The sequence below is a fragment of the Triticum urartu genome, chromosome 5, assembly GCF_003073215.2.
Source record: "Triticum urartu cultivar G1812 chromosome 5, Tu2.1, whole genome shotgun sequence".
Lineage (NCBI taxonomy): Eukaryota > Viridiplantae > Streptophyta > Magnoliopsida > Poales > Poaceae > Triticum > Triticum urartu.
The window spans coordinates 74,108,147-74,180,235 of record NC_053026.1 but is presented as its reverse complement, the minus strand read 5'-3'; positions in this window follow the sequence as shown (position 1 = coordinate 74,180,235).

The following is a 72,089-nucleotide window of genomic DNA, read 5'->3' as shown; positions in this document are numbered from 1 at the left end:
CTAAAAGTAAAGAAAGCAAAATAAACGACGCAAGAAATAGCTTGTTGACGGGAGATTAATATGATGGAAAATAGGCCCGGGGGCCATAGGTTTCACTAGTGGCTTCTCTCAAGATAGCATAAGTATTATGGTGGGTAAACAAATTCCTATCGAGCAATTGATAGAATTGAGCATAGTTATGAGAATATCTAGGTATGATCATGTACATAGGCATCACGTCTGTGACAAGTATACCGACTCCTGCCTGCATGTACTACTATTACTCCACACATCAACCGCTATCCAGCATGCATCTAGTGTATTAAGTTCATAAGAATAGTGTAACGCTTTAAGAAAGATGACATGATATAGAGGGATAAACTCATGCAATATCATATAAACCCCATCTTTATTCTCGATGGCAACAATACAATACGTGTCGTTTCCCCTACTGTCAGTGGGATCGAGCACCGCAAGATTGAACCCAAAGCTAAGCACTTCTCCCATTGAAAGAAAGATCAATCTAGTAGGCCAAACCAAGAAGATAATTCGAAGAGACATGCAAAGATAACCAATCATACATAAAAGAATTCAGAGAAGATTCAAATATTGTTCATAGATAATCTTGATCATAAACCGACAATTCATCGGATCTCGACAAACACACCGCAAAATAAGATTACATCGAATAGATCTCCAAGAAAATCGAGGAGAACTTTGTATTGAGATCCAAAGAGAGAGAATAAGCCATCTAGCTAATAACTATGGACCTGAAGGTCTGAGGGAAACTACTCACACATCATCAGAGAGGCTATGGTGTTGATGTAGAAGCCCTCCGTGATCAATGCCCCCTTCGGTGGAGCGCCGGAAAAATGCCCCAAGAGGGGATCTCACGGGTACATAAGGTTGCGGTGGTGGAATTAGGTTTTCGTGGTGCTCTATGATGTTTTCAAGGTACGTAGGTATATATAGGATGAAGAAGTATGTCGGTGGAGCCACGAGGGTGGAGGGCGCGCCCAGGGGGGTAGGCGCGCCCCCTGCCTCGTGGCCTCCTTGTTGATTGCTTGACATACACTCCAAGTCCTCTAGATCACATTTTTTCCAAAAATCATGCTCCCTAAGGTTTCATTCCATTTGAACTCTGTTTGATATTCTTTTTCTGTGAAACACTGAAATAGGCAAGAAACAACAATTTGGGCTGGGCCTCCGGTTAATAGGATAGTCCCAAAAATAATATAAAAGCTTATAAATAAGCCCATTAAACATCCAAAACAGAATATATAATAGCATGGAACAATCAAAAATTATAGATACCTTGGAGACGTATCAAGCATCCCCAAGCTTAATTCCTGCTCGTCCTCGAGTAGGTAAATGATAAAAACAGAATTTTTGATGTGGAATGCTTCCTAACATATTTCTCAATGTAATTTTCTGTATTGTGGCATGAATGTTCAGATCCGAAAGATTTAAGATAAAAGCTTAATATTGACATAAAAATAATAATACATCAAGCATAGTAACTAAGCAATCATGTTTTCTCAAAATAACGTGGACAAAGAAAGTTATCCCTACAAAATCATATAGTCTGGCTATGCTCTATCTTCATCACAGAAAATATTAAATCATGCACAACCCCAATGACAAGCCAAGCAATTGTTTCATACTTTTGATGTTCTCAAACTTTTACAACTTTCACGCAATACATGAGCATGAGCCATGGACATAGCACTATAGGTGCAATAGAATGGTGGTTCTGGAGAAGACAAAAAGGAGAAGATAGTCTCACATCAACTAGGCATATCAACGGGATATGGAGATGCCCATCAATAGATATCAATGTGAGTGAGTAGGGATTCCCATGCAACAGATTCACTAGAGCTATAAGTGTATGAAAGGTCAACAAAAGAAACTAAGTGGGTGTGCATCCAAATTGCTTGCTCACGAAGACCTAGGGAAATTTGAGGAAGTACATCATTGGAATATACAAGCCAAGTTCTATAATGTAAAATTCCCACTAGTTTATGAAAGTGACAACATAGGAGACTCTCTATCATGAAGATCATGGTGCTACTTTGAAGCACAAGTGTGGAAAAAGGATAGTAACATTGTCCCTTCTCTCTTTTTCTCTAATTTTTTTATTTGGGCCTTCTTTCTCTTCTTTTTTTCTTTTGGCCTCTTTTTTTCGTCCGGAGTCTCTTCCCGACTTGTGGGGGAATCATAGTATCCATCATCCTCAAGAATTACAAGTCAATACTTAGAACAAAATGTGACTCTTATGTGAATGCCTCCGGCGGTGTACCGGTATATGCAATGAATCAAGAGTGACATGTATGTAAAAAAATTATGAACGGTGGCTTTGCCACAAATATGATGTCAACTACATGATCATGCATGGCAATATGACAATGATGAAGCGTGTCACAACAAACAGAACGGTGGAAAGTTGCATGGGTATATCTCGTAATGGCTATGGAAATGCCATAATAGGTAGGTATGGTGGCTGTTTTGAGGAAGGTATATGGTGGGTGTATGATACCGACGAAAAGTGCGCTTTAATAGAGAGGTTAGCAAACGTGGAAGGGTGAGAGTGCGTATAATCCATGGACTCACCATTAGTCATAAAGAACTCACATACTTATTGCAAAAATCCATTAGTTATCGAAACAAAGTACTACACGCATGCTCCTAGGGGGATAGATTTGTAAGAAAAGTCCGTCGCTCGTCCCCGAACGCCACTCATAAGGAAGACAATCAGTAAATAAATCATGCTCCAACTTCATCACATAACGGTTCACCATACGTGCATGCTATGGGAATCACAAACTTCAACACAAGTATTTCTCAAATTCACAACCACGCAACTAGCATGACTCTTATATCATCATCTCCATATCTCAAAACAATTATCAAGTATCAAACTTTGCATAGTATTCAATGCACTTATATGAAAGTTTTTATTATGCCTAAAAGCAAATTACCATGCTGTTCTAAAGCACTCCCAAAATAATATAAGTGAAGCATGAGAGATCAATTATTTCTATAAAATAAAACCACCACCGTGCTCTAAAAGATATAACTGAAGCACTAGACCAAAAACTATATAGCTCAAAAGATATAACTGAAGCACATAGAGTATTCTAATAAATTCGGATTCATGTGTCTCTCTCAAAAGGTGTGTACAGCAAGGATGATTGCGATAAACAAAAAGCAAAGACTCAAATCATACAAGACGCTCCAAGCAAAACACATATCATGTGGTGAATAAAAATATAGCCCCAAGTAAAGTTACCGATGAATGAAGACAAAAGAGGGGATGCCTTCCGGGGCATCCCCAAGCTTAGGATTTTTGGTGTCCTTGGATTTTAACTTGGGGTGCCTTGGGCATCCCCAAGCATAGGCTCTTTCCACTCCTTGTTCCATAATCCATCAAATGTTTACCCAAAACTTGAAAACTTCACAACACAAAACTTAACAGAAAATCTCATGAGCTCCGTTAGCGAAAGAAAACAAAACACCACTTCAAGGTACTGTAATGAGCTAATTATTTATTTATATTGGTGTTAAACCTACTGTATTACAACTTTTCTATGGTTTATAAACTCTATTACTAGCCATAGATTCCTCACAATAAGCAACAACACACGAAAAACAGAATCTGTCAAAAACAGGATAGTCTGTAGTAATCTGTATCAAACGCATACATCTGGAACCCCAAAAATCCTAAACTAAATTGCTGGATGTGAGGAATTTATTTATTAATTATATTCAAAAAGAATTAACTAAATAGCACTCGCCAGTAAAAAGTTGTAACTAATCTCGTGAGCACTAAAGTTTCTGTTTTTTACAGCAAGATCAAAAAGACTTTCCCCAAGTCTTCCCAATGGTTCTACTTGGCACAAATACTAATTAAACACAACCAAAACAGAATCTAGATAAATTATTTATTGAATAACAGCAAGGAAAAATATTTGGTTGTCTCCCAACAAGCGCTTTTCTTTAAAGCCTTTTAGCTAGGCAAAAGATTTCAACGATGCTCACATGAAAGACAAGAATTGAAGCACAAAGACAGCATTGTAAAACACGTGACAAACACATATAAGTCTAACATACTTCCTATGCATAGGCATCTTATAGACAAACAAATTATCAAGGAAAGCAAAAACTAGCATATGCATGGAAGCGGAAAGAAACAATAGCAATCTCAACATAACGAGAGGTAATTTAGTAACATGAAAATTTCTACAACCATATTTTCCTCTCTCATAATAATTACATGTAGGATCATAAGCAAATTAATCAATATATCTATCACAAAACATATTCTTAACATGATCCACATGTATGCAAAGTTGACACTCTTCCGAAATAGTGGGATTAACATTAACTAAAGTCATGACCTCTCCAAACCCACTTTTATCAAAAATTTCATAAGATTGAACATTCTCCAAATATGTGGGATCTAAAGTTGACACTCTTCCAAACTCACTTTCAGTATTATTGCAAATACTATTATCAATCTCATATTCATCATGGGGAGTAAATAAATTTTCAAGATCAAAACAAGAATCACCCCAATCATGATCATTGCAAGAAGTAGAGGACATAGGAAAACTAGCGTCCCCAAGCTTAGGGTTTTGCATATTATAAGCACAATTGACATTAATAGAATTTACACTATCATCATTGCAATCTTGCTTTTTATTCAAACATCCATCGTGAATCACTCCATAAAGTACTTCATCACAATTTTCATATTCACGAATTTCAAGCAAAACTTCATAAAGATAATCTAGTGCACAAAACTCACTAGCAATTGGTTCATCATAATTGGATCTCTTAAAAAGATTAGCAAGCGGATGAGGATCCATAGATCTTAGATTCTCTGTTTAGCAATAAATAAACAACTATTCTAACCAAACGAGCAAACGAGCCAAATAAGACATCAAAGCAAACGAAAAGATGAACAGAAGAAGGGTGAATAAAACGGCAAGGTTGAAGTGGGGGATAAGAGTTTGTGATGGGTACTTGGTATGTCTTGACTTGTGCGTAGACTCCCGGGTAACGGCGCCAAAAATCCTTCTTGCTACCTCTTGAGCCCTGCATTGGTTTTCCCTTGAAGAGGAAAGGGTGATGTAGCAAAGTAGCATAAGTGTTTCCCTCAATTTTTGAGAACCAAGGTATCAATCTAGTAGGAGGCCACGCTCAAGTCCCTTGCACCTACACAAACAAATAAGAACCTTGCAACCAACACGATAAATGGGTTGTCAATCCCTTCACGGCCACTAGCAAAAGTGATATCTGATAGAGAAGATAAGATAATATTTTTGGTATTTTTATGATAAAGACTAAAAGTAAAGAAAGCATAATAAACGGCGCAAGAAATAGCTTATTGACGGGAGATTAATATGATGGAAAATAGACCCGGCACTACTAGGAAAAGGCTTATTAGTGGCGCACCTGTTTTGGCCATTAATGGCGCACTACAGGTGCGCCACTATCATCACGCCACTAGTAACATATACTAATGGCGCACCCCTGGTGCGCTATTAGTATACCATACTATAGTGGTGCACCAGGCAGTGCGCCATTAGTAAGTCACACGGTGCGCTATTAGTATGCCTCCCAGGTGGCCATATTTACCTTGTGCTCTAGGTTACTAACGGCGCACTAACAGATAATGCGCCACTAGTATTTTTATAGCAGTGCGCCACTAATGTGATGTTTGGTGCGCCACTAGTATGAATATTAGGAATTTTTTATTTTTTGATATTTGCACAGGTTACAAAATATATTACTGCATAGAATATAGACAACACAACATATAAACAGCAGATTCATCAAATACAATAGAAGATTAGTCTCCGGATACAATTCATCATATTAGTCTCCGAATTCAAAAGACCGAACAAAGTTAGAACATTACAAGTCTTGAGACCGCGAGTAGCAAGTTTACTGCATTCGGAGATAATTGAGAGATGTGTCCTCTCTTATCTCCGTGCTACTACTACTGCTATGTGTAAACATGACTTAGATTGAACTAAGGCAACATGTGGTGCATGTCGAAAGTAATACTAATCCTAACATGATAAAGTTTGGATTGTACTACTTTCGACATGCACCACATGCATGTTGCCTTCACTTCAATCCAATCCATGTTCATTTCACCAACAGATATATAATAAGTCTTCGTGCTCGCATCATGCATCATCATAATAACAAGTCCTACTAATCATCCTCATACAACTTCTACTCGTTATTAATAACAAGTCATACGATCATCATCTTCATAGTCATCGAAACAACCCTACTTAATTGTTCTTAGCACATGATCATCAGTATTAGGTAGGACCTAAATACCCTCTTTAAGGTAAAATAGCATAAAACTAAATAGACCCTAACTCTCCATTATGGAGAATGGAGATCATGCTGTCTCCAATTCTTGCACTTCGCTTCCTTTTGCTTCCAAGAACCTCCTTACGACTGTCCCTACATTTTTTTCCATCCTTTGATTTGCATGTCTCCACTTATTTTAGAAATCTGGTATGGACAGTTGAGATTCGTAGGATGACCTGGCTGTATGTTCAAAACATTAAGGCTACCTTTCTGATACATCAAATGAGGCACACAATTCTCTGGGATTATCTGTTGAAAAACATAGGAATAATTTCATAGTTAGCAATGATGTACTAGTTTTAGAAGTATGCAAAAGATGCACGGATGTCGTAATAGTAAAAAAATCTTACCAGGGTATCTCCATGGTAGTTACCGTAGTTCAACACATGCACTAGTGGCACCTATTGACCATAATGTTGAGCAGTTTGATTGTAGATATTGTAATTCTCAATGTCAGTACAAAATCCGACCAGATGATTTTTCTCCTTGTAAGTTAATTCGGAGCCATCAGTGTAGTGGGTTTTGTCTACCATCTCCCGCACATTCTTTGAAGAATGAAAATAAGCTGGCAATGGAAATAACTTGTCAACTATTTTGAAATGAACAATATAAATTAGTTAATAATTAACTATGTTTGAGAAACTCACATAGTGGTAGAACTGGAGGCATATCAACAAGGACCCAAATGTCCATATTGTCTTAGTCGATGTCAGGATCACCAAGATCCATGGTGACAAGCATACCCTCATCAAAACCATACATCTTGCAAAATGCTTCCCAATTTTTGCAACCAAAATGGGTTACGCTCCCAGAATTATACATATTTACTTCAAAATCCACATCATGATGAGTCTTTAGGTGATTTTTCTTTGTTTCATAATAACTTTCATGGTCTTCAAAATCCATCCTCTCCAAGACATAGCGTCTTGCATGGCATGGGATAATCTATACTCGAATTGTAAAAGATGAAAATTACACGTTGAAATAGTTGATGTCTTGCTTAATTATGAAAAAACACTTGTCGTCATTGTGTACCATTTCAACTTCCAAGGTCTCCCCGAGCTTAATGCTGAAGCGCCGATCATCGTCCACGTGAGGCCTGTCCCACAGACCTCGATCGTCATGGCACCAGCCACACTCCCCCAAGAGACTTTCATCGTCCGATGACGACATTTCCTATGTTCATAATTCAAAACTACATCATCTCTTGCGTCGGACGACTTCTGCATTTTCAGCCAGGCCCAGTGGAGTTGTCCCAAAAACATTTCTTTCTTTGAGCTTGCTACATCCATCTCAAGTATTTATGGTCAAGGGTTAGCATGGCCATCCAAATAGAAGTTTGTGATATTGCCTAGGTGTTTTGGGATGTAACCTGTTAGTGTGTTATTGCTAGGTGTTTTGGGATGGAACCAGTAGCTTCCTTGCAACCCACAAAAGACAAAGGAAAAGGGGTGAAAAGGGGGAGATGGTTAGCTTTGATGAGTAGGCAGCATCTTCCTACCCCCCTTGTTCTTGTCTCCTCTCACTATCTCTCTCACACACATGGCAAGCAAGCGTGTCTGAGTGTGTGAAAAAATACTAAACTAATCCAACCACTGAAGCACTAGATCACTACTATTGGTTGATGTCAAGATACATGCTGATTAATTTTTGTTTCGGTTGAGAATCGGGCACCTTCTAAGTCAAGAAAGTTGGACATGACCTTTGCTAATTTTCTTGACCTAGAAGTACCCCAATCTCAACCGAAATGGAAATTAATCAACATTTCAGGACAAAGTGATGGGGCAAATGTGCCAGGCACCACAATGTGATCACAGAAACAAAGCAGCACCACTGGTGTTGGATTCACAGTGTAAATGATGGATGAAAAGGCCACAGACCATATGGTCCTTTGCTTTCATATGGACAAAATAAAAGTTCACATGAATGGCTACTTGACTGAATGGTGCCAGGTAAACAAACTCCCAAAGTCCATATCCATAACAAAATATATCAAAATATTGAAACCTTTGCTAAGCATTATATTACAAAAGAAGATATGCAGTACTATACAATATCCATAGCCAGAAAACAAGACATGCATATTCTTAGGCAGAGTAAAATAGTCCTGCATTCTTGGAAGTTGTCTCATCATCATATCATAAGAAAAATTCTTATTCTTATTCTTATTTACTCCTTGCATTTTCATTCTTCTTCTTACTGTCAAAATTCAGAGTAAATTCTAGTCTTATTTGTACTGCTTGTGCTTGTAGTAGTAAGATTCAGGAGTAGGAGATCACGAAAGTACAGTCCACAGGTAATACAAGGGTAGCATATGCTCCAATTTTGCAATTATGTAGATAATACAAGGGTCATAGTGTTCCTTGTGACAAGAAACAGGCTGCTGAAAGGCACATTAGTGCACAGAGCTAGCAATCGGCCAAGCAACCTCTAGATGTTCAAAATCATAAAAGGAGCACTTGGGGTACATATGAAGTTCAGAACTTAGATGCTCAGCACACGAGACAAATTACTTTTCATGCTCCTTGGCCAAAACTCAAAACAGCACAACTACAACCACCATCACCAGCTCTAACCCACTACGTTTTGCATTTCTGCCAAATGCCTAACAAAAACACAGGATCATCAGCTCACTGCTGGAAAGAACTGCTGCATTTTTTATTTATATGAAGTGCATCCATCATCCAAAAGAAATGCAAGATCAACTCATCGCAAGCACCAGCCACATCATAGAGATGAATGAATTGCAAAAGAGCAACACCCTGAAGACTACTATAACCAGTTCACTGAAGAAACAAAAATGATCCATGGAAGAACTCACCTTGATGGATGCGGTTGCAAACGAGGTCATAGACGGTGGCGGAGTAGATACGAGGTCGCAGACGCGGTCGTGATGCTCCGGTGGATGCGGCTACATCAATCATTTGAATTGACATTTAATCAAACACCTCACAGGCAAGAACAGAAGGTGGAGACGGAGAAGAGAGGGGATTGAGCAGAGAGGGAGAGGGCAAGGAGGAAGGAGCAGAGAGGGAGAGGGCAGGGCGCGGTGGCTCACCAGTGACGTCGGAGGAGAGGCCCCGACGAGCACGTCTACAGTGGTGAGCACGTCTACTGGGGCGGCGGGCGAGCACGTCTACAGCGGCGAGTTCGGCACTGCTTCCGCTTCAGCTCTACTTCCTCGAGGAAGAAGGGGTGGAGGGGGTGGAGGGGTCGAGCGTCGTCACGCCCTACTTCCGCGGCTCACCGCCTTGCTTGTCACTTGTCGCCTCGCATGGTGGAGCTCGAGCGGAGAGGCGCCGTGGGTTTCTATGGTTTCGGGGGCTGGGAAGGCGAGGGAGGGGTGGGTGGGTGCGGCGAAGGCAAGGGAGGGGTGGGTGGAGGCGGTGGAGCCCGGGAGCGAGGTCGCCGGTGGGTGTGGGCGGCGGTGCGGTGGTGGAAGGGGATCGGCGGCGGTGGCGAGAGGCGAGGGGATGGGAGAAGGACGAATAGTTGGCGAGATGGACAACACACACATACATACAAAGAGGGGAAGGTTAGCAATGGTGCACCATCTAGGGGTGCGCCATAAACATAGTGATAGCAATGGCGCACCTTCCCCTCGTGTGCCATTACTAATTTTTTTTTCATTTTTATGAATATTCACAAATTTTTTATTTGAAAATACTTTTATGGATTTTTTGTTGCATCTAATAATTTGAAAATATCATTACTAGTTTTGCAAAACAAAAAAATATAATTGTTAGTAGTGGCGCACCTTGGTTGTGGTGCGCCATTACTAGTTTGAACTAGTAATGGCGCACTGTACCCTGGTGCGCCATTACTAGTTTTGGAAAAAAAATGTTAGTAATGGCGCACCATGTGTGCAGTGCGCCATTACTGGTTAAAACTATTAATGGCGCACTGTGCACTGGTGTGCCATTAATAGTTTTGAAAATATAAAAAATTTGCTAGTAACGGCGCACCGTGTGTGTGGTGCGCCATTAGTAATGAGGACACTAATGGTGCACCTGTATCTGGTGCGCCACTGCTATATAGCAGTGGCGCACCACATACATGATGCGCCATCAATGTCCATATTGGCTATAGCCCTTTTCCTAGTAGTGCGGGGGCATTTGGTTTCACTAGTGGCTTCTCTCAATATAACACAAGTATTACGGTTGGTAAACAAATTATTGTCGAGCAATTGATGGAATTGAGCATAGTTATGAGAATATCTAGGTATGATCATGTATATAGGCATCACATCCGTGACAAGTAGACCGACTCCTGCCTGCATCTACTACTATTAGTCCACACATCGACCGCTATCCAGCATGCATCTAGAGTATTAAGTTCATAAGAACGGAGTAACGCTTTAAGCAAGATGACATGATGTAGAGGGATAAACTCATGCAATATGATATAAACCCCATCTTTTTATCCTCGACAGCAACAATACAATACGTTTCGTTTCCCCTACTGTCACTAGGATCGAGCACCGCAAGATTGACCCCAAAGCTAAGCACTTCTCCCATTGCAAGAAAGATCAATCTAGTAGGCCAAACCAAACTCATAATTCGAAGAGACTTGCAAAGATAACCAATCATACATAAAAGAATTCAGAGAACATTCATTTATTGTTCATAGATAATCTTGATCATAAACCGACAATTCATCGGATCTTGACAAACACACCGCAAAAGAAGATTACATCGAATAGATCTCCAAGAAAATTGAGGAGAACTTTGTATTGAGATCCAAAGAGAGAGAAGAAGCCATCTAGCTAATAACTATGGACCCAAATGCTTTGGTGTTGATGTAGAAGCCCTTCGTGATCAATGCCCCCTCCGGAAAAGGCCCCAAGATGGGATCTCACGGGTACAGAAGGTTGCGGCGGTGGAATTAGGTTTTCGTGGTGCTCTACGATGTTTTCAGGGTACGTAGGTATATATGGGAGGAAGAAGTAAGTCGGTGGAGCCACGAGGGGCCCACGAGGGTGGAGGGCGCACCCAGGGGGTAGGCTCGCCCCCCTGCCTCGTGGCCTCCTCGTTGATTGCTTGACTTCCACTCCAAGTTCTATGGATCACATTTGTTCCAAAAATCACACTCCCAAAGGTTTCATTCCGTTTGGACTCCATTTGATATTCTTTTTCTGCGAAACACTGAAATAGGCAAAAAAACAGCAATTTGGGCTGGGCCTCCGGTTAATAGGTTGGTCGCAAAAATAATATAAAAGTGTATAAATAATCCTATTGAACTTCCAAAACAGAATATATAATAGCATGGAACAATCAAAAATTATAGATACGTTTGAGACGTATCACTGGGTCGCGAGAGCAGGCCTCCATCTCCTCTCAAGTTTGTTAATAAGAGCACAGATCATGGTTAGGGTGATGGGGACACAAACCCTTACCATGATGTGTGCTCCATGCATGGATGAAGAAGTTCCTTTGGTCGACGGGCATCACATATGCAAGCGACTGCTACGCGGGCAAGTTGCAGAACATGGCACACCATTTATCCAGGCCACGATCAGTGCTCCGTCGATTAGTTTTTGGGACGGGAAGCACATCTGCAATGGCCTGTTATACTGGATTATCATGTGTCAGCAACCAAAGGAAGAAGTCAGCATCAGAGATCTCAAGTGGAGCAGGACCACGGTGAGTTCTGGTGGCGTGGGTCTCATCAAGATAAAGTAATCAGTGAGAACGATCCCCACAGAGTATAACCCGCAACCTAAGATCACCTGTGTTTATATTCACAACCAATCTTTTATTCTCATGAACTCCCTCATTGGTGCGTCCGTGTACCATTGCCCAGTTTTCTTGTCAAGCTTGTACTGGGTTTTGATGAAGTCACGCTCCTACGGGTCGGTGCACTGCTCCAACAGATTTGGTAGCCCATGAGTTTCATGTTGCACATCCTCCTTAGCCCACACGGATCTCTTGCCCATGTAACCATGGCTTCCGAGGTGGTGGTTCCCGATCTTCTTGGCCTAAAGCTCGGTGATTCTCTTCGACTTGGCCTTGGTTTCTTCGGCAATGCAAGTCTCCTTGAATTTTTCGTAGTCTAGTTCCGTAATTGTCGGATTCTCTGCAAAAATCTTGGCATAGGATGAACCTTCTTAAATCGCTCTTTTCAGCCTACCTCTATAGGCGCTCGAAGCATCACTGGACTTTCCTAGGGCTTTATTGTTTCCATTTTCCGTGGCATCATCTTTCAACGGATTGACGGTGTCATTCTGGCCGAGGAACTGGTATCGTGCAACCTACTCACAAGGAGGTGCTCCAGTTGTGGTTTCTTTCTTATGTATGTGTCATTGATGTAGACGGTCTCCTGTAGGATGCATCATACTTGGTTGCTGTAGCACGCTGACATGTCTCGTGGCATTGTTGGCTCAAATTCGCCTAGGTTTACTTCCGTGACCACCAGTCTTCTGGTGCCGAGTTTATTTGGGTGTCATGCCCTCTTCTTCTTAGTTTCAGTGTCTTGAGTACACTGTTGCAGCGCCCTGCTATACAAACGTTTTTACCCCCTTTTCGTGATTGAGTTTTAAACCGTCGTCTTGTTAGTTTGTGGGATAGGTGGGTCCTTCCAACACGACCCAGAAACCGTCAGGGATAGGCCCTCCGGTCACACACGCAGGGCAAAACGAGCTCGTGTGCGATCCGGCGAGCCATTGCAGACAATTATAAATGATGCATTATTATTGCATGTTTGTTTTCGTCATAGGGATGTCATGCTTCCGACACTACATACCATGCTTTTTAATTCATAGTGGATTTCTCTTCAAGAAGAAGACACATTTTAATTTTCTTCCTTTCTGAACAATTTTCTTTTTTCTCTGGAAGATTCCTATTTGTGAATCAGACATCTTTGGGTAGTGTGAACTGATTAGTTAAGTTTGTTTATAGTATAGGTCAAACTTAGTTAATTAATTGTTCTACATGAAGATATAAATACCAAAGTACAATTATCAGTTTACTACGTCAATGATATAATGCAGTTTTGAGTTCTCTCCTCTGAAACATGTTAGTAACAACATATTTCTTTTGTAGAGTATACAATGAATAATGTGACATAACGATATAATGCAGTTATCAGGTCCCTCTCTCCACAGTGATTGGGCGATCCGCCTACGATGCCCACTACCTCCATAATTAGTTAATGCAATGGTTTAGTTGTCACAGGATCTGAGACAACACCTCGGCATTGATCATACACATGAACACATGCAATTAACCAACATGGCACTAAACGATTTGATTACGATGGCACACAGGAATCCGTTACCCTGTGCTTTGATATGTCTCCGTCATATCTACTTTTCCTAAATCTTTTCCTCTTGTTTTGGACTCTAATTTGCATGATTTGAATGAAACTAATCCGGATTGACGCTGTTTTCAGCAAAACTACCATGGTGTTGTTTTTGTGACGAAATAAAATTTCTCGGATTGGAATGGAACTTTCACAACTAGGGAAAACCCTAGTTGTAGCACGGGTTTTGAGGCTATCAGCAGCGCGCGTGGCTGTGCTACTACAACGGCGCTACATCTAACTGTTAGTAGTAGCGCGGTCAATACCCGTGCTATTACTATTGACTATATCAGCAGCGCGTTTCGGGAACACGCTACCATTAATTAGCTGTAGCGCTTTCCTAACCCCGTGCTACTGTTATATCTTTCATCATTTTTTGCTGCTTTCTACCCCATTCCAATAAACTGCAGTTTCTAGATACTAGGTAGTACTAGATATCAATTACATAAAGCATTATAGGTACTAGGTAGTACTAGATAACAATTTCATAAATAGTCAACATGCATCCTCAAGCAGTACTAGGTAGTCTTACAGCCACACATGTATAGCAGTGCTACTAGGCATATATAGTCATACAGCCACGCACACACATATGTAGTTCTAGATGATATCGATGACGATCATTAGCCTCAAGCCATGGTGGTAGGTGTTCCTTATAGTAATTAGGATGGCATGTCCAACACGAAGATTCTTGCCAACGAGGAATCTCTTCCACCCAACCAAGCTTAAGTGTATGCGATCGTCTGTGTCCATGCGGTAAGTACAGGTGGTGACGGAGCCCCTTGCGGTAACGCGTAGTCTAGCTGAGCCTTCTTCATCAGGCTCGATACCACAACTCACAGATAGGCTCTTTGGCAATTTCTGAATAAGAAAAACATATCAATTAATAAGTATCCTCGCACATACTCTTGCAAATATATTTCTATTAAGTATAGATTTCTACACTATCAACAGACATAGTACTACACATTTGTACTAAGCATGAATTCTACTAATAAGTATATATGGATTATCTACACTATTAATAGTTCCTTGGATTCTACACTAATAAGCATGTGATCGGGCTCTACACTAAATCATATCATCGACTAGATTCCACAAAGCATATCATTGACTCTACACTTAGCATATCATCAGATAATTTGCATTTGTTAGTATAACAATAAAGCATATATATATATATATCATCAAATTACTATAGTTAGTATAACAAACCATATCATGCCGATCGAGCATGGTACTTGTCAGACAGGTCACGAATGGCACCCCGACAAAGTCATCACGTGGCGGAATTATGTCCCATAGGTTGCACACCTCCTCCTCGCTCAGCCTCATTATTTGAGCTACGATGGCTTCATGAAGTGGGTCATCATCATCTTCATCGAGTGGGTCCTCATCATCTTCATCATCTTCCACCAGGTTGATATAAATGATAGCTAGCTTGGGTCTTTATCCTCTAAAGGAGAAGCTGATCAACTCACCACCAGTAAGATGCATGTGAGCGAGGAAACGGGCCCATCCATCTCCTCCAATCTGCGACATATTGCATCCTTTCTCGACCTCCATAGTGTAGGGCCCCCAGGAGCCTCAAAGGTCACAGTGTCTCCTGTCGGCTTGTTGACTTTCAACCTCACATTGCATGGGACGATCTGTGTACAAAAAGCAAAATGACACAATGCATTAATGCCAACACTAAAAGCAAAATAGTTGTCACATTTCATATAATTTCTTACCACCCACATGATGAAAACTCGGCTGGAAGTAGATGTCGAACAGCTTGCTAGTTGCAAGGCTGCTGGCGCACCTTGACTTGCACAGTCGACATGGCGATGCTGGTGGTAGCACCATTTTCCTAAAGCAATACCAGCAAAGATGAACGATCCACTTCACAGGAAAGAAAAACAATAACATAAAGTTCTCAATGCATCGATCTTAATCAGAAAATAGATTATTCAGGCTTAGTAACTAAAATTAACACATAAGATGAGATGAGGTTAGCAACAGACTTCTTGTGCATATAAAAAAATCGATATTTGCTCATGTTTTCAATCTTTGTTGTTTATCTTGTGCATATAAAAAATATTCAAAAACAGTGTTATGCCATCTAACCTAAACTAAACAACAATATATCTCAACACAAGCCAAACTGAATATATCTGTAAAAATATCAACTATCATATCTCACTTTCTCTGTCTCTCTCTCTAAATGTTGCATATAAACTAGCCTAATAAATCAACTAAATCAAAATGTTCTAAATAAACTAGCCTACTAAATCAACTAGCTTACTAAATCAACTAAATCAAGATGTTCTAAATCAACTAGCACTAAATCAACTAGCCTACTAACTCAACTAAATCATATCGACTAAATAAAAATGTTGCATATGAACTAGCCTACTAAATCAAAATGTAGCAGGGATGAGGGATTGTGGTTGGAGGAGGGAGGAGGGAGAAGGAGGGGCGACTGGAGGAGGGAGGAGGATGGAGGACGGAGGAGGAAGGAAGAGCGAGGAGGGGCCGGCCGGCGGCGAACGGAGGAGTGGAGGGGGTACGGAGGAGGAGGGGGCAGGGAGGAGGGCGGACGACGAAGGATTACTGAGTCCAGGGAGGAGGAGGAGGTGACGGCGGCACAGAGGGAGGAGGGGTAGGCGACGGCGGCCGGCTGCCGGCGGGAGTGAGGGCGGCTGGCGGGGGACGACCGGCGCGGGGGGATTGAGGGGGGAGATCGAGTGAGTGTGAGTGGAGGGAGGAGAGTGGGGGGCCGCCGGTTGGGGAAGATATAATGGCCTAGTAGTAGCGCGCTATAGGTAAATGCGCTACTGCTAAACACCCTAGTAGTAGCGCCTTCTGATAAAATGCGATACTGCTATGTGTAAGCATGTAAAAATATATATAAAAAATACATTGATCATCAATGATCTTTTTGTGTACAATTTGAATTGTCAATATGAGCCCTCACCGGTTTAGAAACCGGAGAAGACTCATATTTTGGCCACAAATTCTACACACAGAGTTCAATGAAGACCAAGTGGTTGTGATAGTTGGAGAAGTAACATATTTAACGTGGTAAACACGCTATTCCCCTAGCAGTATGGGACTAATCTTAGTTGGAAGAGGGACCATGCTTAGCAGCACCGTGTTTTGGTGAAACGCGCTACTCCTAAGTACTTTAGCAGTAGCGCATCTATGGAAAGAGCACTACTACTATACCTAGTCTGGAGGCAACGCCCTGGCAATTTTAGTAGTAATGCTCTTCTCTACTAGCGCACTACTGCTAAAGGGATATTAGTAGCGCAGTATTATAAAGCATGCTACTGATAATTAGCAATAGCGTCTGTTTTTAAACCACGCTTCTCCTAAGTTTCTGTGTATAAGCTTTTCCCAAGTAGTGTTTGCAGGGATTGTTTTGTACAATAAAAGATAATTTCTGGAGCCAAGAACCACCGGAGGGGGCACCTGGGTGGGCACAACCCACCAGGGCACGCCACCCCTTCCAGGCGCACCCAGGTGGGTTGTCCCCACCAGGTGGCCACATAGACCCTGAAACCGACGCTATAAAATCCTATTTTACTAGAAAAAATAGAAGAGGAAGAATTCTCGCGTTCCACGAGACGGAGTTGCCGCCATCTCCTCTCCTTCATCGGCAGGCCAGATCTGGAGTCTGTTTGGGGCTTCAGAGGGGGGATCTTTGATCTTCGTCATGACCAACCCTTCTCCATCGCCAATTCCATGATTCTCCCCAACGGGAGTGAGTAATTCCTTCGTAGGCTCGCTGGTCGGTGACGAGTTGGATGAGATTCATCATGTAATCGAGTTAGTTTTATTAGGGCTCGATCCCTAGTATCCATTATGTTCTGAGATTGATGTTGCTATGACTTTGCCATGCTTAATGCTTGTCACTTTGGGCCCGTGTTCCAAGATTTCAGATCCGAACCGTTTAGGTTTTCACAATTATATCTATGTTCTAGATCGGATCTTGTAAGTTATAGTCACCTACTACGCGTTATGATCCGACAACCTCAGAGTGACAATAGTCGGGACACTTCCCGATGATGACCGTAGTTTGAGGAGTGCATGTATTCACCGTGTGTGAATGCTTTGTTCCGGTTCTCTATTAAAAGGAGGCCTTAATATCCATTAGTTTCCAATAGGACCCGGCTGCCACGGGAGAGTAGGACAAAAGATGTCATGCAAGTTCTTTCCATAAGCACGTATGACTATTACAGAATACATGCCTACATTATATTTATGAACTGGAGCTAGTGCCGTATCGCCCTAGGTTATAACTGTCTCATGATGAATATCATCCATCAAATTGCCGATCCAATGCCTACGAATTTCTCTTATATTGTTCTTGCTAAGTTACTTCTGCTATTGTTACTGTTGCACTTGCTACAAAATCAATTCTATCATTGTTACCATTACTATTGTTGTTGCTACTACTATCAAAACTATCATACTACTTTGCTACTGATCACTTTGCTGCAGATAATTAATCTCCAGGTGTGGTTGAATTGCCAAGTCAGCTGCTAATACTTGCAAATATTCTTTGGCTCCCCTTGTGTCGAATGTATAAATTTGGGTTGAATACTCAACCCTAAAAAATGGTTGCGATCCCATATACTTGTGGGTTATCATGCTTCCTCTCCCATGTCATGCGGGACTAGCCCTAGTGATGGAGGGGTCGCATGCCGGCCCCAGGCCAGGGGAGTACCGTCAGTCCCGAGAAGACTGGGGTACCATAGATCCCAAGAAGACATGGGCCATGACAGAATTTTCAACGGGTGAACATAGGTGATGTCTGCTAGAACTACGTTGGTATTTCCCCAAAGAGGAAGTGATGATGCAACACAGAAATGGTAGGTATTTCCCTCAGTGATGAAACCTAGGTTATTGAACCAGTAGGAGAACCAAGCAACACTACGTAAATAGCACCTGCACACAAATAACAACCACTCGCAACCCGACGTGTTTAAGGGGTTGTCAATCCCTTTCGGGTAACGTCGCACGAAATTGGCACAAGGATGGGATAAAGTTGTAATAGATTGGATAAATAGATCGCAAATAAAATAAAGTGAAGCAAGGTATTTTGTATTCTTGGTTTAATAGATCTGAAAATAAAATCAAATAAAATAGACCGCGATGGCAAATATAATAAAGAAGAGACCCGGGGGCCGTTGATTTCACTAGTAGTTTCTCTCGAGAAAAATAGCAAACGGTCGATAAACGAATTACTGTTGGGCAATTGATAAAACCTCAAATAATCATGACGATATCCTGGCAATGATCATTATATAGGCATCATGTCCAAGATTAGTAGACCGACTCCTGCTTGCATCTACTACTATTACTCCACACATCGACCCTATCCTGCATGCATCTAGTGTATTAAGTTCATGGAAAAACGGCAGTAAGAACGATTACATGATGTACATAAGATCTATTTATGTAGAAATAGTCCCCATCTGGTTATCCTTAATAGCAACGGTACATACGTGTCGGTTCCCCTTCTGTCACTGGAATCAAACACCGTAAGGTCGAACCCATCACAAAGCACCTCTTCCCATTGCAAGATAAGTAGATCAAGTTGGCCAAACAAAACCCAAATATCGGAGAAGACATACGAGGCTATAAGCAATGATGCATATAAGAGATCGAAGAAGACTCAAATAACTTTCATAGATAAAAACATAGATCTGATCATAAACTCAAAGTTTCATCGGATCACGACAAACACACCACAAAAAGAGTTACATCATATGTATCTCCAAGAGACCATTGTATTAGAGAGAGAGGAAGCCATCTAGCTACTAACTATGGACACGTAGGTCTACAAAATACTACTCACGCATCATCGATGAGGCACTAATGGACATGATAAACCCCTCCGTGATGGGGTCTAGATTGTATCTCGTGGTGCAGGAACTTGCGGCAGCTGAAATTGATTTCCGTCGACTCCCCTAGGGTTTCTGGAATATTGGGGTATTTATAGAGTAAAGAGGCAGTTCGGGAGGCACCCAAGGTGGGCACAACCCACCAGGCTGTGCCTAGGCCTCCGAGCGCGCCCTGGTAGGTTGTGCTCCCCTCAGAGCACCCCGCAGGCGCTTCTCCGGCCCACTAGATGTCTTCTTGTCCAAAAAAACCACAAAAAGTTTCACTACATTTGGAATTCATTTGGTATTGATTCCCTACGATGTAAAAAAACATGCAGAAAACAGCAACTGGCACTTGGCACTATGTCAATAGGTTAGTACCAAAAAATGATATAAAATGACTATTGTAAAACATCAAGATTGATAATATAACAGCATGGAACAATCAAAAATTATAGATACGTTGGAGACATACCAACATCCCCAAGCTTAATTCCTACTCGTCCTCGAGTAGGTAAATGATAAAAACAAATTTTTTGATGTGAAATGGTGCCTAACATATTCATCTCATATTCTTTTCTCTATAGCATGGACATTTGGACTTTTATATGGTTCAAAGCAATAGTCTAGTTTTGACATGAGGCTTAAATACTCAAGCATATCAAAAAGCAACCATGTCTTTCAAAATATCAATGCTAAAATAAGCTATCCCTAGCCCATCATGCTGAATCATTGATCCATTCATGAAACACACTCGCATATTAGCTACACCCAATGCTCAAGTACAATCATAGTGCCCCTTAGTTGGTGCTTTATGAAGACTCAAATTAAAAATAAACATTGCATAAAGTAAGAGAAAGGCCCTTCGTGGAGGGAAGTAGGGATTTGTAGAGGTTCCAGAGCTCAAAACATAGAGATAAAAACATTTTGGGAGGCATGATTTTCCCACCAACGAAAACGACTTAGAGATCCCAAAACTTTCCATGCTAGATATATCATAGGCGGTTCCCAAACAGAAAATAAAGTTTATTCCTTTTTCCACCATACTTTCACTTTCCATGGCTAACCTTATTCATAGGTGCCCTCCATACCAACACATTGACAACATAAAGTAAATTCATTTTGCAATTTTCGGACTAGGCATCCCTAATACCTTTTCCTTACTCTCATGCAATGACAAGTGAATAAAAACTCATCGTGAGAATAACACATCTAGCATGGAAAATATCAGCCACCCCTCACTGCCTCGCGAATGGTACGAGCACACAAAAGAGAAGTTTATTTTGAATATTAGATATGGCACATACAACTTTGCTTAGAACGGCAAAAGAGAACCGCATATAGGTAGGTATATGCTACCTTTTGAGCACTTGCGTTGGTTTTCCCTTGGAGAGGAAAGGGTGGTGCAACAAAGTAGCATAAGTATTTCCCTCAGTTTTTGAGAACCAAGGTATCAATCCAGTAGGAGTCTACGCGCGAGTCCCTCGCACCTACACAAAACAAATAAATCCACGCAACCAACATGATAAGGGGTTGTCAATCCCTACACGGTCACTTACGAGAGTGAGATCTGATAGATATGATAAGATAATATTTTTGGTATTTTTATGATAAAGATGCAAAGTAAAATAAAAGGCAATGAAAATAACTAACTATTGGAAGATTAATATGATGAAGATAGACCCGGGGGCCATAAGTTTCACTAGTTGCTTCTCTCAAGAGCATAAGTATTCTATGGTGGGTGAACAAATTACTGTTGAGCAATTTACAGAATTGAGCATAGTTATGAGAATATCTAGGTATGATCATGTATATAGGCATCACGTCCAAGACAAGTAGACTGACTCCTGCCTGCATCTACTACTATTACTCGACACATCGACCGCTATCCAGCATGCATCTATAGTATTAAGTTCATAAGAACAGAATAATGCCTTAAGCAAGATGACATGATGTAGACGGATAAACTCATGCAATATGATGAAAACCCCATCTTGTTATCCTCGATGGAAACAATACAATACGTGCCTTGCTGCCCCTACTGTCACTGGGAAAGGACACCGCAAGATTGAACCCAAAGCTAAGCACTTCTCCCATTGCAAGAAAGATCAATCTAGTAGGCCAAACCAAACTGATAATTCAAAGAGACTTGCAAAGATAACCAATCATACATAAAAGAATTCACAGAAGATTCAAATATTGTTCATAGATAAACTTGATCATAAACCCATAATTCATCGGTCTGAACAAACACACCGCAAAAAGAAGATTACATCGAATAGATCTCCACAAGAGAGGGGGAGAACTTTGTATTGAGATCCAAAAAGAGAGAAGAAGCCATCTAGCTAATAACTATGGACCCGTAGGTCTGAGGTAAACTACTCACACTTCATCGGAGAGGCTATGGTGTTGATGTAGAAGCCCTCCGTGATCGATGCCCCCTCCGGCGGAGCTCCGGAACAGGCCCCAGGATGGGATCTCGTGGATACAAAAAGTTACAGCTGTGGAATTAGGGTTTTGGCTCCGTATCTGATCGTTTGGGGGTACGTAGGTATATATAGGAGGAAGAAGTACGTCGATGGAGCAATAGCGGGCCCACAAGGGTGGAGGGCGCGCCTAGGGGAGTAGGCGCGCCCCCCTACCTCGTGGTCTCCCAGTTGGTTGCTTGATGTAGGGTCCAAGTCTCCTGGAACTTGTTCGGTGAGAAAATCAAGTTCCCGAAGGATTCATTTCGTTTGGACTCCGTTTTATATTCCTTTTCTTCGAAACCCTAAAATAGGCAAAAAAAACAACAATTCTGGGATGGGCCTCCGGTTAATAGGTTAGTCCCAAAAATAATATAAAAGTGGATAACAAAGCCCAATAATGTCCCAACCAGTAGATAATATAGCATGGAGCAATCAAAAATTATAGATATGTTGGAGACGTATCAGTATAGTGGACTCATGTGGCAAAAACTGGTAAAGGGTTTTGGATGCACAAGTAGTGATAATACTTAGTGCAAAATGAAGGCTAGCAAAAGATTGAGAAGCCACCAACCAAGAAATGAATAATCTCATAAGCGAGCATTAAGCACAATTAACACCGAATAATGCACAAGTAGGATGTAATTTCATTACATAACTATTGACTTTCGTGCTTGCATAGGGAATCTCAAACCTTAACACCAATATTGTTACTAAAGCATAATTACTAATCAAGATGGCTCACATATCCATCATCATATCTCAAAACTATTACAAGGAATCAAGTTTATTTTGTCTAATGATCTTCATGGAAGTTTTTATTATATCCTTCTTGGATATCTATCACTTTGGAACTAATTTTCATGTGTTTCTTTTGATAAGCTAAAAGAAATATAAGAGAAGGGCATGAGCATACTATTTCTTTCTCTCAAATTAATTTAAGTGAGGCAAGAGAGAATTTATTAAAAAATACTAACTCTCAAATAAATCTAAGTGAAGCAAGAGAGTATTTCTTAAAAAATAACAAGGCACACCATGCTTAAAGGGGTATAAGTGAAGCACTAGAGCAATTCTATAGCTCATAAAGATTTAAGTGAAGCATAGAGAGAAATTGTAACAAGTCATGGCATAATTTTGGCTCTCTCAAATAAGTGTGTCCAGAAAGGATTCAAGACTTAAAACAAAAGGCAAAAGAAGAAAAGACTCATATCATACAAGATGCTCCAAGCAAAACTCATAGTATGTGACAAATAAAAAAATAGTTCCGAGTAAAATATCGATGGTCGTTAGAAGAAAGAAGGGACGCCACTCGGGCATCCCCAAGATTAGTTGCTTGCTTCTCTTTGGATAATAGCTTGGGATGCCATGGGAATCCCCAAGCTTAGGCTCTTCTTACTCTTTATTCCTTCATCCATCGTACCATCATCCAAAACATGAAAACTTCAATGACACAAAACTCAACGAAACCTTCGTGAGATCCTTTAGTATAAGAAAGCAAATCACTACTATAAGTACTATAGAAAACCAATTCATATATTATTCTTGCATTATATCTACTGTATTCCAACTTTTCAATGGCAAAAACTCATCAAAGAAAACCATAGAACATCAAAACAACCGCACAACGCAAAGAAAACAGAGTCTGTCAAAAACAAAACAGTCTGTAGCAATATGGATATTTATAATACTTATGAAACTCCAAAAATTCTGAAAAATTAGGACCACATGTAACATTTTTGTATTAGTCTTCTGCAAAAAGAATTGGTATTTTATAACGCTTCTGCTAAAATTGAGAATTATTTGTGTGAGCGCATAAGTTTCTGTTTTTCAGCAAGATGAAAGAAACTATCACCCAACATGCACTACTAGGGAAAACCCTAGCAGTAGCACGGGTATTTTGCCTATCATTAGCTGTAACACCCTTGATGTGACTATATCTCCCATGTGTCGAGGCACGACTTAGAGGCATAATCGCATTGAAGGCATATGCCGCAAGTTCGGCAATCTTCACAACATCCCATGTAATATATATAGTAAATGGGGAGATAACATAGTTGCCTTACACTCGCCACGTCAATCAAGTACATAAATAACATTACATCATCCAAACACTCATGGCCCGACTACGGCGCCAAAATAAAAGATAACCCAACATGCGACACGGTCCCGTTCACCCCCAACTGGGCACCACTACTGATCATCAGGAAAGGAAACATAGTAACGTTGAGAGTCTTCGTCGAACTCCCACTTGAGCTCATACGCGTCTGCTGGAGCGGAATCATCGGGCCCTGCATCTGGTGTAATAGTAATCTGTGAGCCATAGGGACTCAGCAACCTCACACCCTCGCGATCAAGACTATTTAAGCTTATAGGTAAGGCAAGATAAATATGTGGAGCTGCAGCAAGCGACTAGCAAAATATGGCGGCTAACTTATTCACAAAAGAGAGCGAAAAGAGGAGGCAAAGCGCGAGCGAGAAACTAGAGAGCAACCTGCGCAAACATTACTCCAACACCGTGTCCAATTCCCGGACTCCACCGAGAAGAGGCCATCACGGTAACACACACAGTTGATTCATTTTAATTAAGTTAAGGTTCAAGTTATCTACAACTGGACATTAACAAATTCCCATCTGCCCATAACCGCGGGCACGGCTTTCGAAAGTTCAAATCCCTGCAGGGGAGTCCCAACTTAGCCCATGATAAGCTCTCACGGTCAACGAAGGAATAGACCTCCTCCCAAGACGTTCCGATCAGACTCAGTATCTCGGTTCTTCAAGACACTTCGACAGGTTAAAACAAGACCAGCAACACCGCCCGAATGTGCCGACAAATCCCGATAGGAGCTGCACATATCTCGTTCTCAGGGCACACTCAGATGAGACTAGCTACGAGTAAAACCAACCCTCAAGTTTCCCCGAGGTGGCCCCGCAGGCAGCTCAGTTCGGACCAACACTCAGAGGAGCACTGGCCCGGGGGGGGGTTAAATAAGATGACCCGCGGGCTCCGGAAACCCAAGGGAAAAAGAGGCTAGGTGGCGAATAGTAAAACCAAGGTTGGGCATTGCTGGAAAAGCTTTAATCAAGGCGAACTATCAAGGGGTTCCCATTATAACCCAACCGCGTAAGGAGCGCAAAATCAGGGAACATAACACCGATATGACGGAAACTAGGGCGGCAAGAGTGGAACAAAACACTAGGCGAGAGGCCGAGACTTCCGCCCTTTACCAAGTATATAGATGCATTAAAATAACATGGCAATATAATGATATCCCAACAAGTAAATAAATGTTCCAACAAGGAACGGCCTCCAATCTTCACCTGCAACTAGCAACGCTATAAGAGGGGCTGAGCAAAGCGGTAACATAGCCAATCAATGGTTTGCTAGGACATGGTGAGTTAGAGGTTTGACATGGCAATTTGGGAGGCTTGAAAGAAAGTGGTACGCATCGTAGCATTGGCATAGCAAAAGAGCGAGCAAACTAGCATAGCAAAGATAGTAGTGATTTCGAGGGTATGATCATCTTGCCTGCACAGTTGTCAGAGTTGACTGGATCCTCGAAAGAAAACTCAACGGGCTCCTCGTTAGTGAACTCGTCTCCCGGCTCTTCCCAAACAAGAAAAACAAACAACAAGGGCACAATCAACAACGTGCAAACTCAAACAACATGATGCAAAGATGGTATGCTATGCGGGATGCGATGCGGGATGCATATGCAAGATTTGACAAGGAATGCATGAACCTGGCCTCAACTTGGGAATCCAAGTGTGCCACCGGAAATATGAGATGAAATCACTTGAAAACGATATAAAGAACGCCGGAATCGGAGTTATGGTTTGGAAATGGCAAGCGATTCAAATATGACACCGGTCTGCGATTTACAGCAAGTAGCCATCTAAATGCAACGAGATGAACATGCTACAGCACCCACACATGACAAAAAAATACATGGCAGGGATGCATTCAAGATGCTTAACAAAAGTCCCTTAGTGACCTTGAGCCAAAAGGGATCAGAAAATATACTAACAAGCACATGCTGAAACAGATATCAAGTAGGCATGTTCACGAGCTCGATGCACTCACTACGGTGCAAGTCATGACAAGACAAGAATACATACATCAAGAAGGCACAAAATGCAAGCTAGACATGGCAAGAATAATAGCATAGCATGCAAGGATCAACTACAACATCATCGGCAAAATTGCAAACAAGTTGACAATCTGCCCAGATTCACAAAGTAGCAAAAGTAGAGCTCGATTGACTCAAGCTAGGGTGCTCCATAATTGCAAATAAATACATGGATGGATAGAGAACTACAAGATTAATAAAACTCCCTTATTGATCATCCTCAAAAGAGGCACTGATCACTAGGAAACAACATGAACATATGGCAATATGAGATAAACAGATCAAGGACTTAGTGGAAATGCTAAGTCCCTGAAAACAGAATTACCGAGTGCCTCACTTTGCAAGCTTGCACTAGTCACCACACTCATCACCAAAATACGTGGGTTGCACCTCTGGAAAGATGACAAAACCCTTAACAAAACATATGTAGAGCATCACGGCATAGCATGCACACAATAATCATGGCGAAAATGACAAAAACCTAAATGGAGCAGCAGATCTGACAATTATCTCAAGTAGCCCTCTTCTAACAGCATTTCGGGCATCAAAATAAACTCAAATGAAAATGATGCAATGGAATGAAATGATGTACTCTCTGAGATGAACATTTTGATATGCTCTATGCATGAATCGGAGCTACGGATGCAAAGTTACGGTGCTATGAATAGGAGCATTTGGACTAGAAAATCTCTGGGACTTAGTTAAAAAAAATCACCCCGAGATCTAGGGTTTGACCCGGCCCAGAAATCGAGGCGCGGTCGGGGCATTGTAGCGGGCCGGATCCGAAGCTCGCCGGAGGAGGGCGCAGGGCGGCGCCGGAGTAGGAGGGAGATGCCGAGGCGAGGGAGCGGCCGGGCCCGGCGCGGGGAGGCAAGGGCGGCGCGGCAGCGGCGTTGGGGAGGCAGGGGCGACGCGGCTGCGGCGTTGGCGGATGGCGGTGATGGCGGGCGGCGGCGCTCGCGGCGGAGACGGCGGGGCGATTTTTTTTAGGGTTAGGGGGGAGAGGATCCGCGAATTTGGAATGGGGGTGTATATATAGGCATAGGAGGAGCTAGGAGAGTCCAAATGAGGTGCGGTTTGTGGCCACGCGATCGTGATCGAACGCTCTAGATGATGGAGAATGTTTAGGTGGGTTTTGGGCCAAATTGGAGGGGTGTTGGGCCGCAACACACACGAGGTCTTTTCGGTCCCTCGGTTAACCAAGGCAGCTTGGCATGTCTCGGTCTAATCCGGAAATGTTTAATCCCCACACATGAAAGAAAGCTAGAAATGACCACCGGAGGAGAACAAAGCGCCAGAATGCAAAACGGACAACGGGGAAAATGCTCGAATGCATGAGATGAACACGTATGCAAATGCAATGCACATGATGACATGATATGAGATGCATGACAACGACAACAACACACGGAGACAAAGACCCGAACCCGAGAAAATAAAATAACTTAACGCCGGAAATGGCAAGAGTTGGAGTACAAATTGGGAAAGTTACATCCGGGGTGTTACATTAGCGTGGGAGGATGCGCTACTAATACGGTGCTACAGCTATTCCTTAGCAGTAGCACGTGCTACACGCGCTGCTGCTAAGACATATAGCAGCAGCGTTTGTTCACTCCAGCGCTACTGCTAATATAGCTAGTTGTAGCATGATTACTCTCCATCAATACTAGTATTCTTTTTCTCTTTTTTTAATTTTTAGTGTATTTATACGCTGTTATACAAATTTTGGTACAATACCAATTATGAGGTTGTTATATCAATATGTCCATAACAGTGTGTCAAATGAAGGTGGATTGGGTTTAAGTGGAGGGAACATGTGGTGCATGTCAAAAGTATACTACTAATCCAAACTTGATCTAGTTCTGACTAGTAATACTTTCGATGTGCACCACATGTTACATCCACTTGAATCTAATCTGCCAACACAAGCTATTTAATCATCACCATAGTCATTACCACCAATAGTAGCTATTTAATCATCATAGTCATAGTGTAGCACACATCATCTTCTTCAAACTCATTCTAGCTAGCTAATCACCACCAACACTAGCTGCGCTAGCTATCTAATCACCACCAACACTAGCTAATAATAATCATCATAGTCATTACCACGAACACTAGCTATTTAATCATCATAACTCATTTCCAGCTAGCTAATCACTCCTTCTGCTCTCTCTCAGCTAAAATAACATAAAACATGTGTAGCACTCCTGCTTCATCAAGTTGGAGCATGCAGATGAACCTGTCCCCTAATCGTGGGTTGCGCTTCGGATTGCTGCCCCCTAGTACTTCTCTGTGATCGTTCACAATTTTGCTCCAGTCTTTCACTATTAGAAATCCTGAATGCACTAAAGTGCATTGTAGGAAATCTTGGTTGTAAGCTAACAATTCTCATGCGACCTTTAGTCTCGATCCAATGAGGCACAACATTCATCGGGAGTCCCTGTTGAAGAACATGATATAGTAACATACTTAGCAATGAAGTTTAGCTTAAAAAATAATGTATGCAAAAGATGCACTAAGGACAAATAGTAAAAATCTTACCATCTTTCCTAAATAGATGTTACCGTAGTTCAGTACGAACACTATTTCTTGCACGTTTTGAGTACTAAGATTTTTAAGTCCAGGAAAATAATTTGTCTTGATAGTATGAAGATCCTCAAGCCATGAAACATAATGACCTATCTCCTCATAGTTTCGTTCAGCCCCGGGACAGTGGATGGTCATGTCTACCAAGTGTCGGACATGTTTGCTTAAATGGAAATAAGATGTCAATAGAAATTAGTTGTCAACTATTTTTGAATAAACAATATCGAAGACATAAATATGGTTGAGAAACTCACATAATGGTATAACTGGAGGCATCTGCACATCGACCTTGATGTCAATATTACCTTCAATATCATCTTTGGGACGAATATCAAAGGTGATAACCATATCAGGCTCAAATGCATAAGCCTTGCATAGTGCTTGCCATGTTCTGCATTCAAAATAGGTGTAGGTGTCTGCGTTGTATAATTTTGCGTGGAAAGTATAACCATGCTCGGTCTTCAAGTTAACTCTCTTTACCTCCATAGTAGTTTTCATAGGACTGAAACCTCTCTTATCCAAGACAAAAACTCTTGCATGGCAGGGGATACGCTAGTAGAATAGTAAAAAATTTAAATTATAAGTTGAAGCAGATGAAGCAGATGTCATGATTAATTATGAAAAAAGACAGGAAGGGTAGGGGCGGCTTGGTCGGTGACTTCGGTCGCCGGCGGGAGCAGTGGATCGGCGTCGAGGACGAGCTCCCAGCTCGAGGCAGGGAAGGATGGCCTGTAGGTGGAAAGGATGAGGAGGGGATGGATTTGTCTTGGGTGGTATTTGAACAAGAGAGAATTTTGGATCAGGAAGAAAGCTACTGGTTCGGTGTGGAATCCGACGAAGAGAGTGGCGGCGGTGGGATGGATCCCTAGAAATTTGGGATTTGGTCTAGGGTTAGACTAGCTATATATAGTAGGTAGGCTGGGCTAGGGGCTATCTCGTCCCTCCGATCATAATCGGACGGATGGAAAAAAAATATGTTAGGAAGTCCAATTAACAAAACGGAGATGTATTGTAGATGTTTGGGTATGATCCAGATCCAACGGTGACGACTGCCCGGGTCGGGTCCGGGACAGCTTTTCGGACGCGCGCGCGAGGAGGGCCGCGGGCTGACGAGAGGGGTAGGCATGGGCCTAGGTGGACTGTGTAGAGCGGGTTGGTCTGAGAGAAGAGGGGAGAGATGCAGCCCGGCACGATTTCCGGAGACTGAAAACGTCCGACGTTTAACCAGCTATAATGTCACTATAGTTATCCGTTGGGGCGTCAAACGGACTCCGAACGGACTCCGAACGCGATAAAATAAGATCGCACACCAACTTTCATCCCAATCCGAGAACATTTTCCGGCCACTTATAAAATAATATTTCGGACGTGCCGCGGGCGCGTGCGAGTGTGTCTGGGCTCAGAATGGACAACGGACGGAACTGGGGAAAACCCGGACGGATGCAAGTTTTGAAAACAAGATGATGCAATGCACACGATGACATGGCAAGATGCAACACGCAAGAAAATGGCATGGCAACAACAGCGAATAACTGGGAGACACCTGGCGCATCAGTCTCAGGGCGTTACAACACTCCACCACCACGAGATGATCTCGTCCCGAGATCTAGAATGGCACCGGAGGGAAAAACGGAAGAGAAAGAGAAGAGGTAAGACTAAGTTGTTTCTTTGACCAATGAGTGAGACCAAAGAGCCTTGAAAAGGTTAAGCCATTTCGAGAAAAGAATACAACGGAGATGACGAAGTTGAAAACACTCCGTTACAAAAGAGGAACAAGGAAGAACAACTTCGGGCAGCACTCCGATTGAAAAGAAAAGGAATTGAATAAGAACTTGATAAGATGAGAAGATACTTGAATAAAAACACAACACACCGGTTGGAAAAGGATTAGCAAAGGAAAGAATATGGTCTTGACAAACTGAGATGAGGAGTGAAAAGAGAAACATCAATAGACCTCCGGGAGAAAGAATAGAAGTTGGATCGTCGGAACAAAAGAACGGAGAAGAAAATGGCAACTTCTGTCACAAAAGAGCTTTAAAAGGCATCCTTAGGAGAAGGGTCGAACGGAGTTGTTGGAAAACCAACGACGAAAAGAGTAAACTTGTTGTGGTCTTATGGAAAACATCTCAAAACTATGAGGTGAAATTCTGCCACTAACGGAAACGATAGATTCGATTTATATGAACAAGGAGACGAGAACTTATTTCACCGGGAGGATAGATGAAGACCTTGGGTCATTTATAAGCACCATAAATTAGCAACAATCCTTAGGGAAGGCTTTAGGTGAAAAATGACACAAGATAATTCCAACAAAGAGGTTGATGGATTTAAAATACCTCATTCTAAACAACATGTGAATCATGAAACATGAACTCAAATTATCAAGAATGACATAATACCACCTCAAAATATGAGATAGAAGGAATTGCACATCGGAATGCAAGATGAAGAAAAACTAGAGCTCCTTTGAAAAGAATCTCAATGGACGCTTCAAGAAGGAATTAAATTCTTGATGAACCATCATGTAGAACCTTCATGAAGAACTCCGGTAAACAAAAGAATGATCAAACGAAAAGAAGGGTGAAAAGAGTAAGGTTGAAGCCTTGCAATGATTTAGATGAATCTCTATGGTGATATAATTGAGAGATCTTGGAACTCTGGGAAAAGCCTTGCAGTGATTTGATGAAGCTTTGGAATGATATAATTGAAATAACTTTGAGCTCCGGAAAAGAAAGATGGACAACTAGAATCGAGAATTTGATGAACCTCCGGAAAGCAGGAATTCAATTTACTCGATGAAACAAGAATAAGAATTACATTATGCTTATCCTTCACCAATTCAAATTGATGACAAGCAATGGATTTGGCATACTACTTATTCTCGTAGAAAGGATTACGAGGGATATAGCATAAACTTGGGAAGGTCTTCAACAATCCAACGGTAGAATTTAAACAACGAATGAATTGATAAGATCAGGAAGGAAGAAAAATCTTGAATGAACCACCATACAAATTGAAATGACCGAAGGAAAGATAAAGGAACACCAGGAAGAATTATGAAATGAACGAGGATACTTGAGAGAATTTAGATACAAGTGAACGAAGAGATCCCGAGGTGATTAGAGAAATTTGAATGATGCACCGGTAAGATTTAGATAACGAGAGTTGAAAGCTCAGAATGAATAATTCTAAGATGGTGGGCTCCGGAGAATCAAACTAAAAAAGACTCTTGAATTGCTCCAGATGGGTGAAAAGAATTATCACGACCGAAAACAATTATGAGAGGACGGCATCAGGTTAGGACCATTACTCTTGAAGAAAATGGATCAAGTTTAAAGAGAAACTCTTCTTCGGTCTTCAAAATCCGAGAATGACGACGAGAAACGCCACCAAGAATTGTTTAGGCACTCCAAAATGAAAAATTAGAAATGTTGAACCAACGATGAAAAGAATTTTACAGATCTTGGTGAAAGGCATTTGACTGATGATAACTCATTCTTACGTCAAACTTGGAAAAGAATTTGAGAATAGCTCCGGGAATATAAGAAGAGTCAGGTAAGATCTTGGGAAAAGACCTGTGGTTAGGGCCCACTCAAAATATACACCGTAGAACGATTTAAAAGAGAAATCACCAGTTGAATTAAATGGCTTGAATGAGATAACATCCTTGAGAAGAGCTTGAATGGATCTAGAATGACAAGACGAGCCTTCTGAGATAACTTTAGCACTATGGAACATTTAATAGCGAGTAGTGAAAGATTAAGAGGTGCACCGGCATGAGAAAGCATTTGAAACGAGGAAAAAGTGATATGATCAACAAAGCTTGACTTGAATCCACCGGAGAATAAAAGAATGAAGAATAATGAACTTGAAGCTCCGTTAGCATCTTCATGAGAATCACCGGATACAAACATTTGTAAGAAAAGAAATGAAGAGACTTCTCACAATTAAAAGGATACATGATTTAGAAATCTGAGTCCTTGAAAAAAAAGGGGGGGGGGGGGGGAAAAACAAAGGCAACTTGAGGACAGATGAAACGAACAACGTTGGAAAAACCAAGAGGTGATCTTGCGGATGTTGAAGTGATCGGATCCACTTGAAGAGAAGACACGCCGGTTGAAAAGGATTGACATGACAATCTCGATTATCAAGAAGGATTGGTATTCACATACAAATATGAGAACACCGCTTTGGAAAAGGTACGGAATCAACACTTGACTTCGAAGCAACTCGAATACCACAAACCAAAACAAAACAAAGGATTGGCTTGCAGAATAAGCCAGAACAAACATATGATAGAGATTTCGTCCGAAGTTTTCGTGCTGGGGCCTACACGGGCTCGATCGTACAGCACCATCATGTACAAGGCAGTGCACATGACATACGAAGCATCCCCGAGTCAGCATAGGCAAGGACTCTTTAAGACACAACAAGACCACTATAAAACCAACTGTGGATAGGCGGACCACTAGACGTCGAACCCCAATCTCATATCATGCATCTGTCGGAAAGATATCCTAAGAGCTACTTGAATTCCCACTTATAAACTACCGAAATTTTCCGTTATGCAATCAGGTGTTGGGGATACAGGGGAAGCATAATATGTCACCCAAAACTAACAATTCCTACATCCAGTTGTATCCATACTTCAACACATAACCAAGAAACCTTTGGAAATAAGCTTCGAAAAGCATCCGTTATATGAGTTATGGCAATACTCCCGAACTCCCACCCCAGTACTGGGTGGCGTCGATGTTATCTCACCAACAACTGCATAAAAGAGATTTTCGATGTCGGCAAAACTCAGGTATTCCAGAACTGCAATGATAAAATTGTGACGACAACACCTCGGAGCTCAACTCCCTGGGACACTGCCACAACCCCTAAATGTCAGGAGGCACCAAGAACAATGTTCTCGTCACAAAACCATCGGAACGATTCCAAGATACCGGCGTGATCCTAAAGAAAAAAATTAGTGAAATTTGAGAAGCGAAGAGTCAAAACTCTACGTCAGGATGCCTCATCAGAGCGACGAAGGGACTGAGGAGTAAAAGGAATCCTACTCTCCGATATATATAATCATAAATGACTCAAAACATTTTTCTAGACTCAACAACGCCAGCAATTCGATCAAGCAGGGGGCTCCTAAGTCGGGGAAGGCTCTGATTACCAACTTGTAATGCCCTCATTGCGGCTATATCTCCAATGTGTCGAAGCACGACTTAGAGGCATAACCGCATTGAAAGCAATGTCACAAGTGAGGTAATCTTCACAACAACCCATGTAATGAATAAGGGAAAATGTACATAGTTGGCTTACAATCACCACTTCACACAATACATGAATAAAACATTACATCATCCAGATACAATCAAGGTCCGACTACGGAACCAAAATAAAAGAAGACTACCCCAAATGCTACAGATCCCCGATCGCCCTAACTGGCCTCCACTACTGATCCACTGGACACGGAACAACATAACGAACACGATCTTCATCGAGCTCCTCCTTGAGCTCGGTGCCGTCACCTGCATGATAACATCGGCACCTCCAAACTGGTTTTGGAAGTATATGTGAGTCACGGGGACTCAGCAATCTCACACCCTCGCGATCAATACTATTTAGTCTTATAGGTAGGGTAAAAGGTATGAGGTGGAGCTGCAGCAAGCACTACCATATATGGTGGCTAACATACGCAAATGAGAGCAAGAAGAGAAGGCAAAGCAAGTTCGAGAAGCTATGATCAAGAAGTGATCCTATAACAACCTACGTCAAGCATAACTCCAACACCGTGTTCACTTCTCGGACTGCTCCGGAAAGATACCATCACGACTACACACGCAGTTGATGCATTTTACTTAAGTTAAGCTTCAGGTTTTCTACAACTGGACATTAACAAATTCCCATATGCCCATAACCGCGGGCACGGATTTTGAAAGTTCCAATCCCTGTAGGGGTGTCCCAACTTAGCCCATCACAAGATCTCACGGTCAACGAAGGATATTCCTTCTCCCGGGAAGACCCAATCAGACTCGGAATCCCGGTTACAAGACATCTCGACAATGGTAAAACAAGTCTAGCAACACCGCCCGAATGTGCCGACAAATCTTGACAGGAGCTGCACATATCTTGTTCTCAGGGCACACTCAGATGAGCGCTCCGTACAACTAAAACCAAACCTCGAGTTTCCCCGAGGGGGCGCTGCACAGGGCTCTAGTTTGGAGCAACACTCAGACGAGCACTGGCCCTGGGGGTGTTTAAATAAAGATGACCCTTGGGCAGGCCTACCCAAGGGAAAGAATAGGCTAGGTGGCGAATGGTAAAACCAATGTTGGGCATTGCTGGAAGAGTTTTATTCAAGGCGAACTGTCAAGGGGTTCCCATTATAACCCAACTGCGTAAGGAACACAAAATCAAGGACCATAACACCGGTATGACGGAAACTAGGGCGGCAAGAGTGGAACAAAACACCAGGCATAAGGCCGAGCCTTCCACCCTTTACCAAGTATATAGATGCATTAATTAAATAAGAGATATTGTGATATCCCAACAAAATATCCATGTTCCAAACATGGAACAAGCTCCAATCTTCACCTGCAACTAACAACGCTATAAGAGGGGCTGAGCAAAGCGGTAAAATAGCCAAACAATGGTTTGGTAGGACAAGGTGGGTTAGAGGCTCATGGCAATATGGGAGGCATGATAAGCAAATGGTAGGTATCGCAACTTAGGCATAGCAAAAGAGCGAGCAACTAGTAAGCAAAGATAGATGTGATTTCGAGGGTATGGTCATCTTGCCTGAGATCCCGAAAGGAATAAGAATGAGTCCATGAAGAAGACAAATGGACGTAGTCGAGCGAATCCTCACAACACGACGTTACCGGATTACAGAGAAGAAGTACGCTGGAAAGAAAGCAAACAACATAGTAAACAACCAACACATGAACATGGCATGATGCACAAACAAGTATGATGCATGTCCGATTTAATGAAGCATGGCATGGAAAAGTGCACAAACAATCCTACAAATTAAGTGGAGCACAATATGCAACTCCGTTGCATGTTGATGAAACACCACATGACTTATTTAGTTCGATCTCGTTTATGTACTCAACAATATTAAATGTTGTTAGGATGGCAAGAGTTGAAGCATAATGAAACTATCTATCTAGGCAAGTTTAAATGAGGCCGGAACAACAAAACAACAAGTCTGGAAACTCCTCATATGCATATATTAGGTTTGGTACTGTTCTGCCCTAAACCATATTTTAGAGTGATGCCACCAAGATAATCTATGCACTTTTCTAACCCATTACATATAGAAATTGTTTAAAACTGTGCTACGGTTAATTAATTATGAAATAAATCATTTTAACATGGCATCGGGTCAAATTTAACCAAACAGCATTTTAAACATTTTAACATGGCAAGAAAGTGGCATATTATTAAACTAGACAAAATTTTAAGAAACTTTCATATATAATTTATTTAGATCGGATGCACGGTTATTGAGTTATTATATGCGTGAAGTTTAGGGACCTTTCTGTAAAATGGCAGTTTTCTGGATAAAGCTAAATTCGTAGATCTAAGAAAAAACATGAACAGGTCGAATCTTGCAAGCCCAACTGTGTACAGAAGGGGCACTAGATCTGGGTGCTCACATAGGGCCTGCAGGGGCGCGTGGAGCTGGGCCTCCCAGGCGAAGCGAGCTGGGCTTGCGCGACTGAAGGGAGCTGGGCCTGCGCGGCACTGGAGGGGAGCAGCTGGGCCGGGGCGCGGTCAACGCACAGCGATACAAGGCGGTTCGGGGTGCTCGTCCTCCTCTGCATCTGCTTCGATGCAGAGGACGCCAGCGATGCAGGAGGCCGCAGCAGCGGGTCTGGCGGCGGCTTGAGGGACTCCGGTGAGGAGGGCGGCGACCTGGAGACCGACGACACTGCAGACTTGGCGCTCGCTGGAGGTTAACGAAGGGTCGGCGCATCCCGTCGCCGAAAACAGAGAAGCTAACGGGTCGGCGTGGTTCGCCGGGAAGATGCAAGCGGCAGTCGCGGTGGCGCTGAAGACTCCGACGACGGGGAACTTGAGGCATCAGCAGGACTCGAGGAGCTCGGCAAGGGGCCGAGGCAGAGGATACCGCAGCCGCGCAGGTGGAAGCAGGCTCTGGCGGCTTTAGCAGGGCGGCTGTGTGGGGTTTGCTCCGGCGGGAACGAGGTGGAGGCGACGAACTCCTCGGGAGGCGCGGGCATGGCTCCGGTAGAGGAGGCTCGGTTCCCGTCCAGATGAAGCGACGGCGGGATGGGGTCGTCAATGGCTGACTTGAAGGAAATATGCCCTAGAGGCAATAATAAAGTTATTATATCATGATAAATGTTTATTATTCATGCTAGAATTGTATTAACCGGAAACATAATACATGTGTGAATACATAGACAAACTTAGTGTCACTAGTATGCCTCTACTTGACTAGCTCGTTAATCAAAGATGGTTATGTTTCCTAACCATGAACAAAGTGTTGTTATTTGATTAATGAGGTCACATCATTAGTTGAATGATCTGATTGACATGACCCATTCCATTAGCTTAGCACCCGATCGTTTAGTATGTTGCTATTGCTTTCTTCATGACTTATACATGTTCCTATGACTATGAGATTATGCAACTCCCATTTGCCGGAGGAACACTTTCTGTGCTACCAAACGTCACAACGTAACTGGGTGATTATAAAGGAGCTCTACAGGTGTCTCCAATGGTAGATGTTGGGTTGGCGTATTTCGAGAATAGGATTTGTCACTCCGATTGTCGGAGAGGTATCTCTGGGCCTTCTCGGTAATGCACATCACATAAGCCTTGCAAGCATTGCAACTAATGAGTTAGTTGCGGGATGATGTATTACAGAACGAGTGAAGAGACTTGCCGGTAACGAGATTGAACTAGGTATTGGATACCGACGATCGAATCTCGGGCAAGTAACATACCGATGACAAAGGGAACAACGTATGTTGTTATGCGGTCTGACCGATAAAGATCTTCGTAGAATATGTAGGAGCCAATATGGGAATCCAGGTCCCGCTATTGGTTATTGACCGGAGACGTGTCTCGGTCATGTCTACATTGTTCTCGAACCGTAGGGTCCGCACGCTTAACATTACGATGACAGTTATTATGAGTTTATGCATTTTGATGTACCGAATATTGTTCGGAGTCCCGGATGTGATCATGGACATGACGAGGAGTCTCGAAATGGTCGAGACATAAATATTGATATATTGGAAGCCTATGTTTGGATATCGGAAGTGTTCCGGGTGAAATCGGGATTTTACCGGAGTACCGGGAGGTTACCAGAACCCCCCGGGAGCTATATGGGCCTTAGTGGGCTTTAGTGGAAAGGAGAAAGGGGCAGCCCAAGGTGGTCCACAGGCCTCCCCCCTCCCCTAGTCCTATTAGGACAAGAAGAGGTGGCCGGCCCCCTCTCTCTCTTTCCCCCCTCGAGGAATCCTATTCCAACTAGGATTGGGGGGGAATCCTACTCCCAGAGGGAGTAGGACTCCCTTGGCGCGCCCTCCTTGGCCGGCCGCCCCCTCCCCCTTGGCTCCTTTATATACGGAGGCAGGGGGGCACTCTAGGACACACAAGTTGATCCTTGAGATCATTCCTTAGCCGTGTGCGGTGCCCCCTGCCACCATATTCCACCTCGATCATATTGTAGCGGTGCTTAGGCGAAGCCCTGCGACGGTAGAACATCAAGATCGTCACCACGCCGTCGTGCTGACGGAACTCCTCCCCGACGCTTTGCTGGATCGGAGCCCGGGGATTGTCATCGAACTGTACGTGTGCTAAGAACTCGGAGGTGCCGGAGTAACGGTGCTTGGATCGGTCGGATCAGGAAGACGTACGACTACTTCCTCTACGTTGTGTCAACGCTTCCGCAGTCGGTCTGCGTGGGTACGTAGACAACACTCTCCCCTCTCGTTGCTGTGTATCATCATGATCTTGCGTGTGCGTAGGAAATTTTTTGAAATTACTACGTTCCCCAACATTGGCATCCGAGCCTAGGTTTTATTGTTTGATGTTATATGCACGAGTAGAACACAAGTGAGTTGTGGGTCATACTGCCTACCAGCATGTCATACTTTGGTTTGGTGGTATTGTTGGACGAGACGACCCGGACCGACATTACACGTACGCTTACGCGACACCGGTTCTCCCGACATGCTTTGCACATAGGTGGCTTGCGGGCGACAGTCTCTCCAACTTTAGTTGAACCGAGTGTGGCTACGCCCGGTCCTTGCGAAGGTTAAAACGGAGTCAAATTGACAAACTATCGTTGTGGTTTTGATGCGTAGGTGAGATTGGTTCTTACTTAAGCCCGTAGCAGCCACGTAAAACTTGCAACAACAAAGTAGAGGACGTCTAACTTGTTTTTGCAGGGCATGTTGTGATGTGATATGGTCAAGGCATGATGCTAAATTTTATTGTATGAGATGATCATGATTTGTAACTGAGTTATCGACAACTGGCAGGATCCATATGGTTGTCGCTTTATTGTATGCAATGCAATCGCGCTGTAATGCTTTACTTTATCACTAAACGGTAGCGATAGTCATGGAAGCACAAGCTTGGCGAGATGACAACGATGCTACGATGGAGATCAAGGTGTCACGCCGGTGACGATGGTGATCACGACGGTGCTTCGGAGATGGAGATCACAAGCACAAGATGATGATGGCCATATCATATCACTTATATTGATTGCATGTGATGTTTATCTTTTATGCATCTTATCTTGCTTTGATTGACGGTAGCATTATAAGATGATCTCTCACTAAATTATCAAGAAGTGTTCTCCCTGAGTATGCACCGTTGCCAAAGTTCATCGTGCCCAGATACCACGTGATGATCGGGTGTGATAAGCTCTACGTCCATCTACAACGGGTGCAAGCCAGTTTTGCACACGCAGAATACTCGGGTTATACTTGACGAGCCTAGCATATGCAGATATGGCCTCGGAACACAGAGACCGAAAGGTCGAGTGTGAATCATATAGTAGATATCATCAACATAGTGATGTTCACCAATGAAACTACTCCATCTCACGTGATGATCGGACATGGTTTAGTTGATTTGGATCACGTGATCACTTAGAGGATTAGAGGGATGTCTATCTAAGTGGGAGTTCTTAAGTAATATGATTAATTGAACTTAAATTTATCATGAACATAGTCCTGGTAGTATTTTGCAAATTATGTTGTAGATCAATAGCTCGCGTTGTTGCTTCCCTGTGTTTATTTTGATATGTTCCTAGAGAAAATTGTGTTGAAAGATGTTAGTAGCAATGATGCGGATTGGATCCGTGATCTAAGGTTTATCCTCATTGCTGCACAGAAGAATTATGTCCTTGATGCACCGCTAGGTGATGGACCTATTGCAGGAGCAGATGCAGACGTTATGAACATTTGGCTAGCTCAATATGATGACTACTTGATAGTTTAGTGCACCATGCTTAATGGCTTAGAATCGGGACTTCAAAGACGTTTTGAACATCATGGAGCATATGAGATGTTCCAGGAGTTGAAGTTAATATTTCAAGCAAATACCCGAGTTAAGACATATGAAGTCTCCAACAATTTCTATAGCTAAAAGATGGAGGAGAATCGCTCAACTAGTGAGCATGTGCTCAGATTGTCTGAGTACTACAATCGCTTGAATCAAGTGGGAGTTAATCTTCCAGATAAGATAGTGATTGACAGAATTCTCTAGTCACCATCACCAAGATAGTAGAACTTCGTGATGAACTATGATATGCAAGGGATAACGGAAACGATTCCCAAGCTCTTCGTAATGCGGAAATTGATGAAGGTAGAAATTGAGAAAAACATCAAGTGTTGATGATAGACAAGACCACTAGTTTCAAGAAAAGGGCAGAGGGAAGAAGGGGAACTTCAAGAAGAACAGCAAGCAAGTTGCTGCTCAAGTGAAGAAGCCCAAGTCTGGTCCTAAGCCTGAGACTAAGTGTTTCTACTGCAAAGGGACTGGTCACTGGAGGCGGAACTACCCCAAGTGATTGGCAGATAAGAAGGATGGCAAAGTGAACACATGTATATTTGATATACATGTTATTGATGTGTACTTTACTAGTGTTTATAGCAACCCCTCAGTATTTGATACTAGTTCAGTTGCTAAGATTAGTAACTCGAAACGGGAGTTGCAGAATAAACAGAGACTAGTTAAGGGTGAAGTGACGATGTGTGTTGGAAGTGGTTCCAAGATTTTACCGGAGTACCGGGAGGTTACCAGAACCCCCCGGGAGCTATATGGGCCTTAGTGGGCTTTAGTGGAAAGGAGAAAGGGGCAGCCGATGGTGGGCCGCACGCCTTCCCCCTCCCCTAGTCCTATTAGGATGAGGAGAGGTGGCCGGCCCCCTCTCTCTCTTCCCCCCTCGAGGAATCCTATTCTAACTAGGATTGGGGGGGAATCCTACTCCCAGAGGGAGTAGGACTCCCTTGGCGCGCCCTCCTTGGCCGGCCGCCCCCTCCCCCGTGGCTCCTTTATATACGGAGGCAGGGGGCACCCTAGGACACACAAGTTGATCCTTGAGATCATTCCTTAGCCGTGTGCGGTGCCCCCTGCCACCATATTCCACCTCGATCATATTGTAGCGGTGCTTAGGCGAAGCCCTGCAACGGTAGAACATCAAGATCGTCACCACGCCGTCATGATGACGGAACTCCTCCCCGACGCTTTGCTGGATCGGAGCCCGGGGATTGTCATCGAGCTGTACGTGTGCTAAAAACGGAGGTGCCGGAGTAACGGTGCTTGGATCGGTCGGATCGGGAATACGTACGACTACTTCCTCTACGTTGTGTCAACGCTTCCGCAGTCGGTCTGCGTGGGTACGTAGACAACACTCTCCCCTCTCGTTGCTGTGCATCATCATGATCTTGCGTGTGCGTAGGAAATTTTTTGAAATTACTACGTTCCCCAACATGACTCTGCTGCGAGGGGAAATGAGAGATGCCTGCATGAGAGATAGATCATAGAAGAAAAGAAGATGGGAAGAAAAACAGGAAGGGTAGGGGCGGCCTGGTAGGTGACTTCGGTCGCCGGCGGGAGAAGTGGATCGGCGTCGAGGACGAGCTCCTGGCTCAAGGCAGGGAAGGATGGCCTATAGGTGGAAAGGATGAGGAGGAGATGGCTTTGTCTTGGCTGGTGTTTGAATGAGAGAGGAATTTTGGATCAGGGAGAAAGCTACTGGTTCGTTGTGGAATCCGAGGAAGAGAGTGGCGGTGGTGGGATGGATCCCTAGAAATTTGGGATTTGGTCTAGGGTTAGACTAGCTATATATAGTAGGTAGGCTAGGCTAGGGGCTATCTCGTCCCTCCGATCATAATCGGACAGATGGAAAAAAATATGTTAGGAAGTCCAATTAACAAAACAGAGATGTATTGTAGATGTTTGGGGATGATCCGGATCCAACGGTGACGACTGCCCGGGTCGGGTCCGGGACAGCTTTTCGGACGTGCGCGCGAGGATGGCCGCGGGCTGACGAGAGGGGTAGGCATGGGCCTAGGTGGACTGTGGAGAGCGGGTTGGTCTGAGAGAAGAGGGGAGAGATGCAGCCCGGCACGATTTCCGGAGACCGTAAACGTCCGACGTTTGACAGGCTATAATGCCGCTATAGTTATCTGTTGGGGCGTCAAACGGACTCCAAACGCGGTGAAATTTGACAGGTGGTCTTCCTACACTAAAATAAGACCGAACACCAACTTTCATCCCAATATGAGAACATTTTCCAGCCACTTATAAAATAATATTTCGGACGTGCCGCAGGCGCGTGCAAGTGTGTCTGGGTTCAGAACGGACAACGGACGGAACTGGGGAAAACCCGGACGGATGCAAGTTTCGAAAAAAAAAGATGATGCAATGCACATGATGACATGGCAAGATGCAACATGCAAGCAAATGACATGGCTACAACAGCGAATAACTGGGAGACACCTGGCGCGTCGGTCTCGGGGCGTTACAACAAATCATCAATATATGCTTCTAACATTACTAATGATGCATTGTAATTGCATTTTTGTTTCCATCATTGGGATGTGATGCTTCCAAATCTACAAACCATGCTTTATAATTCGTAGTTGGATTTCTCTTTAAGAAGCTGACACATTTAATTTTCTTCCTTTCTGAACAATTTTCTTTCTTCTCTTCAAGAGACTCCTCTGTATGGATCATGCATCTTTTGGTAGTGTGAACTGATTAGTTAAGCTTGTTTACATTGCTGGCACAACTTAGCTAATTAATTGTTCAACCTGAAGAAAAAAATTCCCAAGCTATAATTATTAGTTTACTATGGCATACGATACAATGGAGTTTTCATTCTTACCTGTGAAACAATTTAGCAATAGATCGAGTTCTTTTGCAGATTTGTTTGAAATGGAAGCAAAAGATTTTCCTCCTCTCAATAATTTAGAAGATGAGAATAGATTTTGGTGGTTACATGAATACAAAGGTCAAACCACAAAGAGATCACTCTCCCGGTATTAAATTACCCAAATATTTTGCCCTGACAAACACCAAGAGATTTCCTTTTGCCTCAATCCCCACAACCACTTGTAGCAAGCATGGAGGTCTTTTCCTAAAATACTCTCGCATTCATTTCGTTTCATTTTCTCCAACAGACAAGCATCTTCAATGAAATGTATGCCTTCCTATTGCCATTGGGTAGCCCACCACAAGCATCTTATCACTTTGGTACTAATGAAAGAGCTGACCAGGGGCTAGTCTAAGATTGTAACCCCGACCAACCGCTGATGGCGGCGTTTGAAACTAAGGCGCATAGATTATTCTGGTTCACTTTTACACAATTGGTAGAGACCAGAATTAGGCAAACGCCTCTGAGAAAATCTCTCTGTTGTCCAAACTCTATTCTATAGAAGGATCCATGAGAAAAATCAAATCATGGGCGGTGCCCAAACTTTCCACACCATCCTGGGCATGAAAGAATTTATGAAATCTGTGAACTGCATATTCTATATGCAGAGGTAGAGTAGCACCCACGACTTGTGAATTTCCATCGAATAGCATCTTTAGTGCCCATAGTGGGCTGCACCTCCTGAACCTTGCTCCAGAGGTTGAGAAATTGTTGAATGAGATCAACTATGAGACCCACCTGCATATCAATGCGACTTACCCAATCTCTATTAGCCTAGGCCTTGTTTACACATGATTTAGTGCACTTGGAAAGAGTGAATATGCCTGGGGAAATGTCCTTCGACTTTTGCCCTTGTAGCCAAGGAGCGAACTATGGTCGGTTAATTATCATGCAATTTGACTATCGCAAAACTATAATCCTGGAGCACAAGTCATGATGTGTTATTAAAGAAAGGAAGTATGGAAGCGTGTGCACTCCTGGTAGGGACCCATGTGTGCTTATATGCTCAACAAAATACAAGGTGCGACAGGTTGTTGGTAGGCTGGGCCCCTAGTCCAAGATATGCAAGATTGGTCTTATCATTTCTAAAAACCTGTCGTGTACAATAATACATATGCATGCACACAATTACATCGTGACACATTGTCACATTATACAACATACATACAAGCCTATTTAACACCTTCCCTCAATCTGGATGAACATGTCAAGGTTTAGATTATTCTTGAAGGCGTAATGTTGTCGAGCTTGTAGGGGCTTTGTAAAGCCATCAACAGCTTGATCTCCTGTTGGGATATCCACCTCCAAGTTTCATGCAACTCTTTCTCGAACAAAATGAAAGTCAATTTCTAACTATTTTGTTCTTGCATGAAATACATGATTTACAGAAAGGTATGTTGATCCAAGGTTATCATCAGACCACAGGAAAGAAATATGCGGTACTTCATTACCCAATTCATCAAGTAGGGTTTCTACCCACGTTACCACAGTAGTTGCATTTGCTAATGGTTTGTATTATGCTTTAGTGCTAGAACGAGAGATTGTTGTCTGTTTCTTGCTATTCCATGATATAAGGTTTGAGCCAACGAAAATAGCAAACCCACCGGTAGATCTCCGGTCATCAGGACACCCTGCCCAGTGTGTTTCACAAAAGGCACTTACTGTTGTTGATGGTGACTTTCATATCTTAAGCCCAATATCCTTTCTAGGCTGTCCAGTGCAAAGAAGTATGATAATGCAAGATATTAACAACCAAAGATACATCAAGCCTTGTCAATATTAGATACTGATGTGCACCAACTACACTTATAATTAGTCCCTTCTTCTGGACTTAACAATGTTCCTTCATGCGGTGATAGTTTTTCAGTGGTAGAAAAGGGTGTACTGGAATGTTTACAATACTTCGTCCCAACATGCTTGAGTATATTAGTAGCATACTTCTCTTGGGTTAATAGAAACCATCATGTGTCTTTTTCACTTTGATTCCTAGAAAGTAATGTAACTCTCCCAAGTCCTTAAGTGGAAATTCACTTTTCAGGGTTTTTAAGCAAAGCTGAAGTAGCTTCTTGCGAGGAACTAGCAACAATTATGTCATCTACATACATGAACATAAAAATGGTCACCTTCTCTTTCTTGAGGAAGAACAAGGCACTACTACGGAAAAGCCTAGCAGTAGCACGGGTATTTGGTGTATTTGTAGGGAGGGTACCTACGCTACTAATACGACGCTACAGCTAACATTTTACAGTAGCATGTTTTGACACGCGCTACTGCTATACCTATTTAGTAGTAGCGCTTTCCATACCATCGCTACTGCTAAGTGCTTTAGCAGTAGCGTTATCCTGTCCAGCGCTAAAGAGCGCTACTACTATATTTTCTCATTCTTTGCTGTGTATTTGCGATGTTTTTGTACATGTTTTATACAATATTCTAATCATATCAGAAACATGCAATATGCTCATCATATCATACACATAATAGTCTCATCATATCATCCAACACAAATCATGTCGTCACATCATAATCACGATATAGATATACAAGTTAGATGACATGTTTCATCATACATAATGTAGTACTTCTTGAGGCATCAGTTCGTATCCCTCTATTGCACTAGCGTGAACCTAAAACTAACTACTAGCTGTCGCTCAGAAACCGAAAACTAGTAGACCTGGGCCTGACACTCCGGCCACTCTCGTCGTATACTCCTGGCATAACACTTCTTCGCCATCAATGATCTATGCACCTGCATCGTCACATGAGTCGATGATATGCAACATATATAGTTGAGCAACAGAAAGAGACAGACTTGGCAAAAATAGAAGCAACATATCATAAGCATAAATACCAAAGTTCATCGTACCCAAAATGCCCTAACTAGAGTGATATTTGCTAGTTGAAGAGGATGGTTTAATTGCATCACAAATAAAGTTCCGTCGTGCATAACTCAAAGTTCCGTCATACAGAAAGTATGGTGTCACAGCCTAATTTTTGGCCCATTCTTTTTCTTTTAATTTTTTGAGGTTTTTGCTTGAGTTTTATTTTTTCCATGGCTTTGTGGTCTGGAAACTGAACAAGATGAACTCTTCTTTGATTCCAGAGTGGCTTTTGATACCCAAATCCTTCCCTAGACCTTTCCCTTTTCATCCTAGCCCAAATCCCAATATTCTTTTTATTGGTAATATTCCTTTTCTATCAAAGGAATGACCCTAATTGCCCTAGGTTGTGAAGCAAACTATATTTCTGTCACTCCAAAAATTCCCAAATAATTCTCATAAATTGTTTGGGTCATATCTCCCTCAAATGTGGCAAAATAGTTCATTGTCCATGTTTATCATCATGCTCAAATAATTCATTTCCTATTCTGTCCTAAATGGCAGATTGTGAGGCAAGTGCCATTTATCTTTGTCCAATTACCTCAAAACTTCCTGGACATCTTTTCATGTCCAAATAAACTGTCTCATGACAAATTTCAACTTAATTTGCCTAGTAAATATTCCTGAGCTACTTTTCAAAATTCCTGTCTAAGGGAATTGGTTGTGAAGGAAGTACTAGCTAGGCATATCCAAATAAGTTGAAATTTATGCATGACCTCAATATCATCATATCATAGCTCTCCGCAAGATTTGAGCTCATGCAATGCATCCATGTGAGCTGAGCATAAAATCTTTGGTTATGTCCAAATTTTCAGTTAATGAAGCAAGTATATTTTATCTTGCTCCATCGTGTCTGAAAATTTTCCTAGGACTTCTCCTGCCCATTTGACCATTCTCCACCAAATTGGGGCATATTTTGTTTAGCCATTTTCCCTTCGGAATTTTCCTAATATTCTGTCCAAAGAGGTGCTGTATGTAGGAAGTACCATTTTGGTTTAGCCAAATGGCATGAAATTTTTACAGCACTCACATATGCCCAAATCACTGTGCCTTGCCAAATTGCAGCTCAAGTGGCTTCTCCATTTGAGTGCACCATCATGATCTTGATTCTGGACCAAATATGCAGTTGTGAAGCAACTATGATTTACCTTGGTCCAATTATCCTCAAACTTTCCAGGATCATAGTCCTTCCTATCCTAAACACCCCAGACAACTCCATTTGGCCCAATCAAGTTCATGTTGATCAGCAGTGCTTGGACAAGTCTGATACAACAAAGTTTCTGTGATTCCACATTCCTCTCCTTGGCAGCATTTCGTGATCCATCACCTCCCTCGGCCTCTACTATGCAGGGACTTGTCGTTAGACATCTCACGACATCCCTTGGCATCTTCTCCTTGCCAGTCTTTGCGGTGACCACCGTTTGGGCATGTTGTTTCTCGCGCTCTAGCGCCCCTGTCTCCATATTCCCGGCTGTGCACTCGTCCATTCCTCGCCCGATCATGTCCAGCGTGTTCCCCGCGTTGTCGCAGTCCTCTGGAGCCCTTGCCCCCTCCGTCTTCTTCCCCAGTGACCCGTCCCCGTCGAGCAACAAAGCGTGTCCACGGGCGCATAGTGCCAACAAGGCATTAATGGCGTCGTGGCTTCTTCCTCCCATGTCCCCGAGCTCCGCTCGTCTACGTGACCCCTAGCACTCGTCCATGTCTCCCCTCATCGTCTTGCCGCCCCTGCCCATGACCCTTGGCTGCGCGTGCCAGTCACCGGAGCGTGGACACATAGCCATGCGTGTGCCACCTCACCCCCTCGTCGCTCGGCTATATATATGTAACACCCACAATGCGGCTATATCTTCCACATGTCAGGGCATGACTTAGAGGCATAGCTGCATGGTAGGTCTGTCGCAAGAGGGGTAATCTTTACACATCCCATGTACTGAATAAGAAAGGGATAAAGAGTCGGCTTACAATCGCCACTTCACACAATACATAAATAATCCATACATCATCCAAGGTACAAACAAAGGTCCGACTACGGAACCAAAATAAAGAAAGACAACCCCAAATGCTAGATCCCCAATCGTCCCAACTGGGCTCCTCTACTGATCATCCGGAAAAGAAATATAATAACGGCCCGAATCCTCGTCGAACTCCCACTTGAGTTTGGTAGCGTCCCCTGCACTGGCATCATCGGCACCTGCATCAGTTTGGAAGTATCTGTGAGTCACGGGGACTCAGCAATCTCACACTCGCGAGATCAAGACTATTTAAGCTTAAGGACAGGAAAGGGTAGTGAGGTGGAGCTGCAACAAGTACTAGCATATATGGTGGCCAACATACGCAAAAGAGACCGAGAAGAGAAGCAATGCATGGTCGAGAAGCTATAAGTGATCAAGATGTGATCCTGAAACTACTTACATTCAAGCATAACACAAGACCGTGTTCTCTTCCCGGACCCCGCCGAAAAGAGACCATCACGGCTACACACGTAGTTGATTCATTTTAATTAAGTTAAGTGTCAAGTTCTCTACAACCGGATATTAACAAATTCCCATCTGCCCAGAATTGCGGGGACGGCTCTCAAAAGTATATACCCTGCAGGGGTGTCCTAACTTAGCCCATCACAAGCTCTCACGGTCAACGAAGGATATTCCTTCTCCCGGGAGACCCGATCAGTCTTGGAATCCCGGTTACAAGACATTTCGACAATGGTAAAACAAGACCAGCCAAGCAGCCCGATGTGCCGAAAAATCCCGATAGGAGTCGCACGTATCTCATTCTCATGGCACACCGGATGAGACATCCTACGAGTAAAACCAACCCTCAAGTTGCGTCGAGGTGGCCCCATAGTCTACTCGGTTCGGACCAACACTTAGAGGAGCACTGGCCCGGGGGGTTTAAAAGAAAGATGACCCTTGAATCTGCTGAACCCAAGGGAAAGGTATATGGTGGTAGGTAGGCAAATGGTAAAACCAAGGTTGGGCCTTGCTGGAGGAGTTTTATTCAAGGCGAACCGTCAAGAGGTTCCCATAACACCCAACCGCGTAAGGAACGCAAAATCAAGGAACATAGCGCCGGTATGACGGAAACTAGGGTGGCAAGAGTGGAACAAAACACCAGTCATAAGGACGAGCCTTCCACCCTTTACCAAGTATATAGATGCATTAAAGTAAATAAGATATAATAATGATATCCCAACAATATCCATGTTCCAACAAGGAACGAACTCCATCTTCACATGAAACTAGCAACGCTATAAGAGGGGCTGAGCAAAGCGGTAACATAGCCAAACAATGATTTGCTAGGAAAAGTGGGTTAGAGGCTTGACATGGCAATATGGGAGGCATGATATAGCAAGTGGTATGTAGCGCGGCATAGCAATAGAGCAAAAAACTAGAAAAGCAAAGATAGAAGTGATTTTGAGGGTATGGTCATCTTGCCTGCAAAGTTCTCAGAGTTGACGAAAGCTTGATCCTCGTTAGCGTACTCAACAGGTTCCTAGATCACGTACTCGTATCCCGGCTCTACCCAAAGCAAGAACAGAAGCAAAGGACCAACAATCAATCACGGTGCAATGCACAAGCAACATGATGCAAAAACATGGCATGATATGCAAGACATGATATGCAATACATATGCATGCTTTGGAAGAGAAAGAATGAACAAGGCATCAACTTGGCAAACCAAGTGTGTCGCTGGAAAGATGAGATGATTTCGGTTGAAATCGACATAAAGATCACCGGAAACGGATGCACGGTTCGCAAATGGCAAGCAAAACAAGAATGGCACAATTCTGCGATTAACAACATGATGCCACTTAGAATGCAACAAGAAACTAAGCTACTGCACCCCAACATAAGAAAAAAATATATTGCAGTGATGTACACAAGATGCTTGACAAAACATGAACAATGAGCTACGGCTAAATCACACAAGAGAAGGTTCAAACAATTATGGCAGAAGGGCAAAAGATATCAGCTTCACAGACTTAGTGAGAATACTAACATGCCAGAAATAACATCAGGAAGCCATGTTTAGTGCAAGCAAAAAACATGCTACAGGAACATAACATAGCAATACAAGGCATTGCATGATTCTACTAAATGCATAGAACAAAAGTCCCTTACTGATCATGAGCCAAAAAGGCACAACAGATATGATGACACCCATGTAAACACAGCAAGTTTTATTAACAGTTTCAGACTTAGCAAAAAACAGAGCATGGCATAAACAGAATTATGAAGACATCTTTGCGAGCTCAAACCACTCAACAACCATGGCAATATTGATTAACATGTAAACAATCTTCTAGGAACATTTTATAGCAAAAGTAGATCAAGAACAAGACATTCTAGGGCACTCCATAATTGCAACCAGGGGCATGGATGGATAGATAATAACCATATGTTCAAAACATACTTACTGAAGCAACTCAAAACAAGCATGGATCTCACTGTAGCATCAAGTTTACATGGCACAAAAATAACAGCAGGCACAAGACAGCATGATTGAAATCAGCAATATCACGAAGGATACTTTGCATGCTTGTGCTAGTCACCACATTGATCAAAAAAAAATACAAGGCAAGCAACTATGTAAAGATGACATGGCGTAGTTCAAAACTCATGTAGAGCTCATGCCCATATGAAGCACACATCAAATGTGACAAAAATGACAAATCATCATAATTTGATAAGTAGCAGGAGTAAACATTTTATAGCACTCATGCATCCATGATTAGGGCATCAAGATGAACTCAAACAAGCATACCACAATGGAATGAAATAAAGAGCATCTCACACTGAACATTTTAATATACCATATGCATGAAACAGCGCTACGGTAATGGAGATATGAGGTGATAATAGGGGCATAGATTATAACAGGGGGAAAGACTTAGTGGGAAAACAACCTCCGAATTTTGGATCGAGGGTTCCAATGGCACGCGGATCGAGGCGTCCAGATCTTCGCCGGAACTAGACGCAGGGGTGGGTGGAGAGGTTGGCGCAACCGGGGCTCGCTGGATCTGGCGCCGGAGAGGTGGCCGGAGGGGTTGGTGCGGCCGGTGGGAGGCGGCAATGGCGTACGAGCGTGCGGTGGCCAGGCGTCGGGGTCACCGGCGGGAGGCGGCAATGAGGGAGCTCGGCGGCGGCGCGGGGAAGCAGGGCGGCCGGCGGCGACATGGAGGAGCGGGGCGGTGCGCGGAGTGGCAGCCTTGGGCGCGGTAGCCCGCGGGCGGCGGCGGCGGGGAACGGGCCCGCGGGGACCGGATCCGGGCCCGGCGGGCTTAGGCGGAGGTGGTGCGGAGGCAGGACACATGGCGTGCCTGGATTGGCGCGGGCGGAGGCGGACGTGGACATGTCCGGCGGCGCGAGAGGAGGGGGGCTAGGGTTAGACTGCGACTGCGAGATTTTTGGAGGGGATCACATATTTATAGCTAGGAGGAGGTAGGAGTGTCAAAATGGAGTGTAGTTTTGGCCCACACGATCGTGATCGGACGACGGAGGAAATGGGAGTGGTTTAGATGGGTTATTGAGCCGTTTTGGAGTGGTGTTGGGCTGCAACACAAAAGGGGCCTTCGCGGTTACCCGGTTAACCGTTGGAGTATCAAATGGACTCCAAATGGCACGAAATTTGAAAGGCGGTCTACCGGTGATGTACCATGGCCACTTGACAAATCTCGGTCCATTCCGTGAACGTTTAACACCCGCTCACGAAAGGAGACAATAGGGGTGCGCCGGTGCACATAGGAGTGTCGGATTGCAAAACGGACAACGGGGAAAATTCTTGGATGCATGAGACGAACATGAATGCAGATGCGATGCACATGATGACTTGATATGAAATGCATGACATGAACAAAAAGCACAACAAAGACAAAACCCAACCACGAAGGGAATCTCATAACTTAAAGCCGAAAATGGCAAGAGTTGGAGTTACAAATATGGCAAATTACATCGGGGGTGTTACAATATAGCCACCCCGAGCCCCTCGTCTCCTCATCAGCAACCTCCCCACCCTCCTATGGTCCTGCCTGGCTACTTGCCCGAGCACCGAAGCCCCTCTTTGACCTCCATCGCCGCCATGGCCGCCACACCCTCCAGCCTAAATTCGCCCAACACCGAGGCCATCCCTTCAGTCCATGACCACCAGAGACCTCCCCACTACCCCGCGAGCTGCCTCCCTTCCTTTCTTCTTCGTCGGAGCCACGGTAGCCTTGCCTCCAAGTTCGGCCGAAGCCGTTCCTGCCGGAGTCTTCACCATACCTGCTTCGGTCCTCCTCGGAGCTCGTGTCCCGGCCAGGATGGTGTGGCGTCTGCTCCCGCATCCACCGGTGGCCGGAGTTCGGCCGGAGACGGCCTGAGCCGCTGGGGAGAGATGACGCGCCCGCCTGGCCATGGCCTCCCCTGCTTCTGTCGAGAGGAAGAAGGAGACCTGCGGGAGGAGAGAGAGAGAGTGCCACGGGACCCACCTGTAAGCAAACCAGGAGCCCGGCCCCGCCTCTGCTGAGGTGGAAAAGTGAAGACGTACTCCTATGAATACGTCTTCCACCATCGAAAGCGCCTTCAAGGTCTTCTTCAGGCGTAAGTGCGCTTCCTTTAGTTTGATAGCACATTTTTGTCTTACTTCGGCCGAGAATGCGTTTCCACCATTCTGAAAGCGTATTCCTCTAAAATACGTTTTCTCTTTTATCCTATAGGGGCCTGTTTGTAGAATTATTTTTACAGATTGGTCCCCGAACTTCGTCAGGCTATATCTTTTCAACCGAGACTCCGAATGAGGTGAATCCAATGCCCACTTCTTAGTCTCGTCGAGCCTGTTCCGATGGAACCATTTTCCCTATGTTTCACCATTATGAAAATGACCATTTTGCCCTTGCCCCTAATCAGCCCCCTCCGCGATCCTTCTGCACTTCTTCCTGGAGCCTTCTTCATCCCCAGGCAAGCCACAACCACCATTTGCACGATGGCCATGAAGAAGCATTGGTTTCCAACTTGAATCTTCAATAACAGTTTGATTGTTTTGCTACTGCTGTTGGTATTTTGGTTATGCTTATGGATCGGTGTTTACCGTCAGGCTATGTTTTCTTGCACTTTGTTGTTATGTTCTTCATGATAGTATTACTTTAATATTGACAACGTATGGCAATAGTACATTTTGGTGATGGTCTTCAGTGCATGACTATCGTCTGTTCCGAGTACCGTCGTTATGCATGTTTCTTTGCATCCAGTTGATTAAATACTTCCATGGTAGTTTTATTGTTATGATATTGCATGGCATTTATTATTGATGCTAATGGTCATGTCATACTATGAGTAGTATTCTAGTTGTGAAATTCATGATCGTCAGTATGCCATGCTCATCTGGATATACAATTAAATGTTTTTATGCTCATTAATTATGTTGCACCCCATGCTTATGTTGATATCATGTTCATGCATTGTAGTTGCATCCTGTTATTTTTGTCATGGCTCAGCATATTGCATTCAAGTTTAACCGGATTAAATTGAACTTGAACAATTTTTGGCTGAGTCATGGTGCCACCATATCGATCTGATCAGTGCAACCATGGTTACCCTATGGGGGGGGTCCTAACTGGGTCTACTGTCATGCCTCTCACCGGTGCCTCCCATGAGGGAAGGTTATGCCCGGGCACTACCGTGATCAAGTAGGACGGCATAAGCCTAGTGTGCCCATTATTGAGTATGGATCCTTGTCCCCGTTTGGGACCGTTTTGCCACGACTGTGGCCGTTCGTGCCTTTAGTAGGCACGGGGCGACCCAAGACTTAGCCCAAAGGGGATTTGGTCAGACTGGCCGGGAGGGTGCCATGGTAGTAGGACGGTTTTGTCGGAAGGCTTTGGTTCACCCGAATGGGAGTGCGAGGCCAGGGTTCCGTGCTATGGGTACAGTGTGCAAACCTCTGCAGAGTGTGTGTGTTAAATCTATCGATAGCCGCGCCCGCGGGTATGGGCCCTATTTGTAGTTGGTCACACTATGGGTCAACAATAATAATAATAATTTGCTTAATAACAACCCTGGTACGATGCCGAAATAAGTTGGTTAATACTTATGTGATCGCGAGAGGATCACTTTGGTATCGTGGATGCCAACTTGTTGGATATTTGTGGTATTATGCGAGAGTCAAGGGTAATGATTAAGCTCCTTGTGGTCATAAATGATTACTACGGTTTTGTTAATACCAAGCTTGACTGGATCCTGACATGATCGTGCGATATCCGTGATGGTAAGTTTGTGCAGTTGATGGTTACGATGTAACCCGAGCAGAATAAGTTGGTGCACGATAGTTTCATCATGTTGCATGCCAACCTCATCATATTCATATGTTCATGCCATGTTCGTATTGTTCTAGCTGTATCTTCTTGTTCATGCTATGATTGATCTGATAGTATCATGTTAATCCTTGTTAACATGTAATTGCCATGCTATTGTTTGTCTTGATTGCTTTGGTTGTTGTGAGCTTGCAAGTACATTCAATGTACTGACCTGGCGTGTCATGCCAGTTTGCAGGTCATGCCGGATATGATTGCTTGTTTTCCGTGGATCCCTTGTTTGCGTGCTAGGATAAGCGTTCCAGTCAGAGTCCCTACGGAGTGCAGTTCATCACTGTCGTCATTGTTCCACTGCCAGTAGTCATTCCGCTGCGTCGAGTTGTTCTGCTGCTTGCATAGAGCAACTATGGCAGGCGTAGTGTCGCCGTGCCGATGTAACCCCCTTGTACCCAGTATAGCTTGCAATAAAGAGCTGGTTGTTCTATGCTAAGCAGTGCCGTATTCCAGAAGACTTCTCCTTGATCTCTAGGCTAGAATATGGGGCGTTCCGATTTCTCTGAGCTTGGGTGCCACAGGCTTGGTATCAGAGTAGGTCTGGCTGTAGGATGCCCTAGCCCGCCCGAACGTTAGAATGCGCTAGTATAGAGCCCCGTTGATTTGTTGCACTTGATTGTTGCATTTGTTTGTTGCATAGCATGCATGCATATGGATTATTATCTAGTCGCTAACGGTTAATCTTGTGAGTGTAGGTGGTATCGATTTCGATCCACTACCCGCACCCTCCTTCTCAGCATGCCTGCTTTTTGGTGTTTGGCGTCATCTCTGTCCCAGTAGAGTAATGCCCTGGTACCAGGTGTTCCAGACACCATTTGCGGGAGTTATGCTCAGGTATCGCATCGATATCTTTCTGCCACCCACCCGTATTATTTTGGTGATAGCCATGTTTCTATCCCGAATCGTGCCTTCCATCTCTCCATCCTGGCAACCCTTGCTGATCTTTGTTATCAAAAAAAGGGAAACGCCAGCAAGCCCAGTCTTCCACTGCTACTTTTCCTTGTCATCTCGTTTTTGGACGTGTACGATTCCCTTCAGACGCTTGATGATGAGGTAGTCGTGACTTCCGTGTCTCGCTACATGATTGCCAAGTCCGTCCTCGCCTCCATATCTATCATGTTCCAATCGGTGTTCAACAAGCGCTTGGTGTAGCCTTGGTTACGCCAACCCCTTGCACACGTGAACTCACTTTCGTGCACACCATCACAGCATAATAGACCGCAATACCAGAGTTTTTTTGAGATTTGTGTGCTTAGGTGTGCATGCATATTATTATGTGAGTAGCAGCAATATGTGATGTTGCTTGCTTATTTATATTATTGGTATGCTTGTGTGCTTTTGTTTTAGTCGTTTCTTTTGCTTCTTTCTTTGGGCCTTCGGTGTGGCATTATTTTCCCCTCATTAGAGTTGCTTGTCAACCAACACCGGACTGAAGAATCAGTAAGGAATTCAAATATTTGGAAGCTCAGATAAACAAAATGAAGTTATCAGCAGACTGCAGTGAAATTTGGAATATTTCCTCTGAATGCAAAAGAAATCCTGGATGGACGGTCAGTGTCAAGTTTGCATCAGTGTGGAATTCTCAGCCAACTGCATTGAGATCTGGGGATATCTGATCGTGATACGGATAATCAAGTTTGCCTCAGTGTGCATTCCTCATGACAGAAATGATCAAATCAGCAAGAAGATAAGCTATGTGCAAGACCAATAGTGCAATTTCAGTTAAAGGTATGGTTCAGATACAAGGTTTCATTCTTTGTTGAGGATAATTTTGATATGCATGGGAGAAAGCAAGGATGTGCCATATATTTAGAAAGGAGGATGGTCCAGCAAATCCTGTTTCATGCAAGAAATCAACAGCAGAAATATTAAGATGGTGGATATATATGGTAATCAATCCGCACCTCACAATGAGAAGCTTCCACAGCACGAAACCCAGTCTTCCTCAGCAGGATACTCTTGATGGTTTCCAGCATAAGCCATCCAACCATCCTCAGTACGACACTGATGCACGAGAGTACATTGTGAATTGACAGGAGATGGCAGAATCAGATCAGCAACACTTGGTCAGAAGTAAGAATCAGTCAGAACACAAGTCTACCTCGGGAATTAGAATCTCAGATATATATGAAGGAAGCCAGATATACAACTTAGTGTGACAAAGGACCATGAGGATTGACGACAAAATTGAGCTCTGTACAAGTACCAGTGAACCTGGAATATGATCCTGATGATCCCTTGTCTTCTTTTCTATGATAACGGCACCACACCCGTGTTCTGAGCCATTTTTGGTCGTCCGGGGTGGATGCCAATTTTTATTGATCTCTTCAACGACTGTCATGAGTTCTGAGCTGCTTTCCCGCCGTCTCGTACAGCTGTGGAGTTTCTTTTTGTGACAGTGGCCCTATGCTTTTAGCTACTTTCCTGCTATCTTAGGGAGCTGCCACTTTCTTCTTATCAACCCGGTCAAATGCTCTGAGATGTTTGTCGACCCTCTTGAGCCGTGGTTGAGCTATTTCAGTGATGTCCCATATCTGAGTTGTAAAGACCGTTCTGGTGGCTACTGATTTATTTACCGATTTCTTGCAAGGGTCCAGATGATCATTTTCCCTACGGTCAGGACTTGAGAGGTGATGAACCTGCCGTTCCAATGATGCTACCATGTCAGGAGATGAGGATAAAAGTATGCCTGTCAGAATGTTGCACCCGACATAATCTATGGTCTCATGAAGAAGCAATATGACCAAGCTCTTTCAGCCAAGGATCCAGGCAAAGAAAGCAGTAATGAAGGAGCAAGACTGATACCCCGGATGGTCTAAGTCAGTATCGACCGCCATGGATATTCACCTAAGGGTTCTACTCAATTCTGAACCAACGTCAGCCAAGGATAAGGATATTATCATATAAGGTCATACCTCTTATGCTGGCCACAACACGCGACAATCAAATATTTGGTACAGATCTATTACTCAAGACAGTGGAGCCAGTCAGCATGATTCAGAAATTCTGGTGATAAGTCAAGCCCTATCAGGAAACGGTTATACCTCAACTCGCAATTTGGAACCCAAAGGACCTGCATTCAGTGAGGAAAACCCAGTGCAAGGAGTCAGATCTTGGGTGTGCATGAAGAAAAATCTGATCACCAATTCATGAACAGTTTTTCAGTACAGACACATCAATCGGAAATCACCCTCGGATTTGTGAGACAGGCATATATTTCAGTCATGGTAATCTCAGATAAGTCGGCAGATATGAATAGAACATGTGAGGTAAGATCTGTCAGAATGTGGATACAGTGAAGCAAGCCACCCCAGAGCCAGTCAAGTAAGTCAGATGAAGGATTTAATGGGAACAATCAATAAAGGAAAAAGGATACCCGAGTTGGAAATGGTTTCCTTAAGTCAGTATATGCATACTTATTTCCTGAGCAACCAAATGTCGAGGACGAGATTTCTTTAAGGGGGGAACGTTTGTCACAGCCTGATTTTTGGCCCTTTCTTTTTCTTTTGATTTTCTGAGGCTTTTGCTTGAGTTTTCTTTTTCCGTGGCTTTGTGGTCTGGAAACTAAAGAAGATGAACTCTTCTTTGCTTCCAGAGTGGCTTGTCATACACAAATCCTGCCCTAGACCTTTCCATTTTCAACCTAGCCCAAATCCAAATTTTCTTTTTATTGGGAATATTCCTTTTCTATCAAAGGAATGACCCTAATTGCCCTAGGTTGTGAAGCAACCTATATTTCTGTCACTCCTAAAATTCCCAAATAATTCTCATAATTTTTTTGGGTCATATCGTCCTCAAATGTGGCAAAATATTTCATTGGCCATGTTTATCATCATGCTCAAATAATTCATTTCCTATTCTGTCATGAATGGAAGATTGTGAAGCAAGTGCCATTTATCTTTGCCCAATTGACTCCAAACTTCTTGGCCATCTTTTCATGTCGAAATAATTGCCTCCTGACAAATTTCAACTTAATTTGCCTAGTAAATATTCCTAAGCAATTTTTCAAAGTTCCTATCTAAGGGAATTGGTTGTGAAGGAAGTACTAGCTAGGCATATCCAAATGAGTTGAAATTTATGCATGACCTCTATATCATCATATCATAACTCTTCACAAGATTTGAGCTCATGGAATGCATCCATGTGAGCTAAGCATCAATTCTTTGGTTATGTCCAAATTTTCAGTTAATGAAGCCAGTATATTTTATCTTGCTCCATTATGTCTGAAAATTTTCCTAGGCCTTCTCCTGCCCATTTAACCTATCTCCATCAAATTTGGGCATATTTTATTTAGCCATTTTCCCTTAGGAATTTTCCTAAAATTCTGTCCAGAGAGGTGTTCTATGTATGAAGTACCATTTTGGTTTGGCCAAATGGCATGAAATTTTTACATCACTCTCATATGCCCAAATCACCCTGCCTAGCCAAATTGCAGCTCAAGTGGCTTCTCCATTTGAGTGCACCATCATGATCTTGATTCTGGACCAAATATGCAGTTGTGAAGCAACTATGATTTATCTTGGTCCAATTATCCTCAAACTTTCCAGGATCGTAGTCCTTCCTATCCTAAACACCCCAGACAACTCCATTTGACCCAATCAAGTTCCTATTGATCAGCAGTGCTTCGACAAGTTTGATACAACAAAGTTTCATCGATTACACACTCCTATCCTTGGCACCTTTTCGTGATCCATCACCTCCCTCGGCCTCTACTACGCAGGGAGTTGTCGTTAGACATCTCACGACAGCCCTTGGCATCTTCTCCTTGTCAGCCTACGTGGTGAGCACCATTTTGGCATGGTGTTTCTCGCGCTCTAGCGCCTCTGTCTCCTTTTTCCCGGCTGTGCACTCGTCCATTCCTCGCCCGACCGTGTCCAGTGTGTTCCCCGCATTGTCGAAGTCCCACTTGAGCCCTTATCCCCTCCGTCTTCTTCCCAGTGACACGTCCCTATCAAGAAACAGAGCGCGTCCACAGGCGCACAGTGCCGACAATGCATTAATGGCGTAGTGGCTTCTTCTTCCCTTGTCCCTGAGCTCCGCTCGTCTCCGTGACCCCTGGCACTCGTCCGCATCTCCCCTCGTCGTCTTGCCGCCCCTCCCCGTGACACTTGGCCGCGCGTGCCCATCGCTGGAGCGTGGACACGTAGCCGCACACGTGCCACCTCACCCCCTCGCCACTCGTCTATATATAGCCACCCCGACCCCTCGTCTCCTCATCACTAGCCTCCCCACCCTCCTCTGGTCCTGCCTGGCTACTTGCCCGAGCACCAGAGCCCCTCTTTGACCTCCATTGCCGCCATGGCCGCCGCCCCCTCCGGCCTAAATTCGCCCAACGCCGACGCCCTCCCTCTAGTCCATGACCACCAGAGACCTCCCCACTACGCCGCGATCCGCCTCCCTTCCTTCCTTCTTCGCCAGAGCCACGGTAGCCACGCCTCCAAGTTTGACGGAAGCCGTTCCTGCCGAAATCTTCACCGTCCCTGCTTCGGTCCTCCTCGGAGCTCATGTCCTGGCCAGGAAGGTGCGGCGTCAACTCCCGCATCCATTGATGGCCGGAGTTGTCAGGACCGGATCTTCAGGGTATTAATTTCCCAGAAAATGGCCCTTGTGCTCACCAGCCCCAGGATTACTATTAGCTGATGAGACACCAACTTGATACAGAAACTCCATGCAAAATACAAAATGTGTAGTACAAGACCATTCTGGCCTATGAGTACAACAAATGGTTTCTAGTGGTTGACGGCGAAAGCGGTTTGTGGTCCATCAGTGTCTATGGGACTCCATTTCCCACAGGAACAGGTGACCTGGATAACTCCTATCTTCATGAGGCTGCTATCACCATTGCGTAGGTTCCGGGGCTGTCATCGCAACGCTCCTCACCATGCAAGAAATCTGGCCAAGACAATAGCCAAGGACAGGCCAGTGAGTACTTTGAATGTACTCGCAAACATTATGAACACAGGTATAATATAACAAATGTTAATCATGCTATGAAATATTTTATGATCACAACGTCAGTCACAAAATAAGGAATCCATGATGCACGCGAGGAGGTTATTCATATACAACATGAATATTCAATAAGGGAGTAGAAATAGAATGCACCGATCAGGTGTCTGAAGCAACGCCTCGAAAGGACAATAATATAAAGCATGCCTCAGTCGGGCGTCTGAGCGACGTCACATAAAGGGCTTATAAAGGAAATAAGTAGCAAACATGCCACAGTCAGGCGTCTGTGCGACACCACATAAAGGGCTTATAAAATAAATGAATAATAAGCATGCCACAGTCAGGCGTCTCAACGACACCACATAAAGGGCTTATAAAGTAAATGAATAATGACCATGCCACAGTCGGGCATCTCCGCGACACCACATAAAGGGCTTATATGAGAGTAGTCACAGTGAATATCCAGGAGGTAGAACCGTCCCAAGGATACTAAATAATTCAAATAATGTAAATGGTTAGTCCATAATAATAGTAATCATAATCATCATAAGTCACAAGTCATGATCCATGTTCTGGTTTAGCAGTTTTTCCTCCGAAGACCGACACTTGACCCATCCCAGACTGTAGTCCTTAACCATGGACACAGCTATTCGAATAGATATAATCTCTGCAGAGGGTGTACTCTTTACCCACGAGTAACAGATTCCTTTAGTGCATCGGGACTAATTCCGTCCACTACTAGGAAAAGGGCTATACATGGAATTGACACTAATGGCGCACCAGACATGTGGTGCGCCATTACTATATACTAATGGCGCACCATGTGTTGGTGCGCCATTAGTGCGCAAATACTAATGGCACACCACGTCCACGGTGCACCATTAGTAAATTTTTTTTTAATTTTTTCAAAACTACTAATGGCGCACCGTGGGAGTGGTGCGCCATTACTAGTTGAACTAGTAATGGCGCACCACATCCACGGTGCGCCATTAGTAAAAAAACATTTTTAATTTTTTTCAAAACTACTAATGGCGCACCGTGGGAGTGGTGCGCCATTACTAGTTGAACTAGTAATGGCACACCATGCCACGGTGCGCCATTAGTAACTTGGCCCAAACATTCGCACGAATGCACCCCCTCCCGTGGACCTGCCTTTTCAGTTTCAAAAAAATAAAAGAAAATGATAGAAATGTCAAAAAAATAAAAGAAAATAAGATTCCCATGTGATATGTGGTCTAGTTGTTAGCAAAATTTACAAACATGAATTTTCGACTTTTTTGCAAAATCTCTCGAGAATTTGTAAAAATGGGCATAACTTTTGCGTACAAACTCAGATGAAAAAGTTTTTTATATGAAAAATCATCTACTAGAAAAGTTACATCCGAATTTAACAGAAAAAAACCTAACAGAAAAAAACCTGTTAAACATTTTCAAAATCCCCAAAAACCTAACAGAAAAAAGATACGGGGCTTTTAAGAACTGGAGGCAAAAAAATTCAAAAAAAATTCAAACTTACTAATGGCGCACCTGCCCATGGTGCGCCATTAGTATCTTCCCGCCTTCAAAATTCAAAATATGTCAAAAGAATAAAAAAAACTTACTAATGGCGCACCTGCCCATGGTGCGCCATTAGTATCTTCCCGCCTTCAAAATTCAAAATAAGTCAAAAAATAAAAAAAAAGTTACTAATGGCGCACCTGCCCATGGTGCGCCATTAGTACCTTCCCACCTTCAAAATTCAAAATAAATCAAAAAAATAAAAAAAAGTTAGTAATGGCGCACCTGCCCACGGTGCGCCATTACTATGTCATATATATGGCTGGGCGCACGTCCTCCACTCCACCTCTCCTCCACTCCATCTCCTCCTCTCCTCCACTCCATCTCCTCCTCTCCTCCACTCCATCTTCCCTTCTCTCCTCCACCATACTACCCGACTCCTCTCCGGCGACCTCCTCCTCCTCCTCTCCGGTGACCTCCTCCTCCTCTCTGACGACCTCCTCCTCCTCTTCAGCGACCTCCTCCTCCTCTCTGGCGACCTCCTCCTCTCCGAGGACCTCCTCCTCCTTCCTCTCCTCTCCTCCCCTCCCCTCACGGTTTCTCCTCCCTCCTCTCCGGTGAGCTCCTCCTCCCTCCTCTCCTTCCATTCCCTCATGGTTTCTCCTTCCTCCTCTCCGATCCTTCGGTGAACTCCTCTCCGGCGACCTCCTCCTCCTCTCCGGCGATGTAGGCGAGCGCCTCTCCGGTGACCTCCTCCTCTTCCTCTTCGGTGAACTCCTCTGCGGCAAAAGAACATGGCAAAAGAACATACAAGATCCAAAAATAGGAACCAAATTTGAAATAATATCGTGCCAAAAAACGAGGCAAAAAACTAGCAAAAAATGGGGAACTAATGGCGCACCGTGGCCTAAACTAATGGCGCACCAGTGCCCTATACTAATGGCGCACCGTGGCCTATACTAATGGCGCACCAGTGGTGCGCCATTAGTATACCAGATACTAATGGCGCACTAGTGGTGCGCCATTAGTAAAAAATACTAGTGGCGTGATACTAATGGCGCACCAGTGATGCGCCATTAGTAGGCAAAACTGGTGCGCCATTAGTAGCCCTTTTCCTAGTAGTGGTCTACGGTCTTTTAATTGAAAACACACCTGACCGCACACACCAGCCTAACTTACCGGTGTCTGGAATCACCCACGACACCTGTTAAGCGAAACTCTAAGTGGGGAGGTTACAACCTTGACTAGCATGGGATCACAAAATTTATAACGCGCGCAAACTAGGGGAGCTAGCCCCTCGGCTCCAACCGGAAACACCCATGCCCCCGGACCAGGTGGCATGCCTACCGGATGCAGCCGGTATCTTCCACTATGGCCTCTCTGTACGATGTATGCTAGGAAGGGGTTGCCAATTTACTGAACTGTACCCTACCTATGGCAGGGACAAGTGGTAGTACGAAACAAGTAAGGGGGTTACTGGAACAAGACTTGATCTATGGTCGACTCAGGAGGTTAAAGCATTTCCTTCATGATTAGCATACGAAATATATTTCAAACCAATCAGACAAAATCACCACTCATCATACTTCACCATGCCTTACCGGACACAACCGTCTCGACGAAGAACTAGAGACAAGATCGTGTCTACCCAAGACAGAGGCTTTCTCGGATTCCTTCTGGTAGGCATGAAAAGGATACGAGGGTGATTGCTTATCACAAACATATCAAATTCCAACAGCACGGAATCATCAACATGCACTCATGAGTATGATCATGTCATCACATAAAATAATGAATCCTCCACGTCATGGTGGTGTTGTAACCGCATCAAAAAACACACCAAAATATTATGCCGGGGTTCAGAATGCTTCCCTCTCCAAAATCCTATTTAAGAGAATTTCAAATTAACACATAGTTTCAAAACTGTACAAAAAAGTTGTTTCTAAAATTTTCAAATAAATATGAAAATAAACTAGACAAAATTTGAGAAACAACAGAAAAAGAATCTAATCAATTGGGCTTATATTTAAAAAGTTATAGCCAGTCAAAGTCTGTTTTTAATAAAAATCAGAAAAAGAAAACGGTTCGGGTAGTAATACGTTTTCGAACAGGAGGAAACGTACTCTGGGTTTTACGCTTCCACTAAAGCCAGCGCGGGTCGTCGCTGGGTCACTGATAGTGCATCCATCGGGCCCACTGGTCAGGTTTGACCAGTCGCCCGCTCCTTCTTTCTCCTTTGACCGAGTAGAGGCGGAGCTCCAGCGATTGCCGCCGACGAACGGCGTTCCCCATGCAATTCCGAGGGTAGCGATGGATCCGCCAGTCTAGGGCGGTCCTCCAAGTGGTCGAAAGGGTCGTGGGGACAAAGAGGGTCGCCGGCGGTGAGCTCCGCGGCGGACGGTGGCTTCTGGTGGATTGGGGTCTCGGGCTACGGTGGTTCCTGATCGTGTTTGAGAGGTGGGGTGGCTCCGCACGGTCGAGGGGAGGAGGATGGGAGCACGGGAGGAGTTAGGGGCCTCGGTCTTGGCTGGATTTTACCGGAACATGGCTGCGGCCGGGCCTGCCGGAGATGGGAGAGATGATGGCCTCTGGCCAACTGGGAGAAGGGGGCTTCCTACTACTCGAACAGGGTTACTGACGAGCCTAGGCGTGATTGGAAGGGCTATTTATAGCCCGGGGAGGTCGGTCCCCGGGGTGGCGGATAAGAACGCCGGCGAACCACTATTCTGTTGCTAGCAGAGCGACGTGGCGGCCACGGGCGCTAGCGGACGGACTCGTGGATGAGCTCGGGCTGTTCAGGGGCGAGCTGGCGCGCTGGAGTGGCTCGGGCGGCACCGTCCATGGCAGGAGCCTGCTGGGGACGCCGAGGTGCCACCAAGGAAGCTCTGATGGCGGCGCTGTATGGAGCCAGGGGTGGCTTGGAGGGTTCTAGCTAGCGGGTGAGGATAGGGCGTGGCCCTGTGGGCGAGCAAAGGCCAGGGCGCGGGGGTAAGCGAACGCGGCGGCTCGGTTGCGCGCGTCCGTGCAAAACGTGCGCTCTGGGCGCGCCCAGAGCACGCACGCTAGGTGCTCGAAGAAATGCCAATGCATGCCAAGAGGCTTGGATGAGGCTGGGGATTAACAGGTCTAGGTTAGAGGTAGCTAGGAGTTTAGTGGACACGTTGGTTTGGCTGCTGTGGCAAGCCCATAATGCAAACTCATGAGCATGCCAATCCTGTTCATGAACACCAAGTGCTTGACAGAATGCCAAGAGCTTCTAGGTATCTCCTCTGGTCGCCAAAGTCTCCAGTTTGGGGTCTCTTTAGATGTAGGTGATGGTGGCAAGGTTAGTTTGACAAAAAGAAAAACTTCCTAGTGCATGTTTTTGAGAAAAGCAAATTTGAACAGAAAATAAAGGGCATTAATGCATGGACCTAAAATAATCAAATGGTTCCCAAATCCTGGACTTAAGTGTTTGGCAGGGTGTACTTCGAGCAGGACAAATCCTAAGGCAACAAGAGCAAGATAAAATATGGTTGCAGTGCAAAACACTAAACTGGACCAGAATGAAGATGAGGATGGTTTGCTCAATTTTTCCAAAGAACACCAATGGGTTTTTGCATAAAGTTGAATTATACACTACTACTATCATCTCCCAATTTTGGTGGAATTTATAAAGAAATATTTAAATAGGTTGTAGTGCAAATTACAAACTGGACCAGATTTGAAAGCTTGGGGTAGGGCTCAAAATTTCCAAATGACTAAAAGAGATTTTTGCATAAAAGTGATGTGGGAATATCACATGACAATCCCCAAATTTTGGTGGGGATTTTAAAGAAGTATTTGAAAGGGTTGTAGTGCAAATGGAACCCAAAAACTTATGAAAAATCATTTTTTTAAGAAATAAAGCTCAGGGAAAAATAATTGTAGAAATAATTCCACTGATAAAAAGAAATGGTCTTGGGAAGATATACAAGTGCAACAATATTTTTGAAAGGTTTTCACTTGGGGTGAAAACTCCACAATTCAGGAGAAAAGAGTGGTTCTAAATTAAAAGAAAATCCAGAAAGTAAAAAATTTAATTTACCATGTCAAAATTTTAAATTAATAAATCATGGTTAAATTTTTGGGGTGTTACAACACTACCCCCCTTAAGAAAAATCTCGTCCTCGAGATTTGCTAGGGGCTGTTTTGAAGAAGAATTAATCCTATTATCTCAAAGTAGTGTCACAAAAATAACCATCCTACCCATGCAATAAAATGTGGCTGCAATGAATGGGCAAATAAGTGGTGTAAAACTACAGTGTGGAATACTGGCGCTGCGTGGAAAAATCTATGGTTGGGGAAAACGAGAAATTTCTACTTTTGGTTATAGTAAATTTAGAATAAATTTCTAAATTTCTAAAATACGCTGGTCGTACACGAGAGCACAGTGCTCTCTCTGGCTGACAGATGGACCCGGGGCCCATTATTAGTCTCTTCTTGGCTCTCTCTTCTTCCTCTTTCTCGCGCGTTTTCCCACGCTTTCTCCACCGGCGACGTCTAGCACATAGGGCATCTAGGTAATACTGCGGTAGTGTGCGGCGCGCTAGCTGCCGGTGCAGCGTGCACTCACCACACGGGCCAGTGCGCTGTCGGCACTGCTCACAGATTCGCCTCCAAACACCGGCGATCGAGCGACGAGCAGCGCCGGTGGACTTCGCCCACCGTACACCGATCTCGAGCTATAAAATGACCGAGGTGCTCCTTTCTTCTTCCTCACACCTGGCCTCGCTTCTCATTCTCCTTCCTTCTCCTCCATTTCTGTTTGCAGGAGCTCGAGACGAGGCTCTAATGGCGGAGGTGATGCCGGACTGGTACATGATCCTGATGTGCGAAGGGTTGGCGGCATTGCTGGGGTTCTCCGTGCTCTTGTGCGTGATGATCCTCCGTGATCGTCGTGATGCTGCTGCTGGAGTGTTAGCTCTCCGCGGTGGCGGTGATCATGAGGATTAAGTGCGGTGTCGGGTGCTAACTGTTGTCAGTGTGCTGGAGGCAACTTGCATCCGAATAATTACCCACAAATCTCTCCTTCAGAGACTATGGTGTGCTAGGGAGGTGATCAGTTAGGTGCCAAATGTGCACGTGGATTTGCAATTAGTGCACGTGGTCGAGTGGTTGTGGTTGTGAGTCTGCTGTCGTGGTGCTGCATGAATAAAAATCTACGTCATGAAGAGATATACGCTGCAACAACTCAGGAAAAAAATCCCACTTCAGAATTTATCAAGAGTTAAATTAGTTAATCAAAATTAACAGCAGTAAAAACTACTTGCATTAATTGAAACCAAATATTTAATTCATCACACAAATTTAGGATACCACGCATATGTTGCAACACATAAATAAATGCCCGGGGACAATAAACATAGCAGTAACGTCTAAAATGAAAGCGGCAAAAAGACAGGGTCCTGAGAAAATGTCTCTGGTACTAGGGCACACTCTTCTTCTATCGGGGGGAAGCGGATTGACTAGTTGATGAATGCGTCTCTCCTGGTCGGGGCCTCAGTGGTCTGCCAATAGCGATCTGAGGATTTAAATCAGCGAGGCTCTAGAGATAACCCATTACCCACTTGGTCAAACTCTCTTGAGCGATGACATACTGGGCAAGGTTGGGCAGCACTGGGTCTCTCTCAATTGTTCGACCAGGAAAAGATGCTACTTCTCCGAGTGCTGCATGACTTGGGAAGTAATAATACCCTCGTTCGCTGGCATAGGGCACCGCGAGTTGAAGGCGAGCAAGTGCTTCCTACACAGCAACTTCTATGGCCATTTGCGGAGTCGACATAGATTTTCCCACGAAGGAGACTTCCGTTGGGTCTTGGTTTGGGTTTGCGGGAGGGATGTGCACCACTGCCCAATATTTCGAGGTGGAAGGGGTAATCCTTGATTTGAGCAACTCGTACTGGGGTGGATGGGTAGAACTCATTGCACTGCAGGTAAAGTCCCACAATATTTTAACAAAACTACCTGGGGTTGCATCTGGAGTTCTCAGATAGATACTAGGGCTCGGCATGGCAAAGAAATGGTTGTGAGGTTTGTGCACAAGGTGAGGGGTACTTGGCAAGGTCACGAGGTGGCCTTTTATATAGCATCGAAGCTGGGTCATCTATCAAGGTGAGGGTCAACTAGTTTGTCGGTTCTGCTCTATGGGGTCAGGGTCAATGCCAAAGATACACATATCTCACAAAAATGATGTATTACTGTGGGTGTCGTCGGGGTGGTTTTTGGTAGCTACGCTCGGAATTAAAATGCAACCGTACGCCAACATACTTATGCATGGTTACTATTTAAAATAGGGGTGCACAAGAAGACAACATTTAATTATGGCAGTACAAGATCACACAGTTACAGGGCGTGGATATACTAAGACTCTATACTACTCGAGTGACTTAGTCTACCTCGTTAATATCTAAGCGGGCGTGCCTTGTGGACGTCGAGGCTTCTCCACGGGTTTCTCTGTCAGGGTTAGCTGGATGGAGTTGAGGGGCTGCAGGGTTGGTGTAGCGATGATGACCATCGCGGGGGTTGTTGGCCACAATCCCGTTGGAGCGTGTTCCCAAAAGGCGGCGAAGCACTTCTGGGGACACCAAAGTATTTTGGTCGATGGCTGGGGCAGACCTCAAGGATTCGATTGGTTGTCCGAACAACACGACTGGGTTGTCGGCATCGGGCTCATCTTCTCTTCTTGTCGGGGCTTGGCGGACCAGTTCAACACGGGCTGCGATCAGATCAAGGGTGATTTGATCGAATAGTTCCTCTAGTGCACATACATAGCGCACCAGATGCAACAATGCAGGATCCGTCTCGTGATCTCCGTTGGCAACCTGGGGTGGCCTACCATACCCGTCACGGCTGGGGTAGTAGTAGAACGAGCAACAGTTAACTCTCAGCGACATGTGCCGGAGTTGAACTATAGCCTCTCGAGTAGCTAGTTGGATGGCTTATAGCTCAAAGGAAGTTCTCCTTCCGGTGAACCTGTAGGGGTGTTCTGGTGATAGACCCCTACCATAGACGTGCATAGTGGCCCAGAATTGACGGCTCTCACCGCTCATGGGCCCTTGGTACACAACATATTCTGGGGGCTCTTCTAATGCAAGGCACGGCGGGTGAGGTTTGCTAGCACGGTGACAAAACCACTAAGGTTGGTTGCTGTTTTCTCATTGTGCGCAATGGGGCCAGGCTTCTTGGCTTGGTTTTGGCGTAGAGACTATGTTGTGCTTGGTTGGGGCTAGCGTGCCCTTTTTATAGAAGAAGGGGACGGAGTCTTCCGTTGCACGCTTGCGAAAGAGACTATTTAAGTGTCGGTCACTTGCGCGTGATCGATAGGCTAGGCTGATAGGTTGGGCACCGACTGCCAAAAGGTGTCGGGGTCACTGTGTGGCTATCTTACACGAGAAGCTTGGCCGGGGTTAGGTTAAGTTCTGGTGGGTTGGTTAACCTAGGTTTATTGACCTGGCCAAGATAGGATTAGCCAATGGTCAGCCTGGCTCTGATACCAAGGTTGTAAGGACCAGATCTTTAGGGTATTAATTTCCTAGAAAATGGCCCTTGTGCTCACCAGCCCCAGGATTACTGTTAGCTGATGAAACACCAACTTGATACAAAAACTCCAAGAAAAATACAAAATGTGTAGTACAAGACCATTCTGGCCTATGAGTACAACAAATGGTTTCTAGTGGTTGATGACGGAAGCGGTTTGTGGTCCATCAGTGTCTATGGGACTCCATTTCCCACAGGAACAACTTACCTGGATAACTCCTATCTTCGCGGCGCTGCTATCGCCATTGCGTAGGTTCCGGGGCTGTCATCGCAACGCTCCTGTCCAAGCAAGAAATCTGGCCAAGACAATAGCCAGGGACAAGCCGGTGAGTACTTTGAATGTACTCGCAAACATTATGAAAACAGGTATAATATAACAAATGTTAATCATGCTCTGAAATTATGATCACAACGTCAGTCACAAAATAAGGAATCCATGATGCACGCGAGGAGGTTATTCATATACAACATGAATATGCAATAAGGGAGTAGAAATAGAATGCACCAATCGGGTGTCTGAAACGACGCCTCGAAAGGATAATAATATAAAGCATGCCTTAGTCGGGTGTCTGAGCGACGTCACATAAAGGGCTTATAAAGGAAATAAGTAGCAAACATGCCACAGTCGGGCGTCTGTGCGACACCACATAAAGGGCTTATAAAATAAATGAATAATAAGAATGCCACAGTCGGGCGTCTCAACGACACCACATAAAGGGATTATAAAGTAAATGCATAATGACCATGCCACAGTCGGGCGTCTCCGTGACACCACATAAAGGGCTTATATGAGAGTAGTCACAGTGAATATCCAGGAGGTAGAACCATCCCAGGGATACTAAATAATTCAAATAATGCAAATGGTTAGTCCATAATAATAGTAATCCTAATCATCATAAGTCACAAGTCATGATCCATGTTCTGGTTTAGCAGTTTTTCCTCCGAAGACCGACACTAAGACCGACACTTGACCCATCCTAGACTATAGTCCTTAACCATGGACATGGCTATTCGAATAGATATAATCTCTACAGAGGGTGTACTCTTTACCCACGAGTAACAGATTCCTTTAGTCCATCGGGACTAATTCTGTCTACGGTCTTTTAATTGAAAACACACCTGACCGCACACACCAGCCTAACTTACCGGTGTCTGGAATCACCCACGACACCCGTTAAGCGAAACTCTAAGTGCGGAGGCTACAACCTCGACTAGCATGGGATCACAAAATTTATAACGCACGCAAACTAGGGGAGCTACCCCCTCGACTCCAACCGGAAACACCCATGCCCCCGGACCAGGTGGCATGCCTACCGGATGCAGCCGGTATCTTCCACCATGGCCTCTCTGTACGGTGTGTGCTAGGAAGGGGTTAACAATTTATTGAACCGTACCCTACCTACGGCAGGGACAAGTGGTAGTACGAAACAAGTAAGGGGGTTACTGGAACAAGACTCGATCTATGGTCGACTCAAGAGGTTAAAGCATTTCCTGCATGATTAGCATAAGAAATATATTTCACACCAATAAGACAGAATCACCACTCATCATACCTCACCATGCCTTACCGGACACAACCGTCTCAACGAAGAACTAGAGACAAGATCGTGTCTACCCAAGACAGAGGCTTTCTCGGATTCCTTCCTGTAGGCATGAAAGGCATACGAGGGTGATTGCTTATCACAAACATATCAAATTCCAACAGCACAGAATCATCAACATGCACTCATGAGTATGATCATGTCATCACACAAAATAATGAATCCTCCGCGTCAAGGTGGTGTTGTAACCGCATCAAACAACACACCATAATATTATGCCAGGGTGCAGAATGCTTGCCTTCAAGAGTATGCAAGTGGGGGTGCACTTTTTGGAAGTTGCTTCCCTCTCCAAAATCCTATTTAAGAGAATTTCAAATTAACACATAGTTTCAAAACAGTACAAAAAAGTTGTTTGTAAAATTTTCAAATAAATATGAAAATAAACTAGACAAAATTTGAGAAAGAACAAAAAAAGAATAAAATCAATTGGACTTATATTTAAAAAGTTATAACCAGTCAAAGTTTAGTAGAAGTCTGTTTTTAATATAAATCAGAAAAAGAAAACGGTTCGGGGAGTAATACGTTTTCGAACAGGAGGAAACGTCCTCTGGGTTTTACGCTTCTATTAAAGCCAACGCGGGTCGTCGCTGGGTCACTGACAGTGGGTCCATCAGGCCCACTGGTCAGGTTTGACCAGTCGCTCGCGCCTTCTTTCTCCTCTGGCCGAGCAGAGGCGGAGCTCCGGCGATTGCCGCCGACGAACGAAGACTCCTCATGAAATTCCGAGGGCAGGGATGGATCCGCCAGTCCAGGGCGGTCCTCCCAGTGGTCGAGAGAGTCGTAGGGACAAAGGGGGTCGCTGGCGGCGAGCGCCACGGCGGACGATGGTTTCTGGTGGATTGGGGTCTCGGGCTACGGTGGTTCCCGATCGTGTTTGAGAGTTGGGGTGGCTCCGCACGGTCGAGGGGAGGAGGATGGCAGCACGGGAGGAGTTATTGGCCTTGGTCTTGGCCGGATTTTACCGAAACATGGCGGTGGCCGGGCCTGCCGGAGATGGGAGAGATGATGGCCTCTGGCCAACTAGGGAGAAGGGGGGCTTCCTACTACTCGAACAAGGATGCTGACGAGCCTAGGTGTGATCGGAAGGGCTATTTATAGATGGGGAGGTCGGT